At 33.6% G+C, this 60,948-nt stretch overlaps 4 protein-coding genes across 5 annotated transcripts; 1 reads left to right on the top strand and 3 right to left on the bottom strand.

Moving 5' to 3' along the window:
* Window positions 1-6,495: 6,495 nt before the first annotated feature.
* LOC25489458 (transcription factor MYB93) lies at window positions 6,496-8,233 on the bottom strand. Its single transcript, XM_013605447.3, has 3 exons — window positions 8,061-8,233; window positions 7,823-7,952; window positions 6,496-7,467 (listed from the first exon to the last, which is right to left on the bottom strand). Exons 1-3 carry the CDS (start codon window positions 8,191-8,193, stop codon window positions 6,690-6,692), a joined length of 1,041 nt encoding a protein of 346 aa, XP_013460901.1. The 5' UTR covers window positions 8,194-8,233; the 3' UTR covers window positions 6,496-6,689.
* An 11,202-nt stretch (window positions 8,234-19,435) lies between these two features.
* Window positions 19,436-21,756, top strand: LOC25489456 (signal peptidase complex-like protein DTM1). 2 transcript variants are annotated; one of them, XM_024779219.2, is made up of 2 exons: window positions 19,436-19,926; window positions 21,294-21,756. In XM_024779219.2, exons 1-2 carry the CDS (start codon window positions 19,682-19,684, stop codon window positions 21,331-21,333), a joined length of 285 nt encoding a protein of 94 aa, XP_024634987.1. In that variant the 5' UTR covers window positions 19,436-19,681; the 3' UTR covers window positions 21,334-21,756. The 2 variants fall into 2 exon arrangements, with proteins under 2 accessions (XP_024634987.1, XP_013460899.1); XM_013605445.3 differs by having other exon boundaries at window positions 19,505-19,926; window positions 21,314-21,756.
* A 1,272-nt stretch (window positions 21,757-23,028) lies between these two features.
* LOC25489455 (probable mitochondrial adenine nucleotide transporter BTL3) lies at window positions 23,029-29,698 on the bottom strand. Its single transcript, XM_013605443.3, has 4 exons — window positions 29,128-29,698; window positions 27,803-28,106; window positions 26,663-27,130; window positions 23,029-23,621 (listed from the first exon to the last, which is right to left on the bottom strand). Exons 1-4 carry the CDS (start codon window positions 29,505-29,507, stop codon window positions 23,553-23,555), a joined length of 1,221 nt encoding a protein of 406 aa, XP_013460897.1. The 5' UTR covers window positions 29,508-29,698; the 3' UTR covers window positions 23,029-23,552.
* A 22,849-nt stretch (window positions 29,699-52,547) lies between these two features.
* LOC25489453 (uncharacterized) lies at window positions 52,548-53,519 on the bottom strand. Its single transcript, XM_013605441.3, has 2 exons — window positions 53,237-53,519; window positions 52,548-53,137 (listed from the first exon to the last, which is right to left on the bottom strand). Exons 1-2 carry the CDS (start codon window positions 53,450-53,452, stop codon window positions 52,691-52,693), a joined length of 663 nt encoding a protein of 220 aa, XP_013460895.1. The 5' UTR covers window positions 53,453-53,519; the 3' UTR covers window positions 52,548-52,690.
* Window positions 53,520-60,948: the final 7,429 nt, after the last annotated feature.

Raw genomic sequence — 60,948 nt, 5'->3', positions numbered from 1 at the left:
TAGGAGATACGCTTGGTGTGGTTGTGCAATACACGTCAAGGAACTCATAGTATCCTGAACGGATTCGCCGGTCATTCCTATTGCATCCAATATACATTTATTGGTGGGGGCGAATCGAACCTAAAGGTTAGTGTGGCAACCCCATACGCTTTGAGTTTTACATGCATGATCATTAAACATTTCAGGTTTCAAGTGCAGCAGCCTCTTTCCAACAAACAAGATATATATATCTGAAATGTAGTAGAACCTAAAGATTGTTATATATCTTGTTTGTTGGGAGGCTGCTGCACTTGAAACCTGAAATGTTTAATGATCATGCATGTAAAACTCAAAGCGTATGGGGTTGCCACACTAACCTTTAGGTTCGATTCGCTCCCACCAATAAATGTATATTGGATGCAATAGGAATGACTGGCGAATCCCCTTCAGGATACTATGAGTTCCTTGACGTGTATTGCACAACCACACCAAGCGTATCTCCTAACAGTATTTTACAAATTTATGGTTCCAGCAATTCACTCATGCATTAGAGAATTGATGGATGATTTAGAATAATAGAATGGTGAAGAATTATGTTGTTAATGTAACAAAATTCTGTCCAAATTGTGTGTAGTTGTGTGGTTTTTTGTCTATTCAACTAATGCCCAAATGTCAAGCATTTATAGTGCATTATATGACTCTTCACATGAGAGAAAGCACCTCTTTAACTTGAATCAATGCCATGATTCATTAAGCACCCTTTTGCCAAAGGTTATAACCATATATACTTGAATCAATGTCATGGTTCATTATTAATAATAAATAATAATGTCCCAATGTATATGAATGGTTCCCATGAAGAGTTACAACTTTTGGTTCTAAAGTGATTCCATTATTTTGGAAATCACCAACATAAAATGCACACTCAAAAGAATGAATTACTTCAAAACACAATTTTTATCACACCCCGCCTCACTATTTTTAAAATGTCTCACATCGGTTGAGAGATGACATGAATAAATGTTTATAATTGGAGACAATATTCACCTCACATGCCATTTTGTGAGATTTTATTTCTAAACTCACCTACAATCATCTCTTTCTCTCTTTCTCAATGAGAAAAATGAAAACTCTTCCTCCTTGTTTCATGGCTAAAATTGACCACACCAACTCTCCCTCCCAACAAATTTCGTATAATAGTGCCTCCACTGTTCAAAATTTCTGACTCCGCTACTGCTTCAATGCCAACATTTTCAAAAACTTCCATGAATTAAATAAAATTCAACATCATAATAATACAACATCCTTATGGAGAATGACCTTCATTAATTATATTTACATACTATCATTTGAATGGAGATGAATACGACTCTAAATTGTCGTGTACTACTGTTTTACATGCATATATCTTTTTCTATTATCTTAAGCAAATGACATGTTAAACAAATGAAAAGATGTGGGGTTTGTGTTTTAGTGAAGTGTGAGAGATGTTATTGTTATTCTGGTGCAAACAAGAACACAACGATATTTAACTACCGTTTGATGCATTTAGTGAACGTAACTGCCGTTGAGGGTATTTTGACATTTTCCGTGTGTTAAATTAGAAGGGAAATTTTCTAGCTAGATGTGCGGCTATTGAGCCCATTAAGATATGGATGCCCAACTTCCCCTATAACCACCTTTTTTGTTTGGGATTTACTTTTCCCACCCTATGACTTTCCTTGCGCGTCCTATTTTTTTTTAAAAATGCCTTTGACGTTTCCGGATTTCGTAATCCAGAATGGTGTTTTCCTTTGTTAAAAGGTGAAAAAAAATGAGTTACGAATTTTTCCGGATTACGTAATCCGGAAACTTCATTTTTCCGGATTACAACTACATGATTTTTTCATTAAAATAGGGTGTTATTCCTAGGATTCTTGGTGCATCTTTGGTTGTTCCTATTTTGCAAGTTAATGTCATTTGGGGAGATGAAAGGTAAACTATATGATGAATTAAAAGGTAAACTATCATCAAACAATCTCACTGATGACAAACTTGTTTTCTCCGCCTTGTGTTTCTTCTTTAAGGACATTAGCAGCCAAAATAGATAGATCATTGAAGCGAACAAAACAGCAGCACCTATAATCGCTAGTATGATAGGTAGTAAAATGTTTGTTTTGTTTTTCTTAGATGCAACACACAAAGTGACTCCTAACTTGTGGGTAACTTCATTGTTAACGCCACATAGTTTGTTGTTACCTTGGAGATCAACCTAGCTTAGGTTCATAAAAACACCTTCCATAGGAACTTCCCCTTCCAATTTGTTGAAGGACAAATTTAATTTCATCATATACTCAAGCTTTTCTAAACTCACGGGAATTGGACCAGTGAGATTGTTTGATGATGTTTACCTTTCATCTCCGCAAATGACATTAACTTGCAAAATAGAAACAACCAAAGCAGCACCAAGAATCCTAGCAATAACACCCTATTTTATTGAAAAAATCATGTAGTGCACTCTATTTTTTTGAAGTTTTCGGATTACAAAATCTGGAAAAATGAAGTTTATGGATTACGTAATCCGAAAAAATTCGTAACCCATTTTTTTCACCCTTTAACAAAGGAAAACACCATTCCGGATTATGAAATCCAGAAACTTCAAGGACATTTTTGGAAGAAAAAAAATAGGGCGTGCGAAGTATCTCATAGGATGGGAAAAGTAAATCCCTTTTTGTTTTGGTCAAGTAGTCTAGTGGTTAGAAATATACCCTAATAAGATGATTAAGTGGGTTGTCTGAGATTCGAACTCTGGCCCCTGCATATATTATGAAATGTCCCTACCAAATGAGTTAAGCTCACGAAGACAAACGACTTTTAACTCATATCTAAAGACACATGGGCATTTTTTTTTCCTTTCAATATATTGTTTTTTATTAAAATAAAATACCATAATTCTATCTAACTCATTAATCTCTAGATATTTCTTAATAGCTTCTCTTATACTCCATCTGGTCACATTTATAAGCAATTTTTGCTTTGCTCAAATTCATTAAATAAATAATGTATTTAGACTATATTATATTTCAGATACATCCATTATTTAATGAATCTAAAAAAACAAAAATTGCTTATACATGTGGCCTAATGGTGTAGTTTTTCTAAGTCTTTCTCTAACTTTAATTATTATATATCTCTTCAATCCATACACAATTCAAATTACTAAGAACATATATTTGAAAAAATGCATGTTTTAAAAAGTTTTTTTAATACTATATCTGACGAGAGTATATATTTCTATAGCTTATTTTCCGATACTGAAGAGAGTACAAAACTCCTAGAATGATTGAACTTATGAATATGATTGTTCTAACTACTTGCATCATTTTCTTCATCGATGTTGCCACTGGCAGGACACACATCGCTCCAAGGCGTTACCACTATTTCATTAATTTATATATACAATAATTGCCTATGTTTCTATCCATCAATCAAACACTAGCAAGGGTCTAACATGCTTATTTTAAGCGTGAAAAAAATTATTTTTAACATAACATAATTGTAATGACATAAGAATCTTTAAGTAGTACACAATTAATAGGGTAGGATTAGGTAATGAAAATTTTCACTACACATTTTAAATTATGAGAGTATAGAAGGAGAACAAACCTAACCACATCGTGATTTTCTTTGCTACTTTGACAACCATGACAAAATTGACCTCAACCAATGGAAATGATATAAGTACCTTTGACAAGGCACACTCCAAAAAGGTAGGTTTAATTAATTAATTGCAAGTCCACTGGTGCATGTACATCTGTAACACATCAGATTCGTTGCTATGACTTTATTTAATCAAAGTGTGTTTTTTTTTTCTTAACTAAAAAAAAAGGCTTAGTAGTCAACTTTTTGATTGAAAATATATGAAATCTAACTGCTCACAATGGAAATATATATAGAGGACTTTTTTTGGCCTTAAGCAGCCATTTGCCTTAAATATATTTCCTTGTACGATGGTTTTGGATTTCTTGTATAGTAGCACATTTCAAAGATTTTATAATGTGGTTTAATTTAGATAAGATCTATCACTAATTTGCTTATTAATGTCTAAATAAATCCCTTTCAAACCTTTCCCTTTCTCTTATGGAAGGTTTGGTTTCTCTGAAGAACAATAGTGCTGGCTCAATAGTAATGGTATTTGAGTTTTTATCACTCTAGGCTTTTACTCATGGGGGGGGAGGGAGCGCCAAATGCAACAAGGAGACACCACATCTCTATCAAATGGCAACCTCTAGAAAACTAAGAGAAAAGGGCCCTTGTTAGTTCCAGGGAGCGTCATGAGTAACGACGAAGCGTCCTCCAACAAAAATCTTAATGCATTATGAATATATGTCACCTTTCTTATATATCCAAAATTTAACTTGTTAATAGACGATATGAGACTTAACCACTCACACTTGAACTCAACAATCTTGAAACCCTGACATTAGGTGTATGTATCATATCTCTTAATTATATATCTAACATTTTTCCATATAGAGTTTGCTCTGGCTTTAAACGGGGCTCCCGCAAATGGGTGGTGGGATTGGTCCCCTCAAATTAGTCGATTCTCGGATCGGATGCCGAGTTTTCAAAAAAAAAAATATCTAACATTTAGTCCATTTATAGTCAATGTGATTTAACCACTCACACTTGAGTCCAACAATCTTCATCACAAGTGAGAGTATCCCACATCCTATACTTGCGCCCCATTGACATAAATGGAAAGAAAGCTTCTACGGTGCATTTATGAAACTGACTTTTTTGAAAAAGTTAATTTTAATCTTAATGACTGATTCATTTTTAAATTGTTGATTACTGATTAATGATCAATATTAATTCATCTAGTAATGCTTGCAATATCTTAGACTTACAGGTACTATTTTATCGTTGGCATCTTTAACATGCAAACAGAGTTGCCGATATCATGCGATAGTCTTAAGTGTTACACTTTGTGGGGTGTTACACTTAAAACAAGGTAGGATAAAATTAGATTAAGTGTATTCTTGTTAATCTGATGAATTGATGATACTCTGGGGTGTTACTCACAACATTTTTGATGTTATAGTGTTAACTTCACTAGAGAATTCTCATGACTTCACCATAGAATTTTCCAAATGGAAATTGCCTCTTGAGTACACCGCCAAAAAGACTTTCAATATAAAGATCCAATCCCAGGATCCACTCCCGCTCCTCTGCCAAGTCTAACCAGGGTTCTGATACCACCTGTTGAAGGGTCTGAGGAGCGTTAGAAACAACAACAAACCAATGCTCTAGTACGACAACAGAGAGGAGATGCTACCTCTACCAAAAACCTTAAAACATCATGTATATTAACCACTTCTCGTATTTAACGTTTTGGCAATTAATAGTCGACATGGGATATAACTACTCACACTTGAACAGAACAACCCTAACACCAACGAGACAGAAAAGAGCAACAAAGAACATTATAAGATATACAAGACGAGCACCCCACGCCTATTTCCCTATTTACAATAGTTCACAGTTGCGGTCCTCATCTGTAATTTGACCGCAATATAAAGAATTTAGAGGTCTCTCCAGCAATATTAAAAAACACTACGGTCCAAACTCAATGCAGACATTCATCCCATAGTGAACACCAAGAGTCTTACATTAATTATCTCATAACAGAATATATTTTCATTCTCATGATCTCATAAAAGAATATATTTTGGCATAATTTATTATTTTTTTTTAAAAATAAGAATATTTCCTTATTTTTCTCCACACATGACAGGGCATTAACTGCTTTGTTATAAATTGTTCAGTATATTGCACTTATATTATTTGCTGATTTACAATAGATTGACCCCTTAAGACCTTTTTTTGAGTATTTTGGTTTACGTACACGCTTGAATTTTACTATGTCCCTTAAGTTGGAGAAAACAATATTCTTAGCATTTGGTTTTATTTTGTAGCCCTTTACGGATATAAAGCAAATCCATATGGTTCTTTTATTCAAAGAAACCTTGTAATCTTGACCTTCATTTCTCTTCTACAGGTCTTTCCTATTATAGTTTTTAATTGCAGTATGCAAGTGCAATTGTGACCACAATATAATAATTTTAGAGGTCTCTACAACGGCAACCATAATTGCAAATTGCACCAGCCTTATTTATTCGTATTTTTCTGTAATATGAAGGTTCACAACATAAAATCACGATTGCAACTGCAATTTAAAACTATTTCCTACACCATATTTTGGATATATGGTCTAAGTTTCCCTCCTTTTTTTCCTTATGTAGTCTATTAGAAGCAAAAATTAAATGCAAATAGAAAATTAAAGTAAAAACAATCAATGTCAAACTTGTTTGAGCAAAGTGACGTTGAAGGAGTTTGAAGGAGGAGGTAGCGAGTTCGATCCTGATAAACTAACATAACTACTAATATTGGCATTGCTAACATAACTAAAAAAAAAAAAGTTTAAGCAAAGGCAATTCATATATAATAACTGTTGAGAAAGTGATACTAGGAGACTGTCCGAAAGTTATGTACAAAACATGTATTACTTAAATATATTAAAATGGACATTCACATCTATATATTATATATATATAACTCTATAATAAGAGACCTATGTGCTTTAATCAAATGGGAAGAAAAAAACAATAAGCTGACAGAGGCATAACACACAGTCACACACAATAATTCAACTTCAAAGAAATTTAATATTAAGATAAATCATGCATAATGGGGTCCTCAAAAAAAAATTCAGACCAATAAGATACTGGAGAGGGTCCTCCTCCTCCTCCATAGCTAGAAGTGCAGCTGCTTGCATCTCCTGCTGAAATCCCTATAGCATTTGGAGGAACAGATATTGGAGCAGAAGATGGAACATTAATCCATGATGTTTCATCAACTGTTGCAAAGTTGGTAATAGTACCACCTTGACTTTGTTCATTATTCAAACATGATTGTGAACTGAAAGAGACTTGTTGTGGGTCTAAAAAGTGGGGTAGCACACTTTGGTGGTGGAGTGGTTGAGAAAATGAGGCTGCATGAGTACTATCCAGTTGTGAACAGTCCATTATGGTGTTCTCTTTCACATTAGAGATTGTGTTTAATAAACTTAAAGGTTGTTCTTGTTCCATGTTTGTGATCATGGCATTTTGGTCATAGGAATTATTATTAATGTTTATAGAAGAATTTGAAGATTGGAGTAAATATTGAAGGCATTGAAGCTTTGCAAGATGAACTGCTTCTGCTTGTAAACTACTCATTGCAGCATGTTGTTGATCATCCCATGATGACTGATTCTGATGATCAATAATTTCTGTCATGTTTGCTAAAGCTAGTAGATATGGTATGGTGGAAACAAGATCAGTTCTTGGTTGGTGAGTCATTGGATCAAAACCCATTTGAATCAACTTTTTCTTCAGATGAGTGTTCCAGAAATTCTTTATCTCATTATCTGTTCTTCCAGGTAGATGTGTAGCAATTGCTGACCATCTGTTAAAGGTGCATATAGAAGTAAGTAATAATGATAATTCCTAGTAGAATATTAAAAAAAAAAATGCTAAGAGAATTTCATTCTACTATCTTTAATTTATGCTGATAATTCATCTTGTTTTAAAAATTTACGGCGTTAAACAAGTTGAATTTTCAACGGAAATTAGAGATAGCATAATGAAATTCGTCTCTGGTTTATAATTTCATTTGTAAGTGTTAAAGACGTAAAAAAAAAAATGAAGTGATAACATAATTCAAATGATAGTATTGGAGATAATTTTAAGATTTGATATCTTTGGTTATATTTGCCAGGAAAAATTATAGAAAAAAACTAAAGTTATGGCATGAAAAGTACTTGTTTCCAAGGATTGAATGAAGATGAAGAATTGTTTGCTCCTCTTCTTGAGAAAATTTTCCTCTCTTAATATCAGGCCTTAAATAATTGGTCCACCTTAGCCTACAACTCTTTCCACATCTATTAAGACCTGCAAAATTGCAAGAAAAAATAAAAATAATGAGGAGTTATCCAGTGAAAATAGAAACTATATATTAATAGTTATTGCAACATATAGAGATATAATAAATATACAAACCAGCTAGCTTAGGGAGTGCTCTCCAACTTCCATGGCCATGTTGCTGAATGTGTTCAACTAGCTTTTGATCTTCTTCAGGAGTCCAAGGTCCTTTCTTTAGGCCACTCTCATCACAACATGGGGACCTTCCCATTGTGTGTTACTATTATTCTTTCCTTTGTTACCTCCTATTCCTAATTAAAATGAGGGCTGGTGTATCCTATTTATATATCCATTCCTTTTTGGTTGCTTCTTGTCATTAATTTATCTTGATTAAATAATTACAGTTCGCAATCCTTATTAGGTTTGTAAAAGATTTTGAAATTTTTTTATCTTTTTAAACCTAAATGTCTTATGCCTTGTAACCAAAAAAAAAAAAAAAAAGTCTTATGCCTTGACAACTATACCCTCTCACAATTCACACTTTATATTTTTGAATTAATGCATAACAGTACCCTATAATTTTTATTTTTTAGGCGAAGTACCCTATAATTTTAATTATTTAATAACCTTTATAAATAATAATCATAATATTGATCTCTTTTATAATTATTTTGTGAGAATTATCATTATTATAATTATTTTATTTTAATCATGATCTCATTTATCAATAAAAATGTATTATTTGCATATCACTCTTTAGAGTAAAAAAGTATTTTCTCTCCCATGTTTCCCTCTCTGTAACATTTGAAAAATCTACGTCTTATAATGTTTGATGAAAAAAACAAAAGAGAAGAATTCGGTAATAATGTACATGTACTATATTTTAGTTTGAATTAGGATGGCATTAAAGTAATAATGATAAAGGGTCGAAAATAACAAAATAGATTACGTAACACGTGGCGACTGAATGGTTGATTGATTATGGAAAGGTATCCCTCCCATGCACGCAACGAGGAGGCTGTTTCCTTTTTAATTTCGTCATTGTTTGCATGGCATCTAAACACTCACGTCCTGTCTTCTTGGATTTCATCTCCTCGTAAACAAAAGAATCATTTCATCTAAACAATTAATATTCTTTAATTTTCATCCTTAAAAAACAAAAAATCTTTAATTTTCATCATTCTTTATTGTAATTCATACAATGCATGCTATACGTATATTTATACACCTACGCTACGACAAATAGTATATATATTGCGTATATATTTGAGTAGAGTTAAAGGTAAAAATAGTTCGTGGCAAGGTTTTGCAACTCGAGAGTTTACCTTAACTCGTTTTGCTAATGTAAACTCGACTCGTAAACTCAACTCGAGAACTCGTACGAGTTTACCAAAAATTAAAATTATATAAAATTTATTATATGCATGACATATATAAGCTAATATAATATTGTAAATAGGGCAATAGTGCAAAATATGACTTAATTACAAAGGCAAATTATACCAAACTATCATAATAAAACGTCGTTATACTCAACTTAACATCAAAATACAAAAATTAACGCACAAAATCATAAGTTTCATAAGTCTCTAAGTTTAAGCCATCCATAAAACCATCCAAAAAAGCAAGTTTCACAAGTTCCTAAAGTTGTTAATAAAACTATCTAAAAAATAAACTACTTAATTTCTTCAAAAGGTCAACAAACACCACCACTGCAACCGTAGTCGGCGTCGCAATCACAGGCATTGAAATCTGAATTTTCCCCGTCGAAATTACAACCATAACTGGTATGTGCTTCCCTGTTCATGGTTTGAGAATTCAGAGAAGAAAGAAAAAGAAACGTCTCATTTCAGGAACGTGTTATTGTAAAGGTAACTATTCAGTACATGTTTTAGTCTTTAGGATTGTAGAAAAGGAATTGGGTTTTTAAAAAAATGGGTCCAAAAAAAGGGTCTTTTTTTTATCTTTTTAGATGTAAACACGTAAAACTCGGTCGAGTTTACACGAGTTTACCGAGTGTTAACTCGGTCAAACTCGTCAAACCTTCTGATTTTACCAGAAATCGAGTTTACCTCCAAGTTAACACGATTTTGGTATGTAAAATCATAAACTCGGTAAACTCGGAGAGTTAACATTCGATTTGCAGTGGCATAAGAATCAAACTAAATGATTCAATGAATCCAAATTAATTAAACAAATCAAATTTCTATTGGTTATAATATCAATTTCTCGTCATTTAATTCAGCTACCATGGTGGTTCAGCAAGGGTCCGTCAATCAATTTCACAGGTCATCTGGTTTGCTAAAGTCTGGGAGATCTGGAAAGAAAGAAACAACAGACAATTTACGGATAAAACTTGCTCGGTATTATAGGTGGTTGATAAGATTAAGTCCATCTCTTTTATGTGGTTGAAGGTGAAATTTAACACGCTTCCCTTCAACTTTCATGGTTGGTGGCTTAGCCCGTTCACCATGCTGGGCATAGGTTAATAGTTTTTTCTGCCTATTTTAGTTTTTGCTCTGTTTCTATTGTAAATATTGTTTGGACTTTGCTGGGTTCTTTCTTAGTACACCTTATGCTAGGAAGGACTCATTGATTTCGTAATATATTCCATTTTAACTTCTTCAAAAAATATAAAAATTCTTGTCATTTAAAATTGATCATCCGAGACTTGAATAATAACCATTATATTTCATTATTATTTCTTTTATTTCAACTATATTAATAGATTTATCTTAAAAGATATATGTTGTATCCATGTTTTGTTTTAATTATTATCTATTATTTTTTATTATAGCTTGTATACTTATTTTAATAGTATAAAAAAAAAAAAAAAAAACTCTAGTGTTTAACTTTTTTTTTAAATTATTAAAATAATTTTCACTTAAAAATATAAATTTTATTGCATATTTTGAATAAAGTTATAGCTTTAAAATAATTTAAAAGACTAATTCTATTTTTTTTTTAATAAAAATTGGATGTTGTTTAACAAGAGTAAAAGCCCCTTGCAAAACTGTATCGGTCAAACTTGACATGATTTGTCAAATTAGCAAAAATCGTGTCAGTCAACTGAATAAATTAGCAGAAATTATGGCAGTCAATTTGACAAAGGTTTTAACCCTCACAATTTATTTGCGATGATATGATTTACTAGACATGTCACTCCTCAGAAATGTCTATGTAACACGAGTTTTGTTGCTTTCTACCGTAGTTTCATCCTAGTTAAATAACTTAATTTTTTTAACAAGAATGTTAAACATAAAAATATATATAATCGAGTCGGCTCATAACTCAAACGAGTCGAATTATATATAGTTTAAGTTCAGGTCGTTTAACGAACTTACTCTTAAGCTCAAGTTCATTTCATTTAGTTTATGAACCAAATTCAACAAATCAATTGTCGAATCGAGTCTCGAGCTTGGTCATTGTCAACCCTATTAGAATATGTCTATATTCATTGTATGTTTGACTTGTAAATATTCATTAGCAATTGATTAGTCATGAATTATATTGATTAGCAATCAATTAGTTTTTAGAATAGAATCAACAATAGTTGTATATTATTCACAATTGATATCCATGAAAAGAGAGAATTATATTCTTACAAACCCTACGGAGGTACAATCAAACATACACCAATTACCAAGTGACATGTATGTATATATGTGCAGGTCAAGTTGGCACGTAAATAAACTATAGGCACATGCTACATTACTTTATCTGAATATCAAAACAGGTAAACGAAAAAATCTAAGTAATTGGTTGGTTGAAAATAGCTAGATATAGTAAACTATATTGGTGAGTGAAAGAAAGCCTCAGAGATTAAAAAGTCAGGACAAACCCAAGGTAGCAGTCGAGATAGTTAATTGTCTTGAAAATGACATTAATCATGATGTGACGTATTTGACTAGGAGGGTGGTGCAGTTGGAGGCGTGAAGGAGAATTTGGTGCATCAAATTATAACTCCCAAATTTTCATCAAATTATTTTTAAGCCTTAAGACATTAATTCTTTGCACGGTTGAGAAACCTTCAATGGCGTTTGTTGAACATTTGTCTTTGTGCATTTTGTTCTGTAGCATATTTTCTTAGTCATAGTATACTCCTACATTTTATATGTACTCGATACAGATTGAAGTAAAAGGTTAACGCGTAGTACAACAAATTAAGTAAATGTTTTTGAACTTGGCCAAAATGTGCAATCAACCGTAATTGTATATCATCCAAATCTCAAGATGTTTCTAAAATGACGTCCATTTCTTTTTCGGTGTAAACTCTCTGATTCTCAAAAAAGATGTTCTGATAATCCTGAATTTAATCATGAGGTAAGTATGACTTGATTAAAAAGGAAAATGATATTTATGACATGGTTTCACGATTAAATACCGACGTGTATATTTATCATTGACCGTCATTTTTTCCCACCAACCTCCATGAATTCCGCAATGCTATGCTTTGCTATTGGTTAATTATTTGCTCGCGAGCGTTTGATGATAACATATGTCTCTATATATAGCATTACTCGATTAAAAATTATTCCACCCTAAAATCAAAATTAGATTTTCTTGAAATTTATCATTTAATAGAACTTATATCACTTGGTTAAATGTATAGATATTTAGTTATGAAGTTGGCTTAATTGTATTGGCCCCTTATTAAAATATTTGAATTTGTAGGAAAATTATGTTGACTAGGATCAAACTTTAAATATACTAATTGATTATATAAATTTAATCATAGTATGATGTAAATTAAGAGACCAACCGGTATTTTCAAAAACCTGAAAATATTTATACATTCATGTTTAAATATGTCTACTAGTCTATACAATACACAAATGGTTTACTCATGTTGCTTCAAACATAAGCTACACATTGTCAAACCTAAGTTTATTGAATTTAATTATCAAGTGTCTGCATCTATGTTGAACAACAAAGGTGTTTATGAGAGAGACCATTTAATTTTAATTTCTTCTTTAACACGTATTATTCCTTTCCAATTTCTTGTTCATGTATAAATTGTCTTTTATTTACCATGTCGTAATTGTATTTGTTAGTAAACGATTGATACACACAACACACATTTGGCTTTGATCTTTGAAGAGAAAGGATCTTGTCGGGGACTAAGATTGTGTGTTCAAATGAGAGAATAGAAGGGACCAGTGACGTTAGATTATTAACTTTATAGTTTCAATATATAATATCCATGTTTGATTTCAGTGTCAGCTAAACAACTGATTTGCTTGCTAAAATGGGTTTCCAACCAATACATCCATAAAAAGTTAAAAACGGACTTCGAGGTTACCTACTTAATTGGCTTGTTATTTTTTTACCATAATTTCTAGGAATATGCTTCTTTGTTTGTCTCCTATAAAGGGTATTCGAACCAAGCTTTAAGGACACACTTCCAACTTAATATATGGATTCGTATCTATTTCCTTCTAATACCTTACAAAGCCTACATATGGGTTGGCTCATTTGGTCAAACTTAAACCTAAATAGCATATAAGATTGTACCAATGATGTTTAAGTGTGAATTTCTCTTTATATGGATATTCAATTTAGGCTTAAATATGTATTTCATCTTTGCAATTAGGGGTCGTTTAAAAATTGGTTCATGTAATCGCTAATCCTGGCAATTTACCCTTGCATTATTTAATCATTTAAAATTTCGTCCCTCTCCCCACTTAATCACTGCCACGTCACTAATTCGATGACGTGGCAATCACTGTCATACATGAAATTCCAATTTTACCCCTGAGTTTCCAATTCTTTTTCAATATTTTGTCCTCTTCTTAAGGCAAAATTGGAATTTCATGTGTGATAGTGATTGTCACGTCATCGAATTAGTGACGTGGCAGTGATTAAGTTGGTCAAAGGACAAAATTTTAAATGATTAATGATTGCAAGGCTAGTTTGCAAGAATTAGCGAATACATGACCAATTTTTAAACGACCCCTAATTGCAAGGATGAAATACATATTTAAGCCTTAAATTTATATATACTATTGTATTAAAGACTAATTTTATTTGATTTGATTTTATCTCTAATTTTAGGGTAGCACTTGGGTGACATTGAGTTGGGTGACATTGGCCAATCACAATGTCACAATGCTTGTGAAAGAGAGAGAAACACAAGCATTGTGACATTGTGATTGACCAATATCATCAATGTCACCCAACTCTATGTCACACAAGTGTTATCCCTAATTTTATCGCTAACTTTCAACTGTGAGGTCATTCTTACAAAAATACATTATATACATAAATGTACAAGAAAAATATACGTCTGCAAACAAATTTTTTTTTTTTGTTTTTGCACCGGTTTCCAACCCACCAATGGTGGATGACTAAACTGGCTCATGCGTAGAGGCATGCGCACTGGCCAAGTGTTATTCCCCTTAGGAATTGAACCCGATATTCCCCCGATACGTCCTTGGCAAACAAGATTTAAGGAGGAAAAAAGCACTCGATGACAAGGAAAATAGATAATGCATTCCATAATTGAAAACTACCTGTTCATCGACATATTTGATGAGTAATTATTGTATAGTTAATTAAGTTAGGAAAAGTAATGAAGATATTAAACAGGTGTGGACCTTGACAAATAGGGATCTATTAATAACTTGTTTGATGCTTCATAAGATAACCTACTTACAATCACCAAGAGAAAACTTCTCTGACCTTCCTTTGCCCCAAGAGGAAACTCCACTTCACCCGGTCTTACCAAATTCAAGCAAGCTAACTACTTTTTTTTTCTTCTAATTGGTTGCAAACCATTTTCGAGAAAATCATATTCACAACTAATTGCGATTGACACATATGATTACACTTTTTGCTCACATTATGTGTGATTTGCCTTCTAGTTTGAAATTTCACGATTAATGATTTATATATCATGGTGAGTTTGTGTTAAGAATCACAATGAGACTCCACGGTGAAGAAAAAAAAAAATAAGTCATCGCGATTTTTAAAAGTTTTATTTTGTAGTTTTTGCAAAATCGTGATGACTCATCGTAATTTTGACAAATCCATTGTAACCTAAAATATGCACTTCAATTACATGTATGATGTGTGTCTCCCCTAATCTAATTTTTTCTTTTATTAAAGAATAAAAATAATAATTTATACTATACACAAAACCTAATGGATGGATAATATATTTATATGGATGGATGGATAATGATTTATGCCCCTTATTCTTACTACGGATTACAGATTAGTTTTTTTTTTATCAGAATTGAATCTAGGACCTCTAACTCATTATTTAGTTATTTTTTGTTACAACTTATTCTTTAGTTTAAACAAGTTAAACTATTTAACCTATGTTGTTAAATGTTAATGGCTTAATAGCAGTTTTGGCTCTCTAAGTATCAGAAAGTTGCGATTCTGACCCCCTAACAAAATAAAATACAATTCAGCCCCCTAAGTACTGCCTCTTTTGCAGTTTTGGTCCCCCAGACCAATTTTGACCAAATCAATGCTGACGTGGACGCCACATGTGTAATTTTTTTTAATTATTAAAATATAATAAAAAATTAAAATAACTATTTTTTTATTTTTTTAATTAAAAATATAAAAATATATTTATAAAAAATAAAAAATTACACATGTGGCGTTCACGTCAACATTGACTTGGTCAAAATTGATCTGGGGGACCAAAACTGCAATAGGGGCGGTACTTAGGGGGCTGGATTGTATTTTATTTTGTTAGGGGGCTAAAATCGCAACTTTCTGATACTTAGGGGGCCAAAAATGCTAGCCAATGCTAATATGACTATTGTTTATAATACACGACATACCCCTAAGAAAATAATACACGACATAATGTAGTGATGAAAAAAAAAGGTCTTGTTAACGAGTGATCCTGGGGCACTCTTTAAGATCCTAAAATATGTTGAGTGTTTGTTATCGCGATTTTCGGGTGTCAAGTCATTAATTAGGCTTGAACCTTTCAATCTCTGATATTCTCTATTTTTTCTTGGGAAGGGCAAAATTGAGAAAAAACCCTTAGATTCTAAGTTCGGGGGTCGTTTTCGCTACGGGAAGGTGTTAGGCACCCGGAACGATTATGGTATTCCATAAGAACCGTTCTCCTAAGTTTATTTCTACGCTTTATTTTTATTGCCTACTTATTAAAAAAGAAGTTTTATTTGAGTGAAGAATGGGGGGAGAAGATGATTGAGATTTTATTTTACTTGGCTTGGAGGAGTTTTAACTCATTGCCTACGTACCCTTTTAAGGGATCAAAACCAAATGTAGTTCATTCTCGAAAATTGCTTTTTTTGTTTTTGTTGGTTGATTTTAAGTTTGAAAAAGGAATTTTGAAGAATGGAGATGAGAGGCCTCAAGGGCATGAGATTTAGAAAATGTGAGGTGGAAGTAGTTATTTTGCAAAATAAAGTCTAAGTATGATTAAAATTTATTGGGATTTTTCTTAAGAAAACAAAAGGAAAATGAGGAGTTTTGACTCCTATTTTAGAAAAAAGGTTTTCAAGTGAGGTTATTCACATTTTTTGGAAAATGATTTTTTTGTCTAAGCGTTGTAAAACCTAAGCATACATCTAAACATACATTCCCTAATCATGCATCTAGAACATCCATGTGGGGTGTGTGCATGTGTCGGTGCTCGTGTCGGTGTACATCACTTATAATGTCCATAGTCCTTTACATTGAGTCCTAAATACATGCTATGGTCTTGCAAGGAATTAAAAGGAGACTAATCTACCTAAAATTATTACAAACCCATTTGATATAGAAATGAATAGGAAAAATAATGCCTAAACTATGAGATGGATAAAATATGAAATGAAATGGTTAGTATCATAAGGCATAAAAATGGTAAAAAGGTAAACAAAATTGAATAGAATAGCAAGAGAAAAAAGAGTAATGAAATGAAATAAAATGGCAAAATATACCTAAAATTGGTTATAACACTTAGACATGCATATGGCTTATAATTCCCTCATCATAGCCATTTTAAAAGAGGTTTGATTTTGAGCTATGATGTGATGATGATAAGGACATATACAAGCCAAGCATTATATCATAATTATAGGAATATTTCGCACTTTATTTCTTGGCACAAAAAAGCACATATATTTTTATCAATTTTTGACATGTAAAAACATCACAAAAGTATTGAGAATACATCAAGAAACATATAGGAATTTTTAGGAATTTTTTGCAAGAAAATTGGACAAGCAGGGGGTTCAGATAGCAAGACAGCAAAGTACAAATAGCAAGAGATTGACAAGAAACAAAGGATCTGCGCAGAAGGAGGCCCAAGCCCAAAACCTAAAAGATCCGGATGCACAGGAACCACAGGATTGATCCAGGAGATCAAACCCTAGATCCAACGGCCAGGAATGAAGGGAATTGGGCCGGTCCTGGACCGGTCCGGTTCACTGGCCTATAAAAGGAGGCGCGCCGGTTTTATTTCATTCTTCTATGTTCTTTCTCTCTCTTCTCTCATCCTAGTGAGAGAAGCTCTCACTTCTCTCTTCTCCTCCCTCGCCGGTTCCTGGAAAATGAAGATGAACTTCATCTTCTCCGGTGAACCTTGCTTCTCCGGCGTGGTGGCCGGCCGCCCAAGGGTGGCGGCGCCGCCGCCGGAGTTGAGCAAGCTTCTCCGATTTCAAATTTTTTTACATATTTGGAAATCCTTTTTGTTCTGAACACGAATCTGAACTTACCTTTTGCATGCAAGGCTTGAATCAACGTAGATCTAAAGATTCTCTTACGGTTTTGAAAGTGTTATTTTTTTTTAGGTTTTCAGTTTTCTTGACTGAAACTCTTTGGAACTTTAAAGATCTACATTGATTCGTTCTTGTTATGGTTCTTTAAGCGAGAAAGAGGAAATTTGCGTGTTTACCTGTGGTTTCAATTGGAGATTTTGAGCGAAGATCTTCGGAAACACTTGAACTTGATTCTGTTTGTTGATTTTTGGATTTGAATCCGAAAATAAATCGGTTCTTCTTCTTTAGTGGTTCAATCTTCTTCGTCTTCTTTCTCTTCTTCTTCTTCTCACTGATTCCTTCGTGATCGGTGCTTGAGTTTGCCAATGGCGAATTCGCACCTTGAATTGCGAAGGAAACCGATTCTATGATGAAGATTCAGCAATGAATCACTGAGAATTGTGAAGAATTCGTTGAATTTGGTGTTGATTTTCAATTCTGGAAAGTTAGGGATTCTGAGATTGTTCTTGGTGATTTTCTGAGTTTTTGATCTAACTGAATAGAGAGAGAGAGAATGGTTATTCTGTTTGTTGAGGTGGCGTGTGATGTGTGGATCTGTGTGGCACTGTGCACCTTTTATAGGCTGCCATGTGTGTTTCTGGACCAATGAGAGAAGGACACCTGTTTTGGACTTAGGGACTTTTCTGCAAAAATAAGAAAATTGAAGGACTGGACTGCAATTTACAAAAAAGGACCTAAAAATGCAATTTTAAAAAGTATTGGACTAAAATGCAATTTTAGAAACTGTTTCAGGGACTAAAATGCAATAAAAAATAAAATTGGACTAAAATTGGTAAATTGGACAAAACGTAAAGTGAAACCAAAAATAAAATCAACAAAAGGACTAAAACGAACCAATTACTGACATGAGGTATTTTTAAAATACCTCCCTGTCAAAATTTTGACAGGAAAAGACCAAAATGCCCCTAGGGACTAAACTGACTCAAACTGACTCAGATGCAATTTTTGAAATGATTTTTAAACAAAGACTCAACAATAATTCGCACAGACAGGTTGAAAAGACTCAGAGACAGACACAGGGACTAAAATGGGTTCCACTGCAGGAAATGACCAAAATACCCTTTTGCATGATTTTTTTTGAAATAAAGCGCAAGAAAAGTAATGCGATGTTTCTGAGAGTTCTTAAATGACTTGTAATGCAAGAAAAGACACTTTGAATAATTTTATGCAAGAAAATCGAGCTTGAACGTACTTTGAGACAGAGATAGTAAAATATGCAGATGAAAAGAGAGCAAAGATTCAGAGTAAAACAACAGCGAATTGACAAGTATCAGTGTTAGAAAAGAAATTTGAACGAGTATTTTTAGGTCCAAAATCAGGGTACAACAGTGTTGAAGAGAGAAAAAGATAATTTGTTAAGGATTGATTTACCATAAAAGTGTGTGGATAAACAAACCTAAATGTTAAAATTATGAGTAAGCGATATTTGAATACCTCTAATTATCATACACATATTAAACATTTTATTTTTTTCTCTATCCTTCTCTTTTATCACATCATTAACATTTATCACATCATTCTATCTATATATATATTTCTCTCTCTCAAAGCGTCGATTTGGTTTTGAGTGTCCATCAAATATTTTTCTAAAATTATTACTTGTTGTGAACCATGCACCACGTCTTTAATTGTGCATGTTAGCAATAGGTTTTGAACAATTTGACTATCCTTGAACATTTCTATCAATAAATTTTTCCTAGTGCACGCATTAACGCTGTATGAGAAGGAGGTGAGAGCAAAGAAGGAAGGAAATAACACTTGGCAAATCAAATGCAAAGTCGGCAACTATGATGTAGCACATTAAATTAATTAAAGAGTTTATAGAAGGGACCGTTGAGTTTGCATTTAAAGCTCATACATACGTCTTAACTAGGCCTTACCACTGCCGTAATTGTAAAGCATGGCCACTCATAACAAGTAACCAAAATCAACAATTAAGTTAAATTGAATCTATTTCCTAAAGTCTATAATATTGGTTGGTGACATATCAATCTAATCACAACCATGGCAAATGATGCAGCTCTAAGAACCTCTATACTATGGCTAGCAGCAGTTATATTGGTAGTTGGTATATGCACATACTCTTTCAAGAAGATGTTTGTTACCTATGTGTTGGGTCTTGTTGGAATTTCTGGTGTTCTTTTACCTGATTGGGATTATTTCAACCGTGATGTTTCTCGTTGGCCTTATCCTGTTACTGTTGAGGAAAGATCAGCAGCTTCTCTTTCTCATGGATCTGTATTTCTAAAGTGAGTCCCTTAATTCATTTATATTCTTTATATATACTCTTGTAGACTAGATTTTGATGAATCAATTTAAATCGAAGGTAAGATTGCTAGAATCACAATGAATAATTGTGATTTGAATAAAGTTACGTCTTGAAATCATGGTGCCACCAAAATAACTCCAGGTTAAAGGTCCTTTAAAAAAAAGAACTCTAGATGGAAGGAAATTAAATTTATTTTATTTGTATTCCTTTTGAAAATACCGACTCTGGATAAAATTAGTGTTTTTTAAATGAGTTCAAAATTAGTACACTTATTATACTTTGACAAAAGAAAAATGGATTCTAGTGATGAACCGATAAAGTTCAAGTTTTCACTAGTATTCTAATGATTTAGAATAGAGCATAATATAAAGGAGAAATTATGGGATTAATATTATAGGGTAAGAGTTTTAGAGAGAAGAAAATAATTTGTTAAAATGTTGGTTGATTACAAATGAGGCACAAGGCCATGGTTAAATACAAACATCCATTAGAGCTAAGGAGGTGAAGTGACATAAGGTACAGGTGTGGCCCTAGGAGTGAGCGGAAGGGGAGACAACCTAAGGCATCATTTTTTAGGAGTACTAATATTTTTTTTTTTTACTTAATAGTTAGTACTAGATAGATATATTTCTTTTTAATTCACTTTGATTAATTCTATTAAAAATATTTTTTTAAAGAACCTTGACTATAAAGGAATCTTTTGTAACAACAAATGCTAGAAGAAAGACATTCGAAAAATTAAAAGGGCACAACTTTATTGATTCGTCCAACACACCCAAAATCTTAAGATTGACCCTGAGAAGGTAACACTAGCATTTAAAATTGTACTTGCAGGAGTACAACAATCGTATTCAGGGTTTGGTTGTTTTTCATATGCCTTGAGAATGCTCTCAAGATTAGTATTTATAGCCGTAGTTTGGGCATGTTTAGCCCGCTAACTTAAACGTTAAGTTACTTGGAATGAGATACTGAGGCTTCTAGATGTTTCTAGAAGGTTTTGAAGGTGGTGCCTTCATAGTGGCCGCTTCAAGGCTATCTCGGCCCTTATGAAGGGCGTTGTGTCCTTTACCCGTGTTTTCCCGGTCCAAAAATAAACAAATAATTAACTGCTTAATTCTTGTTACATACTTATACTTATTTATGTTTATGGCCATGAAAGAGCATAGACTCGGCTGTTAGGTTATACTTAAATTTTCTGGCCTTGATGATATTCTAAAAGAGCATAGAGTGTTTCTAGGTAAATCTTCGATAAGATTTAGGGTTCTCTTTACATAGAGTATATCTCCCTTAATTAAAATTGTATTTTATAATATTATAAAATAAAATTGATTGAATAATTTGCTGTAGAATTTTCTTCTATGATACAGGTTTACATGTTCTCCTCTGAGGGTGATTGTTTATAGCGTGGTATATGGATATTCTATTTACAAATGGTGGAAGTATGTATCTGGCTAATTGTTGAACATGTTTTGTGGTGGCAATGCCATATTCTTTTGAATCCCAATTTTAGTTCTTTCTTTATAATATTGTTGATTCAATTTGTTTGATTTGGAGTAATCCAAAAACCACAACAGTGATTATCGACAAGGTGCTTGACTTTTTAGTAGAAAATGGATAATGATTATGAGATTATCCCCATTTTCATATGTCATCAAAGTCTAGCACAAGTTGTTTATTCGTAAGATGAGTCAGTGTTGTAAACTCTGGAATCAATTTGATTCATGCTGATAGAAAAATCCTCATTTTCACATATGTAACAGGCTACTAATGATTGATGAATATAGTTTTGAACTCCAATTCTAGCTCTTAACTTTGATTTACACACTCATATCATATGTTTTCCCTATCCAAATTTTTATCATTATAGTGAATTCAAGTGCATAAACTAGAGAAATGTCATATTCAAATTTGCTTGTAGAGTGATTCCTTTTATAGACTCATTCATGTTTTTTGGTGCATAAACAACCCTTCAAAAGTTTTAAATAAAAGATGAAATATATCATGAATGTTATGTGAGAATTGATTCATATATTTATGAAGGAAATATTCATTGCAATCTAGCACCATATAACTTCTTTTTAACTATTATATACAAGGAGCTGTAGATGGCATATATGCCGTACATGCATACAACACTGTTGTTTTAGAATACAAACCCTTTTTTTGTTTTTTTTACAAAAGAAGAGCTGCAACATATCATTAATGATTGGAACAGTAATACAAGTACTAAAATCATCATAATTGTGAAGGGTAACAAAATATAGAACACCCCCCCCCCCCCCCCCCACTAAGGTATGACAAATTACAAGAGTTGGAGAAAAAGGAAAATATTAAACTCCTACAAACTGAAATAAAAACTTTAGATTCGATTTGGTCCTCCTAAATGTTTTCTACACTATCCATTTCATTCTTGAATCCATCTTGAAGATCACAAGCTCAATTGTCTTTCGAATGGCATATAGGAAGAGTAGTTCTGCACACTTGTTGGAGTGTGGAATAGTGTGTATCGATAAAATTTAGCTATGAGAAATTGTTATCTCTCCTTATGAAATGTGAGAACAATACAAATTACAACTTGTTGGTCAAACTATCTGACGATGTTGATAACATCCAAGACTCAAAAGGATACAAACCTAAAATCACCATTTAGTTAGATTCCTCACACATGAGTGATTACACCGGAGTCTATCAAGTATCAACCATGATCTTACATCATACATCACTGTTCCAAAAATAACTGCATAAAATGTTTTCTTATTTCAATATCAACATTCATTTTTTAAGTGTCCCCATTTTCCAATAAAAACAACTCCATTATTTAATTTTTTTCTTTTTGCATTTCAATCATTGACATTCATTTTTTGAAATGTTCATGTTTCACATGGAATGGAGGGGTACACAAACCGATCACAATCAAGAAAGTATGAAATTGTATCTAACTCCTAACCACTTCCATCTCCCAAACAGAACTGTTCATTTTGAACTTTCTTTATTGTGATGTACTGGCATAGTGGCATGTATTCGGCAACCATACATGTGAATAAGTTTCTCAATAGCACGCACATAATAGTATAGCGAGATCTCTAATTTACCTGATTTTACTAAACCTCTCTTCATGAAACTTCAAAATCATGTGCATTCACAAGTAGAGTATCCAGTTAGGTGCAAAAAATGCCCAAGAACAATCGATAAGCTACTTTAAGAATTAAAACCTAAAGCAAAGGGACTTACTTGCTTGGACAGACCCATGCTAATGATAAAAACCAACTGCAAATGGGAAAAGAAGTTAACAAAAATGTGAAGACGGAATAAGCATAAGAATCAGGATCTGGCAGAGTGCAACTAAGTTTATGTGCCTGGGTATATTGACTGTAAAGCCAGTCCAAAAACTTTCTGCTGGTAGAGTCTGTGTGCTCGTACCGTGATGACTTTCTCAGAAGTATGGAGTGGTAGACCAAAATTATGTTTTCAACTTCAAAGGCCAACATCAAATATAGCCAATGCAAGTTGAAAATTACCATTCCAACAACAATATCAGATTCTCACTTATAAATCAGGTTACTAGTTCTTATCCATATAAAACTGATGATCTCATCTTTTCAGTGCCTACTCTACTTTGAGAACAATCTTCATAAACTCATACACAAAGTAACTAATTGATGCTGAAGGAAGTACCTGAGAAAGAGAAACCAAAACAAATTTATTAAAATTTTATGGTTAAGAAGAAAGCAATCATAAGCAGCATGAAATCAGAAAAATAAATAAATAAATGAAAGGAAAAATTCATCATGCGGTCCTTTAAGTTATTTAATTGTGTCAAATAATTAGTCTTTTATGTTCTTTTGCAAGAAGGTCCTTAACTCTCAATACATGGACGCCATTGACCTTTTTAGTTTCCATCCAACTCCAATAAAAATGTGTCCATGTGGACGTTACGATGCTGATGTGACTATTAATTTAACAACGTGTTTATTCCTACACCATATCCTAGTCCAACATTTCCAAAACATTTATTATAAAAACCAAATCAGAGTTTTGCTTCTTTTCCCATCGCTGGGAAGTAAAGAGGGGTTTTTCAATGAAAGCAAACAACAGACCTGACTCCTCATCACAATTCTCCTACCATAAACAGAAACTGAGAAACAGAAAGATGAGTTTGAGAGAGAGTAAACTCAAAATACAGAGAGGTATGGACGAGAGTGTGAGAAGGGAGTTTCATCTTCACCCATAGCCCACCATCTATGCACCATTAACTTCCACGACTAACTATCCTCCTCCTTTACACAGAAAGAATCAGTACAAAACAGTGAGTGAAGGCCACAACAATAGCTTTAGAAAGAAGCAGAGAAATATGGAGAAAAAAGGGAGGTGCGTGTCCGGCATTGGAGCCCCGTGTCCCGTGGGTCCAAACTCCCTGCCACCATCGTGAAACATTCCATCTCACCACCAGTCTCTGCGATTTGTGAATAGCAACACCGACAACCCCCTCCAACTTCCACTGTGAATATCCTTGTAAAATCATACTCATTTTCATTCATCTTCCCAGCGATTTTTGGGGCTGAAATGACTATGGAGTACAGGCGGATAATGGAGTAGTTTCAATTTCAAGGTGGATGGTTTTGATTGGTTAGGTTAGAGGTGAGTGTGAGGGTGGGAATGGATAAAAATGATGGAGGCTTTTCTATTATAAAACTGGGCTTCTTTGAAGGGAAATAATCAGGCATCATTTTTATTTTAGTAAAAAATAAATAAAATAACGAGTCAAGATTTTAGTGGTCACATTCACATAAGCACATAGTGTCTACATCAACCATCAACATCAAACAACTAAACAGACCTTTTTTCTTTAATGGAGATGGATGGAAACTCAAAATGTCAACGGTGTGCAGGGGCGAAGCATAGTGTTAACATTTTTTTTTTTTTAATTTGTTTAATTTTTTTTATAAGTTTTTGTGTTTAACTACTCTCATAATACAGATTTAGTCACCCCAAATAAATTTATTTGTGAAAATTATTAATAGAAATATGATAGAGAACACATTATCACTTGATTGATACATTTATTTTTCTTCTTTTGGCACTTTAAATCCTTGTAGTAAGTACACAGAGAACTTTGTAAACAACGAAAGTTGTCAAGATAATATTCGTCAAAGTATTTTTTATTTTTTCTATATATTTGGCCCCCTCGGAAAATTTTGGCTAGCTTCGCCGCTGACGGCGTGCATGTTATGAGAGTTAAAGAACCTGGTTGGGATAAAACATAAAAGACTGATCCAGTACAATTAAATTACTTAAAGGACTGCAATCATAGTCAAATCACAAGTCAAAGTGTAGAATGGTGCGATTTTGCGATCATGATGGGTCTCGCTGTGTTCGTGAAATAATTGTGCATGCTAAGAAATGTAAATTGGTAGGAGCGGCTGGGTTGTCATGCATAGCCGTAGAACCGGTGGAATCATGCACGCTCGCTGAGATTTTTTCATTTGTACAGAGCAGTTATTCACAGATCGGATCCACAACCTGGTTCCTTAAAATGAAGATTAGCATTAAAAAATCATGTTTTAAGCACATGAGACATGAAAGGGTGCCACAGCTAGTTTTCATGTCACTATGCTTAATTTGTCAAAACCACAGCTAGTTTTCATGTCACTATGCTTAATTTGTCAAAAAAAATTAAATCACTAAGCCTATTAATTTTTGAAAACTGTCCATTTGTCGTACTCCCTCTCATGATTGAATTGCTCTGTTTTGAGTTCTGCTTTTGTCTTCCGTCACTGCTGCTGCGTGCTGCCTTCCCATCATGCATGCACGACCCTTTGCATCAGACATGCATAGACTCACACGAGGCAGCAACCCGTTTGACGTGTGACCCTTCCCCTCTGTTCTCTGCACTGCTCTGATTTATATTCTCTCTCTCCTTGACGTTTTATATCCATGCTTTAGTTTGTTTGTGGCATTTATGAATTTTGAATAGTTTTATGTTATGAATCTTATGATCCTAATTAACTTTCAATATCATAGTATTTTGGGTGTGATTTAAATTTAAAGTTTTTTTTTATTTGATTTGTTTATATATAAAATATGTTTGTGAAATTGGTAGGATCTTAAGATCCATGTTACGATTCCGGAATTTGCAATCTTGTGACACCTCCCTGATCCTACGTAGGAAAAAGGCTCTGACTACCTTGACCGTGAGAGCGATTTTGCCTAAATGGAAGCATACTTCTATTTAAGATCGAAGTTTAGACCAGAGGAAGACAATCATAAAGCCGCATAGATTTTATACCATGGTCCCTAGTAAATACATTTCCATGATAAAAAGGTTTTTGCTTTGGAATATATAATTGATGAAATTTGACGGGGAAAATTAACGTAATAGCAATAGTCAAAAAACTCATAAACATGACATTCTTGTGTTGAGGAAATTAGAGAAGGACCATATAGAGCAAGCCTGTGATCACCACATGGTAAAATGTAAAATGGAATTCAGATTTAAAAAAGAAACAATACCCTATATTAACCTTAATCACATTCTCTACATCTAAAATTTAAGTAGTTACTACTATAATGTAGTGATGAATAATCAATATGAACAGAATGGTGATTACTACATAATAGTTATAATTCCTCAGCAAATAGGAATTCAAAATTGATAAATATAAGTACAGTAAAAACACTAGTAACTAGAGCACAACAAGAAGTTAAGAATTTAATACCTGTAATAAGCTGGGAATAAGTCCTGCATAGAGGGCTGAAATGCCTCCTTGTTCCACAATTTTGACAAAAGTTGCTAAAGAACTTAATTTAGTAGACTGGACTTGCAATTGAAGCTGCCTCCTCACCACTTCAAATGGGTATGTAGCAGCTTCAGCACATGCACCAGCAATAGCCCCATGCAACAATGTCCTTACCGGCCCCAACTCAAGCTGATCAAAGGCACTCAGTTCCTGCCCATGTTTATGCATATTCTTGATTCTTTGCTTTCCTTCGGGTGAATGCAGATACGATGATTTTAGCATATCGTATACACCATAAAAGACTGCACTGGAAGGAGCCATGCTTATAAGTGATGGTACTAAACCCTTGTATAGAGAAAAGATGCCTTCTGTTTGAATCATGTATTGGAAAGCACCAATTACACCACCCAAAGTTTCTCCACCAGGTGCCACTATCTTGGTCCGAATCTATAAGACACACAAAGTAAATTTTCCAAGTGATTATGCTGAATGTGTGCACTTGTTTTAATTAGCAACAAAAACAAACTTTTTATATACATGATTCAGGTTCTCACACTGGTTGGAGGAACCAAATAAATGCATGTTACATCAACTTACAAGTCAGCCTTTACAACACATACCATTATGGAAGTACTTCAAACGGGATATGAAACATATTTGGACCTGCTGAATTCAGCTTCTAACATGGTCCCATAATCACACGGACTCACTTGTGTCCATATGAAAACAACTTATACCTATTATTTTTTATTTAACTTTTTATGCAAAACAAAGAAACATGTATGGATACAAGGGGGCACAACAAGATAGGCAGAAAGAAAGAAATGCCATGCTTTATTGAAGGACAGTGATAAGCACAACACAGAAATTACCAACAAGAATTCAAGTCCAAACTCCAAATCTTTCCTTAACTAAAGAAAGTTAAAAACTTAAAATGTTCAGTTGATTTTTCATTTGTTCACACTTTCAAACCAAGACCAATTGTCATGTTCATGTGCCAGTGTTCGACTGCTTTCCAAATTACAATTGACATACAAATTTATGCTAAGAGATGCAAGTTTATTCAATTGGGCAGTAAAAGATATTAAAAAAAACTTATAAATCATAATCACCACATACAGTATCAAGTGGAAGGCAGATAATAGTAGCGGTAACCCCAGCAGCAGCACCAGCAATAAACCTCTCAAAATTGGTAGTTTCCTCGTTTCCAGAGAATCTAAGTAGTTGTTTTCTATACGTATCGTAAGCACTAAAATTAACAGCTTTGAACGGAGCCGTTCGCAGAATATTTAGAAGGTTCCCCTTCCAAAAACCTCTCAACCCTTGAGTTGTAGCAATTGACTTTATAAGCTCAAAGATATTCCTCTTCTCACCACGAACAATATATTCCAGCTTAAGTCTTTCAAGTGGTGCAACACAAGTTCTGATTAAAAAAAAACATATAACAACATTTCAAATAGTACTTCTAAATAAATAATCAAATGTGGAAGAATATTCAGCATTAAATCACGATGATTAATAGGGTGAAGAAATGTTTCATGTGGTCTACAGTGGACCAACACATAGATTTCGCTCAAAGCTTCAACGACAACAAACGTCACCACATTCGACAAGAAGTTGAAGGTTCTCCCTATCCTTACGGCTAAGACAGTGACCTAACTCATGTTTTTTTTTTTTTAACAAAAAAAAACGCAGAAAAAAAAAAAAGTTGAGTTTTGAGGTACCAATATGCATTTTCCTTATTTTTGGCTAACCCTCACCCATTGGATTAGTATCGCAATCATGAAGACAAGGTAATACCATAAACTTCTACCTAGAAAGACCAACATCTCTCGTAAGAGTTTCAAACAATTTACAAGCATTGACCCATATAGATTATAGCTCTATTTAGATAAACAGCTTAATTTGCAGCCTATAGCATAAGCGCTTATTTATAAGCTATTTCTATAACAAACAAAAAAAGTTAAATTTTTTGCATATAAACTATAAGCTGTTTTCATAAGCTCTTTTTGCAACCTGATAAAAAAAAGGTTTTCTTTGATAAGACATGTTTTTGAGCTTATACCTTATGTCTTGTAAGCTCATTTGACTATAAAAAACTCATATGGTAACTATCACTTTCTCATGAGCTTATAACAGTTTTCGATAAGCTGATTCAAGTAGCTTATAACTTATATTATTTATCTCAATTTTACCCCTACCATCTTAATTGAAAAAAAAAAATTATTAATTAAATATATCATTTTCACGTCACTTCATATTTATGAGCTAGTTCAACTGCTGATTTTAGCAAACACTACAAATTCAATGAGCTAGCTTATCAACTATCTGCAATTCATATTTATAAACTAGCTTAGCAGCTATCTACTACAAGCTAACTTATCAGTTAAAAATACAATTTAGTAACAATAGTAAGTTGAATTGCAATATCGAATTAAAAATACCTAGAAACCATTGCAGATATAGCACCAGACCAAAGATGCTTCGTAGTATTATTAACAGCAGCGCGTTCTCTAGCCCTAACCTTTTTATCCTTATGCAATACAAACGGTTTTGAATCGGCGGGAAGATTATTACTACTCGGCAAGCTAACCGACAAAAAACAACCAACCGGCGGTGGAAACCTTCGCCGTTGTCGGCGGTGAAGATTTGATTCGGAGGAAGCAGTTGAAGGAATTGGTAACGAAATGAAACGAAGAAAAGAATCGGGAAGTGTGGGTTCGAGAAAGATTCCACCGGATATAGGATTGGAATTGGGGTTGAAGAAAATGGGAAGAGAATGTGAATGGTGGTTGCAAATGTTGCTTTCTAGCATTGTCGTCATTGTGTAACTGAAAATATCTTTGATTTGATGATTTATCGGAAATGGAAAATGAATAGCTGGTTGTGAATTCTCGTCGACTCAGAAGTGCTAAACTCCATCGATGATGATGAATCACTAATGACTGTTTGTCTGTTACTTTCTCTCTCAGTTTTTTTATAGCATTAGCATTATCCCCTATCTATTATCAGCGTCACTCTAAATTCTTCCCTCGTCACTTTTTTTTTATCGACATTTGGTCAAGTTTAATTTCGAGTCAACCATAAACGAAATATGATATGAGTATGAAATTGTGGAAAAATTGAATGAATAAAAGTTACTCCTTGTTTTTTTATTATTTGATTAATAAAATCAAATTTGTTTCTTATTATGATGTACAAGTCAAACAAATCTTACACCATTGTAAAAATTAATGTTTACTATTAGATTAATAAATTCCATTACTAAATTAAATGAGATATGGTATAATTTTTAGATAAAGATATCACCTAAAATATATTAAAGAAAAAGTGAATTATAAAGATAGAGGGGGTCAAATCAAATCCTCGATAAAGTTTTCTCTAATAATTACTTACAAAAGTTATTGTCCATCAAGTGAACTTATTAACGGACCTTGACTTAGCTAGCTAGCTTATCAAGACAATGATTCCCTTCTTTATATATGTGATAATGCAAGTCATATAGCTCATCATGTGAATGTAGTTAAGCCATATATTCTTCACTCATTTCCTACTTTCAAATCCACGGGAAGGACATGTTACGAGACGTCCACACTAAATGTCCACTGTCAATCTTTTGACACTAAGTAATTTTCTACCAACCAATCGATAATCTCAAATATTTAAAGGGTATTAACCAACTTATAATTAAGTTAACTACTTATGATATAAATATACACGTTGATAACAAATTTTGTGTATTTTTTTCCTCTTATAAATAATATAAAATGATTTCCAATATTAACATAAAGTTTTGTTGAATTTTGTTTGTAGCAATTTGCAGTTAACAAAACATAAAATTTTCCTTGTAAAGAATACATTTTTTTTCTTCCAAAATTGACTTCAATATATACAACATGATATCAAAAGCTAAAATTTAGATAAATTCAAAAACATATTTATTATAAAATTAAAACAGTTGAATTAGATTAAAACGTACATTATAGAATAAAAAATAAGAAATATATATATATAGACACAAACACACATAACAAATCACATCAGGAAAGTGGACAAACATCTACCTTCATATATGTCATGTTGACTCACCAAAAGAAATACATGTCATTTTGACAATGACTCATAATGCAAACTACTATTGCTTAAAGGCTTCTATAATAGGAGGAAGTCTTTGACTTCCACAACCATTTGAACGCTGATAGAAAATTAGCAAGTGTACTAATTTGAATCGAGTAATAAAATAATTTGTTTTCTTAGGGACTGTTTTAATCTCTACTTAACAAGAACATTATCATTAAGATGTAATTAAATTGGGGGTTGCCTTAGGCAAAATTGGTTTTGTGTGCAATTGTGATTCAATCGACAATAGTAACGTTGGTTTTAGAAATAATTTAGAGAGATGACTAGGTCATTCGATTCATCTGCGCTTCACTCATTTGGTAACCTGGTTCTGATGTCTACGAATATCACAAAGTGAATGATCAACTAACACATTAACTTAGGTCAATCCCTTGATCCTAAGTCCGCTTATCTAATCATAATTCCCTAATTCCTTAGGTGAACCTATAATTCTCAAAGGATATTAAGTCCGTTAATTCAAAGATCTCAACCTAACAACGCTCCATCCCTAGATTTTCCGTTAGATTGAACAGCATAAATAGATCCGAGTTACGCGCTACAGTCAATAGTCATATAATCTCTTAAATCAATTATATTGGGTCAGAATCATAAAAGCATTAAGAACAAGATATACTGAATAAACGAGATTGACATTCATAAACGTAAGAGTTTCAGGTTACATCCACATGAGCTAGTACAGAATCATCTCTTGACCTAATCACAAAAGGACTTAGCTACTCATGGCTAAAGCATAAATAACTAATGATAAAGAAGAATTCATTACATGAAATTGATAACCGGCTATGAGTTTTGATGGTCTCCCACCTTTTGCTCAGTGATCCAGCTCCAAAAGTATGATTTTCTCTCCAAAAATTCGAACCCTTGCCTTAGAAAACAACTTGGCTTTTATAGTAAAAAATCTGGGTTCGCTAAAATCGTAGCCCGATGTAGAAAATCGGAGCACAATTTCTCATTAATATCCAAATCTGATTGCACGCTCCACCAAAACGGAGCACGATGGGTTACCATCGGACTACGATATTTTACGTAGCAAAATGCCCAGAATTCAACTCTAAATCGGGCTACGATTTGATGATATCGGAGTACGATTCCTTGCTTCCTTAAAGTGTCAAATCTGCTCTTTTGTAGCTCCAACCTTATGCGAAAACTCCTGAACTCCACTAAAATTACATAAAAACTAAGATAAAAGTAGTGTATGACCTAATGTCATCAAACACATTTACATATTTAAAAAAAGATAGAGGAAGAAAATAATTAGATAATACATGTATTTTGATGTATGTGTATTTAAATAATGTGTTCAAATGATCATGACAATATAAGTATTTCTCTTACGATCTACTCGATTTGTATGATGTAGAATTGATGTTTTTTTTTAAGAATGTGTAGGATTGATGTTAAATGCTTTTTTTTTTAGCAAAATCTTTTTTATTTAATAATTAGAAACCAATAGTATAATGATCAAAAAATTCGTTTTGACTTCAAAAGCAAATATTTTTCTTTTTGAAAAACAAATTTTTTGCTATGCTTTGAAAACAAGTTTAGTTTTTCTTTTTGAAAAAACTAAATTTTTGCCAAGTTTTTTTTTGTCATGTAATTTAGTAGTTAAAAATTTACATTTTTAAAACGAATAAACGGGGTCTCCACGATTCAAACTCCTACCTCTATATATATTATACAGTGTCCCTAACTACTAAGCTAAACTCACATAGACATTTTTGCTAAGCTTTGAAAACATGTTGAGTTGAGTTATAAAAACAAACTTGTCGTTAAAGATAAATAAATGAAACCAAATTTTATGGAAGAACGAAAACATTTCTCGTTTTCTTCTAAAGAAATTTCGCTATATTTTTAAGGACAAAAAATTATTTTAACAATTTTTTGTTGGAACAAAATGTGTTTCACAATGAACCTTATTAAGTTTTGATGATAACAAGGTATTAAAAATTGTCAATTGGTTATTACTAATAATTGTTCAAGTGTACAGGACCAAAGGCTACTCAAGTTATTTCAATAGGTCTTGGAAGAACAATGGAAAGAAAAAGAAATTCTGAGCATCTGAAGAAAACTGCTCCTGAAGCTAAACTGCTCCTGAAGCTAAACTGCTCCTGAAGAGATGACGTCATCAGAAGCAGAAAGTCATCAGAAGCAATATTTTCATCAGAAGCAAAAGTTTTCATCAGAAGCAATATTTTCACCAGAAGCTACATTTGATCCTTTAATCAAACTGAAGATTCAAAGTTGCTGATTCTCAATTCAGTCTTATCAAAGAAGAACGAAGAACTGAAAGGGAGGTATCAACGGATATATGGATAACACTGAGCACTTGTCTCTCATTAATAGAGTTGACAAAGTACAAGTGTACAACCACTACCTCCACTACTCTGTTTTCTGTCTACGCTACAAGACAAAACAACAGCCATGCCTGCAGAATTTGTACAACTCAAGATGGGAATGAATTTGAAGTTTATTCTTCAAAGGACTACACCCAAATCAGGCAAAGGATCACTGGTGGATAATCAAAGGATTTCAAACGACTCTTTAGACGTGCTGATTATCTCAACGTCTCTTTCACGCCTCTATATAAAGGAGTGAAGACTTGAAGATAAAACAGAGAGATACATAAGTTCAAAAGCGCCAAAACTCTGTCAATTTGATTCTACAAAGCACACTGAATTTCTGCACTGATTTGATACATCTTAGAAATTCAAAGTCTAGAGTCTTTTCTGTATTGTATTGTGAACACCACTGATTGTATATCAAGTGTTCAATTCAAACTCAATTCTCTGTATTTTTGTTTGATTAGAAGTCTCTTGCCTGCGTGCTTGAGCATTAGAAGTCTCTTGCTTAGTGCTTGAGCATTGGAAGACTCTTGCGTGTGTGCTTGAGCATAGTTTTGTGAAGTCTCATACTTAGAAAGTATTGAGCAGTTGTAATCTTTGTGATTATAGTGAAATCTCCTTGGAAGTGCAAGGGGGACTGGACTACTTCCGTGTTGTGGAAGGAACCAGGATAACTGCTTGTGTCTTTGTCTTTCTTTTCTCTGCTCTGTTCTTTTCCGCTGCAATCTGACTCTGATCATTTCATCAGAAGCATTCAAACTGCTTCTGAAGTTTTATCAGAAGAAGTATTTTTTTTAAGAGAAAAAGAAAACACAATTCAACCCCCCCCTTCTTGTGTTTTTCACCTTCAATTGGTATCAGAGCTTGCTCTGTTATCACAGCACTTAACCGTGTTACAGTTCAAGATCTTTTAGAAAAACATGTCTGGAGATGAGGAATCAGTTACTCCAAAATACACAAGTGTCAAGCATGACTATGATACTGCTGACAAGAAAACAGACTCTGGAAAAGCTCCAAAGTTTAATGGAGATCCAGAAGAGTTTTCATGGTGGAAAACTAATATGTACAGCTTTATCATGGGATTGGATGAAGAGCTATGGGATATACTGGAAGATGGAGTTGATGACCTGGATTTAGATGAAGAAGGAGCTGCTATAGATAGAAAAATACATACTCCTGCTCAGAAGAAGCTTTACAAGAAGCACCACAAAATCAGAGGGATTATTGTGGCTTCTATACCTCGCACCGAATACATGAAAATGAGTGACAAATCTACTGCGAAAGCTATGTTTGCTTCTCTTTGTGCAAACTTTGAAGGCAGCAAGAAAGTAAAAGAGGCTAAAGCTTTGATGCTAGTTCATCAGTATGAACTTTTCAGAATGAAGGATGATGAGAGTATAGAAGAAATGTACTCAAGATTTCAAACTTTAGTTTCTGGATTGCAAATACTGAAGAAAAGCTATGTTTCTTCTGATCATGTTAGTAAGATTTTGAGAAGCCTACCTTCAAGATGGAGACCCAAAGTAACTGCTATTGAGGAAGCTAAGGATCTAAATACTTTAAGTGTTGAAGATCTTGTTAGCTCACTCAAAGTGCATGAAATGAGTTTAAATGAGCATGAAACCTCTAAGAAGAGTAAATCCATTGCTTTACCATCTAAAGGAAAGATCTCAAAATCTTCCAAAGCCTACAAAGCCAGTGAATCTGAAGAAGAATCACCTGATGGAGATTCTGATGAAGATCAATCTGTAAAGATGGCTATGCTGTCCAACAAGCTTGAGTATCTGGCAAGGAAGCAGAAGAAATTTTTGAGCAAGAAAGGTAGCTATAAGAACTTCAAGAAAGAAGATCAGAAGGGATGCTTCAATTGTAAGAAGCCTGGTCATTTCATTGCTGATTGCCCTGATCTTCAGAAGGAGAAGTTTAAAGGCAAATCCAAGAAATCAAGCTTCAACTCCAGTAAATTCAGAAAGCAAATCAAAAAGAGCTTGATGGCGACCTGGGAAGATTTGGATAGTGAATCTGGTTCTGATAAAGAAGAAGCTGATGATGATGCTAAGGCAGCCGTTGGGTTGGTAGCAACAGTATCATCAGAAGCAGTATCAGAAGCTGAATCAGATTCAGAAGATGAAAATGAGGTATATTCCAAAATCCCTAGACAAGAACTTGTTGATTCTCTAAAAGAACTTTTATCACTGTTTGAACACAGAACCAATGAGTTGACAGATTTAAAAGAAAAATATGTTGATTTGATGAAACAACAAAAGTCAACTCTATTGGAACTGAAAGCTTCTGAAGAAGAACTCAAAGGGTTTAACCTCATATCAGCAACATATGAAGATAGACTCAAGAGTCTTTGTCAGAAGCTACAAGAAAAATGTGATAAAGGTTCAGGCAATAAACATGAGATTGCCTTGGATGATTTTATTATGGCTGGAATAGACAGAAGCAAAGTTGCTTCTATGATCTACAGCACATACAAGAACAAAGGCAAAGGGATTGGATATTCTGAGGAGAAATCCAAAGAATACAGTCTCAAGAGCTACTGTGATTGTATCAAGGATGGATTGAAATCCACCTTTGTGCCTGAAGGTACAAATGCTATAACTGCTGTTCAGTCAAAACCTGAAGCTTCAGGTTCACAGGCTAAGATCACATCAAAGCCAGAGAATCTTAAGATCAAGGTAATGACAAAATCTGATCCTAAGAGTCAAAAGATTAAAATTCTGAAAAGATCAGAACCTGTTCATCAGAATCTGATTAAACCAGAATCTAAAATTCCAAAACAAAAGGATCAGAAGAACAAAGCAGCTACTGCTTCTGAGAAAACAATACCAAAAGGTGTCAAACCTAAAGTATTGAATGATCAGAAGCCACTCAGCATTCACCCTAAGGTACAAGGGAGGAAAAGTAAAACCTCCAAAGCTAACCCAAAAGGACCCATAAAGATATGGGTACCTAAATCTGAATTGTCCAAAAATGCAGGTGTGCTTAAGGGCAAGAGAGAAACAAAGGTCATGGTACCTAGACAGCGGATGTTCAAGGCACATGACTGGAGAGAAAGCTTTGTTCCTTACCCTTACAATGAAAGATGGAGGAGAAGTGAAGTTTGGTGGCAACCAAACTGGAAAGATCATTGGTACAGGTACTATTGGTAATTCCTCCATCTCAATTAATAATGTGTGGCTAGTAGATGGTCTGAAGCATAACCTATTGAGCATAAGTCAATTTTGTGACAATGGGTATGATGTAACGTTCAGTAAGACCAACTGCACACTAGTTAACAAGGATGACAAATCCATTACATTCAAGGGAAAGAGAGTTGAGAATGTCTATAAAATAAATTTCTCTGATCTGGCTGATCAGAAGGTAGTTTGCCTTCTGTCAATGAATGATAAAAAATGGGTATGGCATAAAAGGTTGGGACATGCTAATTGGAGATTAATTTCTAAAATTAGCAAGTTACAACTAGTCAAAGGATTGCCTAACATTGATTATCATTCAGATGCACTTTGTGGTGCATGTCAGAAAGGGAAAATTGTGAAAAGTTCTTTCAAATCTAAAGACATTGTATCAACCTCCAGACCCTTAGAATTACTCCATATTGATCTTTTTGGTCCAGTTAACACTGCATCTTTATATGGAAGTAAATACGGATTAGTCATTGTTGATGATTACAGCAGATGGACTTGGGTAAAATTCATTAAAAGTAAAGACTATGCATGTGAAGTGTTTAGCAGCTTCTGCACTCAAATACAATCTGAAAAAGAATTGAAAATTTTGAAAGTCAGAAGTGATCATGGTGGAGAATTTGAAAATGAGCCATTTGAACTTTTCTGTGAAAAACATGGGATTCTCCATGAGTTTTCTTCTCCTAGAACTCCACAACAAAATGGGGTTGTAGAAAGAAAGAACAGAACCTTACAAGAAATGGCCAGAACCATGATCCATGAAAACAACTTAGCTAAACATTTTTGGGCAGAAGCAGTCAATACTTCATGTTATATTCAAAATAGGATCTATATCAGACCTATGTTGGAGAAAACAGCATATGAACTCTTTAAAGGAAGAAGACCCAATATCTCTTACTTTCATCAGTTTGGATGTACTTGTTACATCTTAAACACTAAAGACTATCTGAAGAAATTTGATGCCAAGGCTCAAAGAGGAATCTTTTTAGGTTACTCTGAAAGGTCAAAGGCATACAGAGTGTATAATTCAGAAACACAATGTGTTGAAGAATCTATGCATGTAAAATTTGATGATAGAGAGCCTGGAAGTAAAACTTCAGAGCAAAGTGAAAGTAATGCAGGTACAACTGATTCTGAAGATGCATCAGAATCTGATCAACCTTCTGATTCTGAGAAGTATACAGAAGTTGAATCTAGTCCAGAAGCTGAAATCACTCCAGAAGCTGAGTCTAATTCAGAAGCAGAACCTAGCTCAAAAGTACAGAATGAAATTGCTTCTGAGGACTTTCAAGATAACACTCAGCAGGTTATTCAACCTATATTCAAGCACAAATCTTCACATCCTGAGGAGTTAATCATTGGAAGCAAAGATAGTCCTAGAAGAACAAGATCACATTTTAGACAAGAAGAGTCTTTAATAGGACTGCTTTCAATAATTGAGCCCAAAACTGTTGAAGAAGCTCTCTCAGATGATGGATGGATATTAGCTATGCAAGAAGAGCTAAATCAATTCCAAAGGAATGATGTGTGGGATCTGGTACCCAAACCTTTTCAGAAGAACATTATTGGAACAAAATGGGTATTCAGAAACAAGCTGAATGAACAAGGAGAAGTAACCAGAAACAAAGCCAGACTTGTTGCTCAAGGCTACAGTCAACAAGAAGGCATTGATTACACTGAAACATTTGCTCCAGTTGCAAGATTGGAAGCAATCAGGTTACTTCTATCCTACGCAATTAATCATGGCATAATATTATATCAAATGGATGTCAAAAGTGCCTTTCTTAATGGAGTCATTGAAGAAGAAGTGTATGTTAAACAACCTCCTGGGTTTGAGGATCTTAAGCATCCTGACCATGTTTATAAACTTAAGAAATCACTATATGGCTTGAAACAAGCTCCCAGAGCTTGGTATGATAGACTAAGTAATTTCTTAATTAAAAATGATTTTGAAAGAGGACAAGTTGACACAACACTCTTCAGAAAGACTCTTAAGAAAGATATTTTGATTGTGCAAATATATGTTGATGATATAATATTTGGTTCTACTAATGCATCTCTTTGCAAAGAATTTTCTAAGTTAATGCAGGATGAATTTGAAATGAGTATGATGGGAGAATTGAAATTCTTTCTGGGAATTCAAATCAACCAAAGTAAAGAAGGAGTATATGTTCATCAAACAAAATATACAAAGGAGCTTCTGAAGAAGTTCAAGCTAGAAGACTGTAAAATGATGAACACTCCAATGCATCCAACCTGCACCTTAAGCAAAGAAGATACTGGAACAGTAGTAGACCAGAAGCTATACAGAGGTATGATTGGTTCTCTGTTATACCTCACTGCATCTAGACCGGATATTTTATTCAGTGTATGCTTGTGTGCAAGATTTCAATCAGATCCTAGAGAATCTCATTTAACTGCAGTTAAGAGAATCTTCAGGTATCTGAAAGGAACAACTAATCTTGGACTCCTGTATAGGAAATCCCTAGATTATAAGTTGATTGGATTCTGTGATGCTGATTATGCTGGTGATAGGATTGAAAGAAAATCAACCAGTGGAAATTGTCAATTCCTGGGAGAGAATCTGATATCCTGGGCAAGCAAAAGACAAGCAACTATTGCTATGTCTACAGCAGAAGCAGAGTACATTTCAGCTGCAAGTTGTTGCACACAACTACTTTGGATGAAACATCAGTTGGAAGACTATCAGATCAATGCTAACAGTATTCCCATTTATTGTGATAATACTGCTGCTATTTGTTTGTCAAAGAATCCAATTCTACATTCAAGAGCCAAGCATATTGAAATCAAACACCATTTTATCAGAGACTATGTTCAAAAAGGAATTTTAGATATACAATTCATTGATACTGAACATCAATGGGCTGACATATTTACAAAACCTTTGTCTGTTGAAAGATTTGATTTTATTAAGAAAAATTTGAACATGCATTTTGTGTCTGATTGAAAAATTGCTTGCCTCTGAATAAGAAGTTTGGTTCTGAAGTTTATTCAGAAGCATTTTGGTTCATCAGAAGCTCTTAACTGAGGTTCTGAGGAAAATGTGCTTCTGAAGATGACGTCAGCACCAAAACTTCAGAAGTGTTATTCTTTGCTTCTGAATAGCTTGGCTAGTGGGAACGTTGGCAGTTACTTTATGTAACAGCTGTCCCATTACCCAAAAGGTAGTTTTCTGAAGAGTCTCTGACGTGGTCTATTTGTATTGGAGTATAACAAAAAGGGCAATGATGTTTTTATTCGCTTTTTGACGTACTTACACGCGCCCCCAATTTGTCATTAATGCTGTGTTTGTTTGTCCCCTCTGAATTACAAACGTTTTAATAAAAACACTAAGTCATTTCACACACTTCTCACTTCACAACAAACACTTTCTATTTTCTTCTCAACCCTCTGCGAACGTAAGCGCATTCTCTCATCCTCTCAAAACACTTTAGAACCCTAAAACCACTTCATATCAATGGCATCTTCAAGTTCTGCCGGTGGTTCTTCATCAAATATGGATATAGATACTCCTGCTTATGAAATCAAAGGAAGAACTATGTCGATTGAGGAATGGGATCTAATCATTCAAGCGGAAAATCCAGTGGATTTCACTTCTCTAACTCATCATGGATGCGACTTGGTAAGATTCTACAAGAAGCAGAAGCTGATGAGTTACTTCAGTCTTCTCAACGGTCCTACTTATGAAGTGCTTGTCAGACAATTCTGGGTAAGAGCTTCAGTGTTTGACAAAGTTGCTGCTAAACAGGAAGAAGCTCAGATGATTCTGGTTGATCCTACTTTGGAGGGAAAAACCAGAGAAGAAATGGGTCTACTCGCCTTCACTGGGACTGAGATTAGATCAAACGTCATGGGGATTCCTGTAACAATCAATGAGCATGTGATTGCTCAAGCCATGAGAAGGGATGCTTCTGGGACATACGATGGAGAAGAGATTCCTAACCCCAGAACAAGCCCATGGAAGGAGATAGTAAACAACACTATCTATGGATCAAAGGATGCTAAGCCTTACAGCACCTTAAGCATGGAAAAGAAAATGCTGCTGAAGATCCAAAATGAAAACATTTTTCCCAAAGGTGGAGGAAATGATCAACCTTCACTTGGTCACAAAGTCTTTCTGCATCACACCATCTCTCAGGAAACAACAATGAACGTTCCCAAGTATATGTTTAAATACATGATCAAGGAACTCAAGAAGAGCCAGATGGAGAACAGGAAGTTTGTTCCCTATGGAAGGCTGCTCTCCATCATCTTTCAAGAAGGAGGACTCCTAAGTGCCCTGAAAGATGTGGGTATTTATGATAATCAGAAGCTGGGAGCAGTCACAGGAAAAATAATCAATGGGGCAACCTTAGTCAAGATGAGGCTGATTTCAACATGCAGCAAACTAGATACAGATATGCATGAATCTGATGTCATATCTGATCTAGTCACTCATCACATCCCTATCTGCAAGAAAGATCCCCTTGATGTGCAGAGGGCCTACATCTTGGACTACTACAAGAGCTACAACAAGAAAATCAGCCTGAAAGATATTCCAGAAGAAATGTATGGTGGTGATCTGCCTGTGGCCAAAGGCAGAAAATCTAAAAAGAAGCAGATCACCAAGGAAGAATACCTTGCTGAAGATGCTACTGAGGTGGGTGCTCAGAAGCATAAGAAAGCTAAGAAGGAAAAATCTGCTATGTCCACCATTCTTGAGGAAGTGGAGGATTTGGATGATGTCCCTCTTATCAGAAAAAGGACAAGGAGTACTCAAGAAACAGCAGAACAGCCTGCTTCTGAACAAACTGGTTCTGAACAAGCTGCTTCTGATCAAGCTGCTTCTGAAAAGCCTCCAAGTCCCAAAAATAAAAGAGAAGCTGCTCTTCAGACCATCAAAAGGAAGAGGTCTAATTTAACAAGAAATCTGAAGACAGCTGAAGGAAGAAGGGCACAAATGTTGGAAGAACTGGAAGAGAACTGGGATGAAGACTCAAGCCCTAAGAAAGCAAAAAGGACTGCAACTTCTGAGCCCATAGTCATGCCCAGCTTCGAAATGACTGAAGAAATGAAGCAGTATACTAGGGAGGTTGCTGCATCCAAGATAGCAGAGAAGAAAAGGATGAAGATTTTGTATGAAGAAGAAAGGGATGAACGTCTCAAGGCTGCAGGGTATGTGCCTACTCCTGACATTGCTGCTTTAGCATCGGAGTTAGAAACTGTTAAGTATGGAGCAACTCTGCTTTCTCAAGCCTTGAAGAATAAGCAAGCTTCAGGAACAACTTCATCAGAACCAGCTTCAGAAGCTCCAGAAGCAGTTCATCCAGAAGCTCAGTCTTCAGGTAATCCATCTAACGCTCCAACTAATACTCAGATTCCATCTCTACCCTCTTCACCCTCTTCATCATCAACAGAATCAGATGACCAACCCCTTAGCCAACACATAGACAAGCTTCTTAAAACCAAACCTACCAAACTAACAGATTTAGGAACACTTGACTGGGAGCAAACTCAAATAGAATTTTCTAAGAATAGAATTAAACTTTGTGAGAAATTCAATTTGCCTCCTACTCATCCACTCTTTCCAGATAATCCTGAACCTGTTAGTGTACAACAACCTCAACCCAACCCAGAACCTACCCAAACAAACTCACCAAATAACCAATCTCCACAAAAAGCCTCTGAAGTAGCTTCAGATGCAACTACTTCAGAAACCCCCCAACACCAAGAATCCTCAACCCTTCACAACTTAGAAAAACATCTAGGTGGTGAAATGCAACCAACACCCACTAAGGCCTCTAAGACAGTTCCTGAAAAGACTGTCTTGGAAACCCAAACAGAAACCCAAACCATCCCTGAGCAAACTGTTCAGGAGCAAACTGCTTCTGAACAAGTTGCTCCTGACCAAACAACTTCTGACCAAACAACAGAACAACAACAACAACCAGATTCACCCACTATAATAGACTTAACCCCTGACCAACCTTCCACATCAAATACAACTCAAACTGAACCTTCACCCATCCCTGACCATATCCTAGAGTCTGAGTATATAGAGGAACAACTGATCAGACTTAGTGATGAGATTCAGGCACTGATTCTTCGCAGAACAATTCCTGCACCTCCTATTCACTATTATGATCAGTGGATGGATCTACAGAAGAGCTTTGATGAGTTGCTGGATCAACTCAGAACCAAATGTGTGTCATCTCACTCTGCAATGCTGAAGAAGCTTTTGGATGATATGCATGAAGCAGATAAGGACAAAGAGCTGAATTATGTACCTCTTCTGGACATCACTCCTTTCTATCCTGAAGAAGAGTATATCACAAGAGCTGCAAGAATTCATGCTGGGCATGTAAGAAGAATGAGGGAAAAGGATGAGCTACTTAAGAAGAAAGATGAACAGATCAAGTATCTCTTAGAACAGCTGTATAAGCAAGCCCAACCTTAGTTGCACACCCAACTCTAGCTTGTTTTTACTTTTGTTCTGTGTAGTCTTATCTTTGTACCTTAACCTTCATTTATAAATATTATGTTCTATTTTTTTTAACTCTAATGATATTTATTGATTTTAATGTCATATGCTCTGATACTTCTTGCTCTGATACTTATTATGTTTTTATTTTGTTTTGCTCTGATACTCTTTCTTTTGTTTCTATTCTTTTTGTTGATGACAAAAGGGGGAGTAAATGTATAGTATTTTTAAGGCACTGAGCCCTGCTATAACCACTTCTAAATTTCTTTTAAATACTTCTGATTTGATTTTATAAGTATTTTATTGAAATTTAATTAATAAGAATAGAACTTAGGGGGAGCTTACAAACCTCACCTTAAAGAACTATTAGACTCAGGGGGAGCTTACAAACCTCTGTCCCAGTAGTCAACTTATTAATTAGATCAACAACAATTGAACATTTTAAATACTATTGTTTGTCATCATCAAAAAGGGGGAGATTGTTGGAACAAAATGTGTTTCACAATGAACCTTATTAAGTTTTGATGATAACAAGGTATTAAAAATTGTCAATTGGTTATTACTAATAATTGTTCAAGTGTACAGGACCAAAGGCTACTCAAGTTATTTCAATAGGTCTTGGAAGAACAATGGAAAGAAAAAGAAATTCTGAGCATCTGAAGAAAACTGCTCCTGAAGCTAAACTGCTCCTGAAGCTAAACTGCTCCTGAAGAGATGACGTCATCAGAAGCAGAAAGTCATCAGAAGCAATATTTTCATCAGAAGCAAAAGTTTTCATCAGAAGCAATATTTTCACCAGAAGCTACATTTGATCCTTTAATCAAACTGAAGATTCAAAGTTGCTGATTCTCAATTCAGTCTTATCAAAGAAGAACGAAGAACTGAAAGGGAGGTATCAACGGATATATGGATAACACTGAGCACTTGTCTCTCATTAATAGAGTTGACAAAGTACAAGTGTACAACCACTACCTCCACTACTCTGTTTTCTGTCTACGCTACAAGACAAAACAACAGCCATGCCTGCAGAATTTGTACAACTCAAGATGGGAATGAATTTGAAGTTTATTCTTCAAAGGACTACACCCAAATCAGGCAAAGGATCACTGGTGGATAATCAAAGGATTTCAAACGACTCTTTAGACGTGCTGATTATCTCAACGTCTCTTTCACGCCTCTATATAAAGGAGTGAAGACTTGAAGATAAAACAGAGAGATACATAAGTTCAAAAGCGCCAAAACTCTGTCAATTTGATTCTACAAAGCACACTGAATTTCTGCACTGATTTGATACATCTTAGAAATTCAAAGTCTAGAGTCTTTTCTGTATTGTATTGTGAACACCACTGATTGTATATCAAGTGTTCAATTCAAACTCAATTCTCTGTATTTTTGTTTGATTAGAAGTCTCTTGCCTGCGTGCTTGAGCATTAGAAGTCTCTTGCTTAGTGCTTGAGCATTGGAAGACTCTTGCGTGTGTGCTTGAGCATAGTTTTGTGAAGTCTCATACTTAGAAAGTATTGAGCAGTTGTAATCTTTGTGATTATAGTGAAATCTCCTTGGAAGTGCAAGGGGGACTGGACTACTTCCGTGTTGTGGAAGGAACCAGGATAACTGCTTGTGTCTTTGTCTTTCTTTTCTCTGCTCTGTTCTTTTCCGCTGCAATCTGACTCTGATCATTTCATCAGAAGCATTCAAACTGCTTCTGAAGTTTTATCAGAAGAAGTATTTTTTTTAAGAGAAAAAGAAAACACAATTCAACCCCCCCCTTCTTGTGTTTTTCACCTTCATTTTTTTCATCAACAACCTAAATTTTGTGTCTACTTGATGCCTACTAATGTACTACGCATTATGAAATTGTAATGTACAAAAATTGTTTAGAGATTGTTACCATTGAACAGATACTGCTTGATGGTTCGGAATTGAACTGCAATACTTTTTTCCATCCCCACTCTAATTTCGGTGTCTTAGGCCAGGTCAGTGCTTCATTCATTTTTAGGAAGAGATTATTATCACGAAGATCATTTATGGGATGATGTTTGTTTCAAGTTTACCAAATTTATTTTTATGAATAACATTATTTGAAATCTAAAGATGAGAATTTTATTCTAAGGTATTGAATAAAAAAATGTTTGCTTAACATTATAATATTCTCGGAAACCATAAAAATAGAGATTGTGCATGATTTTGATGTTATGCCTTCTCCTTTTGTGCAAGATGAATTGAGTTTTGAATTTTCCTATGAGAAGAGGTTGAGTGGTGATGAGCATGATGAATTGAATTTTGAATTTGTGCATGATGAGTTTTGAATTTTGATGTTATGTCTTCTCCTATCTTAGTTTCTTTTTAAGTTTATATTTTTATTATTGTAAGTGCTGGTAGAAATTATGGAGAGACATTGTTATGTAATTCAAAAATTGTGGTTTTTTCCGATAATGCAATGGTGATTTTATGTTCTTTAATCCCTGAAACTTTAGAAATTGTATGCTGGACTTTCACATAACTTCTTTAAAGAATGTATGCCATATGTTAAAGATATTCAATTACTATCAAATGAGGTTTTGATTGAAATGACCAAGTAAGGCACCAAATTCACCTCCTAAAGCTTACAGCAAAATTGAAAAAATATATTGCATTGCAGCAGTTGAAAATTGTAAAGAGTTGCGCAGGTATTTCCATTGTTGACGTATCTAATTTATTTGCTGTGCGAATTATTTGAATTGCGGTATCACCGTAATCTTAATAAATTTACTTTAACGTGTATTCGTGTATGTTTAAAGGATATTCTCTTGAACTTAATATAATGTAGTTTTTGTGGTACCAGTTTATGAAGCTCGAAATGTCTTAGTGTTCAATACAACACAATGTTTTATATCGTCGAAACTATTATTAACTGGTCGTTTCAAAACTCATTTTAGTTTTTAACTATGCGGCATTGCCGCATCTTAAAATATGATTGTCATTCCTAATGTTATAAGTAGTATCACGTGTCTGTTTCAATGCACATTTTGGACATATTAAATTGCGGCATTCTTGCATCTTAAAATAGATCGTCATTCGTAATGTTATAACTAATCTCACAAGTTTGTTTCAAAACTCAATTTGGTTTTTTAAAATTTGGCGTTGTTGCATCGCGGTGTCACCGTATCCTTCATAAGTTTGCTTTTAATTTGAATACGTGTATTTGTGAATCATATTTAAGTTAAAAGTAATATATAGTACTTGAAAGGTGCCATTTTATTAATCAAGGTTCCGATATAAAGCAATGGAAAGAAGTTGAAAAATGTAAAGAGTTGCGCAAATATTTTCACCAAGTCCATGGAGCCATGTATCATAATTAACTAATTACTTTAAATCAACTAAGATAATGTCATTCACTATAAGTGGAAATTCGTGTTAATAATAGGGAGGTTATAGAGGTGCAAAGATTTTCAATTGTTTCCATCATGTGATGTCAATATGGATATAGCGATGACATTGAATTTCTACTTCATTGTTTACACCAATATTTTATGCAACTAGAAACCCAATATCAATAAACAGGCGTCTTCCCTATACATTAACTATAACTATTCAAATTACAAGGTAGTGGAAAGTTACCATATTTAATGTCATTCAATAGTTGAACAATTAGATATTCACACACCAGAATTCTTGAACACTATCAATTCATCAGGTCTTCCTAATCACAATATTACTTTAAAAGTTGGAGTTACTATTATGTTTAAGAAATTTGGACATAACAACAGGGTTGTATAATGGTACTCGACTAATAGTCACTAAGATGGGAAGATATGTTCTTAAAGGGAGGGTTATATCAGGAAGCAATGTTGGAGAGAAGGTCTACATACAGAGATTGTCATTGACACCATCTGATACCATAATTCCTTTCAAATTTCAACGCAGACAGTTTCCTATATCTTTGTGTTTTGCAATGACTATAAACAAAAGTCAGGGACAATCACTTAAGCAAGTTGACATCTATCTTCCACAATCGGTCTTCTCACATGGACAACTATATGTTGCAATATCACATGTTACGTCAAGGGATGGTCTGAAGATATTATTAACGGATGACAATGGGGATAATATTAACACCACTTCAAATGTAGTTTATAAGGAGATATTTGAAAATGTGTGACCCCAAATTTGTATCCCTTAAATACTTTTTATGTTTATTTATTTTATTTTTTATGTAATGAATAAATTCGGAACTTTTTTAACTTTTCCATTTTTAATGTCCCAGGCGGTAGCACGGGTAAAAGTACTAGTTTTCTTAATTTTTCCATTTTTAATGTCCCGGACGGTAGCACGAGTAAAAGTACTAGTTTTCTTACTCTCTGTGTGTACATAAGAGATTATTATCACGAGATCATTTATGGGATGATGCTAGTTTTCTTAAAGATGAGAATTTTATTGTAAGGTATTGAATAAAAAGATGTTTGCTTAATATTATAATATTCTCGAAAACCATAAAAATAGAAATTATAATAGATAATTACACGTGAATTTATTCTCATCTTCAAGGAAACTTTATTTCCACTCTTTTCTTTGGAAATTTTTTTATATTCTCAGAAACGTTTTATACCCAGGAATAAAATTTAGTAAACTTGTAACAAACATAGAGATGTATATTTCTAACGTTTTATTCCCGAGAATCTACGAATATTACTTGAAACAAACACACCCTATGTATAAAATCAGTATCAATATCAATATACATTAATTTTTTTTTTTTGAATTGGAACTTTCTTTTATTCCACCTTTTGTCCTTGATTGCATATTTATCGAGGAAACAATCATTTTGGTCTTTAAATATGTCAAACACTCTTAATATATAATCCTTGAATGTATCATAATTTTAAAAACATCCCTAGATGCATTTGTCCTTCGTTGACTTTGATTTATCTATCCTTTGTTAATTAGTTTAGTCCTCGAATGTCTACCCCATCAGTCAAATTAGTCCACAAAACCACTAATAAAAACTTACTCAAAGATGCTTTTGTAATTTCAACGAATTTAAGGACTATAGTGAATCGATACACCCTCTTACACATGGTGTGTTTGGTTGGGAAGAGAAATTGTGAAGAGAGAAAGAGGTGAGAGAGTATGAGAAGAGAGAAATAGAGTAGATTTGATTTGTTGTTTCGTATAAGATAGATAAAAAAGAAATAGAAAAGAAAGAAGTTGAATGATTTTATGAGTTGACAAAAATGTCCCTACCTAAAAAATCTAATATTTGTAGTAAACAAACAAAATTAAAAAATGTCAAAAAGTTGTTTGTTAACTGATTTTATTTCTTTCTATTAATAATTTTTTTTGAAGAATTAAAATAATTACTCTAATTACCATTTGATTATTCAACGTGTTTGTGACAATATTCTTTGAAAGGATATTTGCCATGTTTTTTACACTATTATTTTTCATCAAAAAATGTTCCTGTTAATAAAATAAAAAAAACTACTATTATCCTATGGTAATTTTGTTTAATTTTTTGTTGTTGTAATTCATACTATTATTTGATGAGTTCTTGTTGCTTAATTATAGTTGAGTTAAAAAAGTGAACAAAGGGTATATATGAAAATACAACAAAATAACATGCATCCATCCCATTTCTCTCCTCAATAGAGGAGATTGCAAAAAGTTGTGGGACCCCACAAATTTTGTGTCTCTCTTCTCATCTTCTCTCCTGTTGGACAAGAGAAATAGACTATCTCTCTTCTATTTCTCTCTTCTCTACTTCTCTCTCACCTATTTCTCTCCAACCAAACAACGTTACTCCATATCAATTTGTTTGTGTCACTTTCATTTTTAGTGTCAGAAAATGGAGTTGAGTTTGGGACCTATCAATTAATAATATAAGGAGTTTGTTACTGTACACCGAAAAGACTTCATGATTGCCAAATAAATGCATTTTCATTTGTTCTCCAACTAGTATAATTTTTGGGATTTATTTAGTACTAAACTAAGACGATAACTAATTGTTTGTTTGGTGGTGTGCCCTTTGTGTTTGAAAGATTTTTATAAGAGATGCTGCTTGCATTATTTTCTTGGGAGATTTTATGGTTGCTGACTTGGAAATAGGAGTAAGACAATGGCAGTAGTATGTTAAGTTTCACTTTATCGAATATGCGATTTGTGGTTCTGGCTTTTCTAAAGTTGGCAACTCAATTTAGTGATTGTTTGTTTTCACGGCTGGAATGGGAGTAGACATATGAAGCACATATACAAACACAAACATCGGACACATCACGCACGACACATGTTGAGCACCTGGAAATGCCTAATCTGAGGAACGTCCATGCTTCATAGACACACGTCTAATAGAAGCTAAGATTTTTAGCTTCATAAATTTACGGCATAAAGGCCTATGGTTGTAAAAGTTAAACCAAACATGCTATCAGAGTGTAAAGTGTGTAATATCAACCATTGTTAAATAAATCAAAAGCTGATATTACATGCACGTGTGTAGAACAACTCATGAGTGTGTTTTCATTTTCTCACTTTACTCTCTGCTGATTTTAAAGAAACCAAATCTCGTAAGAAAACTTTCAATTGTTTTTCTGCTGGTTGTGAATTCAGAGCTTGATTGCTTTATTAGTAGATTGATACCCCTTGTCCAATATCTGGGACCCATAGCTTTGCTACTCATCTTGCTTTACTTAAAAATTATGCAATAACTACTTGGTGATTCCTAAGTCAAATTTCTCTAACTGCTTTTCTTTGTAATGTAAAGTAGTACTCTGCAAGTTAAGAGGATCTTGATATATAGGAACCGACATTCTAAATTTCAAATGTAGATGCTTTGATACTTGGTAACTGTGTCTACCTACTATCTCAACTCAAGTATCTTCAATGATTTATTGGTACAAGTTAAAAACACAAAGTTATGATCTTTATAAATGTGGGTCCAAAGTCTACTCTATCTTGGTAGATTCAATAATTCAAGATTATGTAAGTTATCACTATGAATGAACACTGCAAACCCAGGTGGACATCTAATGGTATCTATTGAAATGTTTTAGATTATGATTATGAATGTAATATTTTTCTAGATTTTGAGAATCTTTTATATGGATGGGGAGATTGCATTAACAGATTCAAAATTGGTTGAGCCCAAGTACCACCATTAGATTTGTGTGTGATAGATAGTAGCTTTCTATTACCACTGGCGAGATTATTTGTTTAGCAGAACGGCATTTCGCATGATTTTGCTGGATTTGAGACCCCCTACCTAACTGTTTCGGATTGGGCCAATGCCCAATCCATCAACTGATCGGATCACCCTAAGTCACTAGCTCAAAGATGAACAATCATATGAACTTGCCTGAGGGGCTTCTTTAACACCGTACCAGGACTGTTTGATCAAGTTAGAACCGTTTCATATAGAGCAAATCATGATATGTCTACAGTGGTCCGTAGAGACAATTGTATAAGGTACAGTTTTGGACGCTAACACCCTAATCATCATACTACGAAGTCCAACTTATGGTTGAGGCCATTTAAACATCTCTTAGACTATATAAGTGATAAGTCTTACTTTTTTTTTAGTTGAAAAATATATATATGTCTTACTTTATCACCAAGGTACGCTACATTTTAAACCTAACCACCAAGCCTCAAACACATACTAACTTGAACGTTGGAGTGTTTGCAGGTACATCCCCACCCAGGATCGAAGACAAAGACTCCATCATTCAAGGAGCCTTCTTGCAGCGGTCCATCATCCAAAGGTCTCAACCAGAACACTAATAAAGGTATGGCTAATTCTCTTGTCTATTTTAGTAATCTTTGATAGTTGGGTCACGTTTTATGATTCTTTCATACTTTTATTACTTGGATCTCATCATTGGACTTTGGCTTTGTATGCAATAGTTGCTGTTGAGTGGAATAGGCTGTAAACAATATGAAATAAATGGATGTGCCTCATGAGAGATTAGAAACATAACAAGAATAAAAAAAAATATATAAAATTTGTGTTATTATTACTTAAATCATATAAAGTAAAAGAGTAATGATACATAGACACCCTTTATTCCCATACACCCTTATACACCCCATGCATTAGGAAGAGAGAAGAGGAGAGAAAAGAGAAAGTGTGCTTGTGCGGGGTCCACGTGACTACGTGTCAGATTTTTGTGTGGGTGTCAAAGGGTGTATTGCCACCCAAGGGTGTCTATGTATCATTACTCAAGTAAAATGAAGAGAACTTGCAAAAAAAATGCATCCTTAGATATTTTGCTGGTTTTCTAATCAAATCTTTGAAAACAGAAACCAAATTGAACACATTTTCTCAATTTATCATTTATAAACATGTACATATATAACTAATAAATAGATCTAAGAACCATGGCCAAACAAGAGATGTGACATGATTTACACATGAATTTCCAAATACTAGTAATGATTGCTTTAGCTGCAAGCATCCCCGGCCATATTTGCGTGGAATTACCTTAGGTTAATTGAAACAGAAGGAAAGTCTAATTACAGCAAAATATTATCTCTTCTCTTCAACCATATACTCATGAGATGAAACAATTCATAAATGCAGCTGACATGGTGGTTCCAACATGAGATTTTGATGTATATCTCACATAAATATGGTTTTTCAAATGGATAACGTGAGGATTATGGATTGTGTATCCCTCTTCCCTTCTTCAATTCCTTTCCCTCAGCATTTATGGAGCAAAGAACATAAATGAGCATGAGGCTACACATCCAATATGCATTCAATGTGGATGTAAATGTACTAGAGGTAGTAGATTTAAGCAATGCCATTATTAAAGTTTGGAGAGTGGTCAATAGTTGGGTGGTTGGAACTTGGAAGTAAAGTAACTCACACCACTGGAAATATTTGCAAGTTTTTTTATACTAGAATTTATCAAAATATTAATGTGAATGTTTCATAAATCAGAGCACTGGTGACAATTTTTATGTCTAGATTTATTAATAATAATACTAACTTCTAACTGTATCATTTTTTTGTTTCAAACCTACCAATTTGCCAGATTGTTAAATTTTTCTGTCCTTTAGTAGTCTCCGTAGGAACTATGGATCTGTGTGATAATCTTGGTTAATTTTATGAAACTTAAATCTTATTATATGATTTTAAATTGCTATTCATTCAGATATTGCCACATCAAATGTTTTAGTATATATACAGAAGCACGTTTTCTCAATATTTCTCTAGTATTATTGTTCTGGCAGAAGCTTGCAAAATTGCAAATGAAGTTTAATGTGTTTGCTAGAAAATAATCAAACTATACATGAGGACCATAACAACACGTAATCAAAACTACTTATTTGAAGAATCATCACCCTGCAAAATGTAGAAGTGGTCCTTATATTATAAGACTAAATGTTTTAATAACACCGCAACACTTAGTTCTGATCTGTCACACTACCTGCTTCATACGTGACATTTTTTTTTTCCATTTTGTTTTGGTGTTAGTTTTAAGGAGATTAGTATCAATTGCAGGTGGAGCCAAAATATTTTTCCTAGGAAAACAAAATGATTGTCTTTGGTGCAAAAATATAGATGATGGTAGGTTTGAACATTTTGTTGTAGCGTGAAGAACAATTAATATTCGAAGGATTAACAAAAATGTCTTGATTAATTTCAAATCTTGGAAGAATCTACTAATATTCTGCTCTGTCTAACGTGGATAAATATAGATGATCGAGTCTAAAATGTACATAATACGACGATATGATTATATACTAGGCTAATATATATAAGGAAAGGGAATAAGGAGAAAAGAACAAGATAGATAACATAGGATGATTGATACATTTGCGCCATATGATGTATATAAAAGCTGAAGATTTTCTACATGAGTAGTATCTGCGGTTCCTAACTAGAGCAGAAGAAGCTGCACCTGCTCTTCAAGAATTTCGAAGGGTTCTGATCTGGTGAGTGCATGAATTTGCAGTTAGGACAGGCAGGAGAAGACTTGCATATCATAACCAACATGTGACACTGCATGCAAACTGTAGCAACCATCTCTTTGTAATCTCCTTCGGTTGTCGACAACCACGACTGAGAACCGTTTAAACCACCTGAATCTTTCTTAAACTTGCTTGATTCAATACAAAGATCATCATGTTCTGACAAACTCTTGGGAGAATTACCAGAATTCTTCTTCTGATCACTGTTTTCTTTTTTCCTTTGTGATTCACATGTCAAGTTTAGCTCAAGGTCTAAGCTCATGTGATCAGAAAGAGGTTGTCGCAGGCTTCGTTTTGAGGTTTCTATCGTTGTCCGATCCGGTCTTGTGTTACACAATTGTATCTGCCCTGACTGCATAAAAAAAATAATAATAATAATTAAAGATTGATCATAAGATATGATATCATTGGAATTATGTATGAAGTTTGACAATATATACACAATACATACCTGAATACCAAGGTATTGGCACCAATTATTTGAAGGAAACATGGTCTCTAGGGGAGGCTTTGTATCAAAGGTGGATTTCCTTTTCTCTAAATTTGTTTGATCCTTGAAGAATTCTTCGGTAAATGGTTCCTCAAACTTTCTTTTCCTCGATGATTCAAATTCTTCTTTAACTTCAGTTCTTGGAGTCATGGACAGTGCTTTGAATAAGGATACCATAGCTTCAACAAATGGTGGATAGTGGTTGTGTGTGTGTATTTGTTGGTGATCAAATGTAGCACAATACTTGGGTGTTTATATAGGATTTAATGTGTCTATCCCTTGGACTGGTGTAACTGCAAAGGAGAATTTAATGTGCGTAAAAGTTGAAAGTCCAAATAGAAGGCCTTTGCTTACGTATAACGTATTTTCCCATGTTGGCTCTAGATTAATTAATTTACTAAGCTTCGAGGGGAAGTCTTAGATGTGTTTTTTTTCCCTGCAACATAAATAATGAAAATGCTAAAGAGTACCTTAATGCATTGGATAAGAAAACACAAATAGAAATAGGGTTATGCTAGCAAGTGCAGAAATTTTATCTTGAAAACACAAGTTTTTATGTAAAAATTACTACTTTTAGTTGCTTAAACAAATCCCCAAAGACACGTTAGCATTTTCCATAGAAATATTATGTTGGAAATTGGTGAAAAATGATAAATTCAACTTTTTAAAAGTTTTAAAATTGTAGTTTTCAACGTAAAACTACTATTTTTGTTTTCCTTAATAAGAATCTTAAGAACACTTGTTAGCAAGACCCTTTTGAAAATACAAGTCAAAGATATATAAAAAGGGAAATGTTAGGGCACAAGTTAGCATGACCGATATAAAAATCATAGCTACAAAAATTTTCAATGTTAAATTATTACTTTTAGGGAAATGCTAACTTGCTTCCTTAAGGTAGAAGGTAAGGATCTTAAAATAGAATTAAACAATAAATATTGTATTGAAAATATAAGTTTTTAAGATTTTAAAGTTATGAATGCAAAATTTCTAAAATTAAATTTCTTTATTTGGTTTCTTATCTTGTACTCCATCTGTTTTAAAATATAAATAAAATTGATTTTTTAGATTTATTCATTTAATAATGTATGTAGTTCATGCTTTTATATGCTTAAACAATATCCTAAAGACGCTTGTGTATATTTTCCAAACGTTTTTCACTCAAAACTGAAACAAAACGCAATATAAGCATCCGTACATCCTTAGTTGAGAGAGGGTACGTGCTAGAAAGCCGAAAGGGCAAAGTTGGACACTTATGAAAGGCGGTGAGAAGTGAAGAGGGATGACATAGTCATTAATGTTGTGGGTGTGTAAGCAGATAGATGAAGGGGAAGTTTTGAATGCAATGGTACTTTAATGCTGATAATAACTCCAACTTCCCCAATTAGATCTCTCATAAAACTAAAATCTTTAAAGCTCTCAACACCCTCTTCAGCCATTAAAATGAACCACGCCCATAGATGACCTATGCTATTAAACACCCCATAAAGCTTTAAATGCTTTTCAACACCCTCCCCCATTAAACCAACCAAGTCCTATGAGTTGCCGAAAATACTGAAAGCAAATTTATTGTTCTTTCTCTTTCCATGTTCTCTAGAAATTGTGGTTGAGCTTAACACAACCCACAAATTTGGTTTGTGAGGTGAAGATTGTCCCCACTTATAAACACATTGTCAGACCTCTCTTATCCGACGTGTGACTCTTTAACACACCCCTCTCACGCCTAGGACTGGACATCTGGAGCATGGACATAAATGGTGGGTGGTCCAATAACGGAAATATGATAACAGGTGGTCCAACGGATTTTGGAGGAGGCTCTGATATCATCTTAGAAATTGTGATTGGGCCTAACACAATCCCACAAAACCGGCTTGTGAGGTGGGGTTGGCGACTTCACTAGGGATCGAACCCAAAATCTCTTGAGAAAAAAAAATAAAAATCTCTAAACACTTCCTCTCTCTATTTATAAAAATTTATTTGTCTTTAAATATATGATCATCTAAAATTTTTAACTCTTTTTTTTTCTTCAAATATATCTCTTATTAATATTATAAAAGTAACATTGAATGCCTCTATTTATACATAAAGACTAATTTAGTAAGAAATCTTAACATATGACCTAATGCAGGGATGAAGCTATGAATTAAACTTTGGGGGGATTGAGTTGAAAGTATGATTTAGTGAAGTAAAATAAATTTTCAAATGCACAACATATATAAGGTATTTAAGAGATTATAAGATATATTCAAAACGAGGAGGGATATATTGACTCCAAGAGTAAGTCTAAAGACTTACTCCAGATCTTAACCCTTCATTTTAAAAATAATTAATGGCTATAATTGATTCTTAATAATCTCTATGGCATAGGCCTTCTTCCTAGGGGTGGGTATGGTTCGGTTAACCATATTAACCGAACCAAACCGAACCAAAGTGTTGAAATGGTTCGGAATAATCGAGCCGAACCGTTTAAGGTTTTGAATTAACCGAAATGAACCAAAGTTATGGTTCGATTAACCGTTTGCTTCCCTATTAACCGAATCGAACCGAACCAAAATTAAAATTTTGAACCAAAATGTATTTTTTTTTTATCCTTTTGCAAATTTAATTGTGTTTTTTTTATCCTTTTGAAAATTTAATTATATTTTGCATAAAAAAAGTTAAAGACCACTTGTAAATAAAGAAATATAATGCCAACCAAAAATGAGATTCAACTCCTTATAATGGATATCATGCAAAATTAAATTCTTGTGTTTGGATCATTGAAGTTATCCTAAACTGTCAACCTTCACATACAATGATCACATGCATACATATTCATTAGTATATACAATCCATAGTCATGAAAATACATTAAGGAAATAAGTTGTTGTACATAGATTATTTCAAGTTTCTAATTACTACTCCCTCCGTTTTTAAATATAAGCAAAATTCACTTTTTAGGTTCATTCATTTAATGATGTATGTGGTCCATAGTATGAACCATATACATCATTAAATCAATAAACCTAAAAAATAAATTTTACTTATATTTAAAGACGGAAGGAGTACAAAATAGTAACGTGTGTTTGTGGTGGTAAGAAAAATCAATGTAAAGATTGCGTGAGGTTATGATTGAATTCTCTGCAACTTCTTCTGGAATCACAAAGTCCGGATCATCAAGGCAATTCACATTATCAACCGAGACCAATCCACATAATCAGTAGTATCTATTAAAATAAGTTGTTTTTTATAATAAGTTGTTTTGAATAAGTTGTTTTTAAACTAAGCTGTTTTAAAATAAGTTATTTTGAATAAGTTGTTTTGCATAAAATAAATTGTTTTGAATAAGTTTTTTTTTTTTTTTTTTTATAATAAGCTGTTTTGAATAAGCTTTTTCTTTAATATAAGCTATTTTGAAATAAGCTGTTTGCATAAAATAAGCTAATTTGTATAAGCTATATTGAATAAGCTGTTTTTTTTAAAAAGTTGTTTTGCATAAAATAAGCTGTTTTGAATAAGCTTTTTTTAAAAAAAAAAAAGTTGTTTTCATAAAAAAAAAGTTGTTTTGCATAAATAAGCTGTTTTTAAAATAGATATGGTTAATGGTTCGGTTCGGATAATTGTAATTACTAACGGTTAAGTTCGGTTAGTGAATTGTCATCAAAATAATGGTTTGGTTCGAGAATTGGTTAAATGGTTCAGTTTATTGTGATATGGTTCGGTTCAGTTAACCGGTTCAAATTGAATTTTGGTTATTTTTACCCACCCCTACTTCTTCCTGATTCCAACGGCAAAACATGGAAAGATTGATTTTGACACAAACATGCGTGCCTTCAATCCAAAAGAATCAGCACAATATCGTTCCACTATTTGATTAATGCTACAAATCTACAAGGAATTGGTTTTTTCATCAAAAATTCCATTATGCATAATCTAGGTTAGACAACAAATTGGGTACCTTTTAATTTGCAATCAACAGGTTTCAAACACAGTTTTTTTCTTCTTCTTCTTCTTCAGAATTTGGTGTAGGGTTTTTTAGAATGTTTGGTTCGGATATTGAATTTGTATCAATGCACCGATTATTTTCCACACCACTTATATATTTTTTTTTTGACAAAAATAAACGATATTCATTCATTCAAATTGATAAAGTACATCGATACAATACAAATCCAAATTCGCTAAAAACAAAAAGGATGAATCTGTGAACAAACTCACATCATCCATGTTAATAGCATAAAATGGCAAGGTACCTATGCCTACAAATATGACTATATTCAAGTCTCCGGAATCCTCATGTCTACGGATCTGCAACGTTGACGACGCCAAAGTCATTTTCATTGATCGGATCTGCTTTTGTTCAAAGCTAATCTTTCAACCTAAATCAAATAAACACCGCACTAAGACGGGAAATCAAAAACACACCGCACAAAGACGGGAAATCAAAACAAACAAAGTCGTTTAGAGACGACGAAATCACAAAAATAAACGAAAGAAAACAGAAAATATGTGAAATCTTTTATTCAATTAAGGTAGAAGGAAAAACAAATCGGAAATTGACCCTAAATCACCCCTCTGACAAGAAGAAGAAGAAGAAGAAAGGGGGCGACGGCTAGGGTTTGAGAAGGAGAGAAGAGAGTGAGCAAAAAAAATTACTATGGTTTAATCAATGTACATGATTCTATTATTAAATGATAGTGATGAAGGTACAATTTCATTATTAAATGAATTGATTAAAATAAAACCTAAAAAGAATGAATCGATTTCCTAGAGCAGAATAAAATGATATTGAAAATTAAAATTCTAAAATATGAAAATTTTAAGCCAAATGCATTGGTCGAAGGTGTGTGTGCGCCATTGCCAGTGGAACAAAAAGAGGTAGAAAGGGATGAATGAAGTACACCAATACAATGCAATGCTCTTGAGTTAACCACACCTAGGCCATTATTAAGAATCAATTATAGCCATTAATTATTATTAAGATGAAGGGTTAAGATTTTTTGGAGTCAATATATCCCTCCTCATTCAAAATTAATATATATTTCAAAGACATAAGAAAGTTGAGTAGTACTTTGAGACTTGTTAGAGAATTATAAGGCTAAAGCGATTTTGGAATAGCATAGAACAATGAAAATGCAAACATAGGAAAATGAAATCACGACCAATGAATTGTTGTTAGTGGTTGAGAGTGCGCAAATAAAACCGCGGATAGTGATTCATTATTTTTAATTGAAATTGCAATGAGGAATCATAATTTGAGATTCTAGTTAATGATTATGGTTCTTCTATAAATCGCGAACAAAACCAGACCTTCTGTTTTGTTATTAATGATTAGTGCAATTAAGTTTATAAACTTACTTGTTTAACGTTCATTATATCGAGTCTAAATAAAAAGTCAATATACAATATCTTATAAAGTTCACAAAATATAAATGTATAAACCCAAAAAATATGATAGCATATTAGCATAATTTTTTTTAAAAAAGGTTGAGGTCGCGTTCTCTGTTGGTCTCCATTCTAGCTCCATCCTTGGTGGCACATGTTAGTATACTAATTGTAGAAATAATATATTGGAAATTGTACCCATTTATTTTTTAAAAGTTGAAAATTAGTATTTCTTAATAAATATAACTAATTGATGAATATTTAACATGTGCGTTAATGGTACATGTTAGCATGACCCAATTAGTAATAAACATATACGGGACTGTTTTCTACAATCACTAAATTCCAACCATTAATTACACTACCTCCCCCTTTCTTAATTCTTGTGATTTGTCCAAAATGATCTTATATTTAGGGACGAATGTAGTATTAAAACACATTATCACACATGAGAAAAAAAATCACGGGAGACAATTCCCTCCCTTCATATACATTTAAGACAAAAAAATTTGTCTTAATATATGTGATTTTTGTTATATGTTCGTGTAAAAAGGAACAAGTGAAGTACATTTTTTTTTTTTTTATGAATCATGCTAACAAATGCTATAAGAGAACTCTTTAACATTTTTTTTTTAAATATATTTCTTTTTGTATTAAAGAAAATATACTTCTTATTACTACAACTAAATTATATTTCCTCCTAGGGTCCTTCAATCATAGTTTTGAAAACCGGACCGGATCGGCCGGTCGAACCGGTCCGACCGTGAATCGGAGGGGTAACCGGTTCGGTTGACATATTGGATCGGTCATGCATTTAAACCGGTGAGAACCGGCATGAACTGGAAAAACTCGGTTAAAACCGGCGAACCAGCGGTTTAATGAGCTGACCGGTTTTTTTAATGAACAATTGTTTTATATATCAAAAAATTGAAAATTGGTGCAGCTAGGGATCGAACAGGCGCGCATGCATTCACTAAGGCACTAAGAACCACTACATCACTTTTGTTTGTTATGATAAAATATTGATTCATATTGATTATATATTAATTCAAAATACCATATTGATTTTCCATTCACATTTGAACTTGTATTGTCTTTTTTTTTTGCATAATTTGTATTTTCGTCATTTTTTTTGAATAATTTGTATTTTTTCTTTCTTAAAAAAAAAAAACATGTATTCTCTTTTTATTTTTTATTCTATCTTCATAATATATTATACAAGTAAACGTTTCTATTTTTTTAAAGGGAACCAAGCACTCTTTTTTATTTTAAGGAACCAAGCTCACTCTTATCATTTAAATATTATTGTCCGACATCTCAAATATTTTAATAAACATTTTTTTTACAATATTTTTTTTGAAAGAATAGTTTTATTTTACTATATTTATTTGAATATGTATTACTCTCTTCGTCCATATATTTAAACACCCATTTGATTTTATTTTTGTCCTTAAATGTAAACCTTTTTTAAATTACAACACTCATTAATTATTTTAGTTTCTAAAGTGACCGAGTCACCGATTCAATCCGAGTTAATCTGGTTAAATAACTATATAAATTTAATCTAAGGACCGAGTTATCTAACCGAGTCATCCGAGTTGTTCCGATTCTATCATGCGGTTCGACCAATGACTCAGTGGTTCGACCATTGACCCATTAACCCAGTACCCCCGCCGAGTCGATGATCGAACCGAGTTTTAAAACTATGCTTCAATGACCAATTTGGTTTGGTTTTGAGTTAACATGTTGCCCAATCCGATAAAAAAAATATACGAATTGGTTTGGGCTGGATTTACACGTTTTTGGGATAAAGTTCAAACAAAACCAACCGATAAACAACAAGTTGATTTATGTTGGATTGATTGGGTACACTAAAAATAAACGTACACAAATATTTAAAAAATTTGTCAAATATACAAAAAAATTCTAACATTAAAGCACTTCAATAGTTAGAGTCTCATGTCAAATTAACAAAAATGAGTGTGCAACCAACTCACACAAACCAATTATACATTTTTTTTGTGGTGGCCGATGTTTGAACCCCGAACCTTACATATATTATATATTATTTATACCAACTAAGTTAAACTCACGATGACAAATCAATTATACCTTAATACAACGCCAAAACATTAAGACTTCCAAAATTAAAAAATGGAGTATTAAAATGTAGAAAATTTAACTAAACATTTAATGGAACACCCTTATTAATTACAACTAGTGTAGTAATTAAGTGGAGTCTAATTCAATAAATAATGATATATTGATGGAAAAAAATAATAAATATTGTATTAATATTATAATATGATAAT

This window comes from Medicago truncatula, chromosome 3 (genome assembly GCF_003473485.1).
Source record: "Medicago truncatula cultivar Jemalong A17 chromosome 3, MtrunA17r5.0-ANR, whole genome shotgun sequence".
Taxonomy (NCBI): Eukaryota; Viridiplantae; Streptophyta; class Magnoliopsida; order Fabales; family Fabaceae; genus Medicago; species Medicago truncatula.
Note: the sequence above shows the minus strand (reverse complement) of the source record. Positions and strands in the feature narration are given on the sequence as shown.

Bases quoted from the DNA above. Each gene is read 5' to 3' on its own strand.
- LOC25489458 (XM_013605447.3), bottom strand. From the start codon at position 8,193: ATGGGAAGGTCCCCATGTTGTGATGAGAGTGGCCTAAAGAAAGGACCT. The intron at 7,953-8,060 runs GTTTGTATATTT...GCAATTTTGCAG, and splicing joins AGCACTCCCTAAGCTAGCTG to GTCTTAATAGATGTGGAAAG. The intron at 7,468-7,822 runs GTACTTTTCATG...CACCTTTAACAG, and splicing joins CATTCAATCCTTGGAAACAA to ATGGTCAGCAATTGCTACAC.
- LOC25489456 (XM_013605445.3), top strand. From the start codon at position 19,682: ATGGCAAATGATGCAGCTCTAAGAACCTCTATACTATGGCTAGCAGCA. The intron at 19,927-21,313 runs GTGAGTCCCTTA...TCTATGATACAG, and splicing joins CATGGATCTGTATTTCTAAA to GTTTACATGTTCTCCTCTGA.
- LOC25489455 (XM_013605443.3), bottom strand. From the start codon at position 29,507: ATGACGACAATGCTAGAAAGCAACATTTGCAACCACCATTCACATTCT. The intron at 28,107-29,127 runs GTATTTTTAATT...TTTTTTAATCAG, and splicing joins ATATCTGCAATGGTTTCTAG to AACTTGTGTTGCACCACTTG. The intron at 27,131-27,802 runs GTATGTGGTGAT...TGTGTCTTATAG, and splicing joins TCTGCCTTCCACTTGATACT to ATTCGGACCAAGATAGTGGC.
- LOC25489453 (XM_013605441.3), bottom strand. From the start codon at position 53,452: ATGGTATCCTTATTCAAAGCACTGTCCATGACTCCAAGAACTGAAGTT. The intron at 53,138-53,236 runs GTATGTATTGTG...TTTTTTATGCAG, and splicing joins GCCAATACCTTGGTATTCAG to TCAGGGCAGATACAATTGTG.